The sequence below is a fragment of the Petaurus breviceps genome, unplaced genomic scaffold, assembly GCF_028583685.1.
Source record: "Petaurus breviceps papuanus isolate PSGF00001 unplaced genomic scaffold, PetGlider_PUasm1.0 37, whole genome shotgun sequence".
Classification (NCBI taxonomy): Eukaryota; Metazoa; Chordata; class Mammalia; order Diprotodontia; family Petauridae; genus Petaurus; species Petaurus breviceps.
This window is the reverse complement of record NW_027186296.1, coordinates 85318618-85390706: the sequence shown is the minus strand read 5'-3', so window position 1 is coordinate 85390706 and position 72089 is coordinate 85318618. Positions and strand designations below refer to the sequence as shown.

General features: G+C 36.0%; 1 protein-coding gene across 2 annotated transcripts; it reads right to left on the bottom strand.

Moving 5' to 3' along the window:
* Positions 1–17617: 17617 nt before the first annotated feature.
* Positions 17618–65604, bottom strand: SMC3 (structural maintenance of chromosomes 3). Of its 2 annotated transcripts, none has more exons than XM_069098940.1 (29): positions 65428–65604; positions 59900–59975; positions 57759–57797; positions 56336–56403; positions 55144–55215; positions 54442–54521; positions 54059–54137; positions 52084–52201; positions 49458–49633; positions 47025–47105; positions 43940–44104; positions 43163–43284; positions 41319–41532; positions 37804–37907; positions 37188–37287; positions 36682–36842; positions 31823–31964; positions 29057–29207; positions 28292–28444; positions 24261–24412; positions 23878–24036; positions 22878–22985; positions 22082–22190; positions 21246–21493; positions 20936–21148; positions 20347–20538; positions 19968–20145; positions 19125–19231; positions 17618–18094 (listed from the first exon to the last, which is right to left on the bottom strand). In XM_069098940.1, exons 1-29 carry the CDS (start codon positions 65440–65442, stop codon positions 18023–18025), a joined length of 3654 nt encoding a protein of 1217 aa, XP_068955041.1. In that variant the 5' UTR covers positions 65443–65604; the 3' UTR covers positions 17618–18022. The 2 variants fall into 2 exon arrangements, with proteins under 2 accessions (XP_068955041.1, XP_068955040.1); XM_069098939.1 differs by lacking the exon at positions 65428–65604 and adding an exon at positions 64399–64539.
* Between the last annotated feature and the right edge of the window lie 6485 nt (positions 65605–72089).

The window sequence follows — 72089 nt, the reverse complement described above, 5'->3', positions numbered from 1 at the left end:
TCTGTTTATTTGTTTATTATTGGGACAGATTATTAAAGGGATGGTCTGTGAGTACTTAGAAAAGAAAAAAAAGATCACTAGGAGCTTGTTCTTTAAGAACAATTCATGCCAAAATAATCTCACTTCCTTTTTTGACAGGGTTACTACACTGGTATGTCAGGAAGTGCCATAGAAATAGTATGCCTAACTTTCAGAAAGATATTAGGCAAAATCTCCTATAATTATGTTTTGGATTGTAAGGAGAATTGTGAATAAAATAATAGTACAGTTGGGGTAGGATCTGGTTGATTCTGGACTCCAGAAATCATGTTTAAAAGTTAAATGTCTGACCAAGCAATACCACTTCTAGGGTTGTATCCCAAAGAGATCATACAAGTGGGAAAAGGACTCATTTGTACAAAAATATTTACAGCAGCTCTTTTTGTGGTGGCAAAGAATTGGAAATCAAGAGAATGTCCATTAATTGGAGAATGGCTAAACAAGTTGTGGTATGTGAATGTAATGGAATACTATTGTGCTATAAGAAACAAGGAGCAGACAGGCTTCATAATAACCTGGAGAGATTTATATAGACTGATGCTGAATGAAGGGAGCAGAGCCAGGAGAACATTGTACACAGTTACAGACACATTGTATCTGTGATGACTGACTTTGATAGACTGGGCTACTCTCAGCAATGCAAGGTTATAAGACGATTCCAAAGGACTCATGATGGAAAAGGCCATCCACATCCAGAAAAAGATTTACAGAGTCTGAATGCAGATTCAAGCAAACTATTTGCTCTCTCTCTCTTTTTTGTTTTATTTTGTTCCTTCTTTCTCATTGTTCATTCCATTGGTTATAATCCGTCTTTACAACTTGACTAATGTTTAATGTGAAGGTATTTATAGAAACGATATTGGATTGCATGCCACCATGGGAGGGGGGGGAGGTCGGAGGGGAAGAAAATTTGGAAGTTATAAACTAAAAGTAAATAAATAAATTAAATTTTTTTAAAAAAGGTAAGTGTCAAACTACATGGAAATTATTAATGAAGTGTCTGAGGTTCTTCTTAGTGACCCTGTCTTCTTGAGCATTTTTAGCAATAACTTATGTAACATAGCATACTCACAAAATTTTTAGTGACATGAAGCTATGAGGGACAAGTAAAACATTAAATGATGGAAAAGAGATCGATAAACATCTTAACAAATGGAAAGAACAATGGACTGCATTCAATTCAACAAATGTTATTCAGCACATACTATATAGATAGAGATAGATAGAGATAAATGTGAAACCTATTGCAAACTAAACCTCTTAAATGAGATTTACAATCAAAATAGAAAAACAAAGTGGATGAAAAATGCTTATTTTTTAGTCTAACAGTATTATACATAGATATCATAGAGGGAGAATGAACTGAGCTCAGAATGAAACATGCAAATAAGAGAACAAGATAGATTCTGAAAAATTACATAACATTTGCAATGACCACTAGCTTTCTGTTGAACAAACAAGACTTTAAAAAAATCTTCCAGTCATGCTAAATGCCTAGGAATTATGAAATACATAATGCCACGAAGAATTGAGGCTTTAGCATATTACTGAAAACAAACTGTGCCCCAGAAACAGTGGAAAATATATCAGAGAGGTAGGACCCTGCCAGAAGGAAGGATAACAGATGTTTAAACCATGTGCTACCCTGGTACATACATCATTTTTACAGGCTATTGGAAGGCACAGCACATTGTGTGGACCCCTGCAAGAATTTAAGGGAGGGTATAAGAGTTGTATACAATGAGATAGCAGTGATGGTTTGTGGTCTGTGCCAATGGAAGAAGTAGTCACATTAGTAAGATCACAGATACAGTGAAGAATGTGGTTTTTTTTAAATCAACTGTGTAAATATCAGATAAGGAACACATACTTAGAAGGTAGTTCAGATAGCAAAAAAAAAAAAAAAAAAAAAAAACCACCGTGGGAGATTTAGTGGACTGAAAACTCAGTATGAGTCCACATTGGATGTGATAGCCAAAAAAAAGGTAATGAGAATCCAGTTGCATTAGGAAATGGATGGTATCCAGAATATAAAAGAGGTTTAAAGTCCTGCTGTAATGTGTCCATATCTGACAATCTGGGATTTGGTGTTCAGCCCTGGGTACCACATTTTAGGAAGGAGAAGGACAAGCTGGAACATGTCAAAAAGTCAACCAGTGCAATGTAAAAATAGCGATAGTTTGAAGAAATAGGGAATGGTCAAAAGCTTAGAAATGAGAAGACTGAGGAGGAAAATGTATAGCTGTTTCCAATCCTGGAAGGGCTGTCAGGTGGCAAAGAATTAGCTTTGCTCTGCTTGGCCCCAGAAGACATTACTACAGGCAACGGGTAGAATTTATAGGGAGGTAGATTTTCAGTATAATAGATAATTTACTATCAAAGCTGTACAGGTGCCAAAAGAGAGGGTTGGACTGAATGATCCCTAAGACTCCTTCCAGCTCTGACATTCTAAAATAAGACATTACTGAGAGGCCGTTTCAGTTTAAAAAGAAAAAAAAAACCCAAAACTTAATAGTAGTCCCAGGTTGACATGGGCAATGAGCGCCCTCTCGTGGCCACAGAACCATAGCTCAGTCTAAGGCAAAAGAGAAGTAGAATTTACAGAACATTAAACCTCACAACTATACTGTGAGAAAAGCATTGAAAACATCATCAGCCTCACTTTACAGAAGAGGAAACAATTGAAGAGATCAATGAGGCAAATTTTGAAGCTGGGTTTCTTCACCCCAAGACGACCAAAGCTAGCATTCTTTTTACTACACCTCACTGATTCGAATTTTCTTATTTAAAAAGATCCTTAGATGTCACTTACTCAATCTGTTTATTTTATTGAGGTCCAGAAAGGGCACTTGACTCCCCCAAGATCACACAGTGAGTTAGTGTCAGAACTGATATTAAAAGCTAGATCTATTGATTCCTGCCTTTCTACAACACTGAGTTCTTTCATTCTTGTAGTTTAGTGGAAAAGATTGCACACAGGTTTAAATGCCAGTTTTAACCATTGTTAGCAAATTGCTCAGTTTCTCTGAATTTTCATTTCCTCACCAGTAAAATAAGAAAATTTGTACAAACCTCAGAGAGCTGTTGTCAGCAAAGTACTTTCTAAAGCACTATAAAACATGAGCTATTGTTATTACTTATTAATTTGTTGTTCAGTCACTTTAGTTGTGTCCAACTTTTCATGACTCCGTGTGGGGTTTTCTTGGGAAAGATACTGGGGTTGTTTACCATTTCCTTCTCCAGTTCATTTTACAGATGAGGAAACTGAGGCAATCAGGGTTAAGTTACTATCCCAGAGTCACACTGCTATGTATCTGAAGCCATATTTGAACTCAGGAAGATGAGTCTTCCTGACTGTAGACCCAGCACTCTATCCACTGGTCCACCTCGCTGCCCCATTATTTATGAATAGGACAAAATACTTCCATGAGAGTACAAGTAAATCATAATTTTTAATTTGGGGGAAGCATTAGATTGGAGACCTGTTTGATATCTTTATGCCAATGGGAAGCACGGAGAAGGTAAAGCATTGGCCAAAAACACTGAATATTTGAGTGTACTCTTACTTAAACAATCTTTTTTTTTTCAGAGAAAAAAATTAAATCAAAGTCAACAAAAGTAAAATTTATATGAGGAATTTGTTACAACTAATAGTGAATATAATGTAGTATAACGAAATTGAATACTATTATGGATATGATCTGCTAATATCTCTATACATTAGTTTAGACTTATAGCATAGATGTATTTGCTTCATACTTTTTTCTTTTCTTGTCTTTTTTTTCTTTCTGGAGGGCAATTGGGGTTAAGTGACTTACCCAAGGTCACAAGGCTAGTTTTTGAGTTAAATGTTTGAGGTCAAATTTGAACTCAGGTCCTCCTGACTCCAGGGCCAGTGCTCTATTCACTGTGCCACCTAGCTGCCCCGATATTGCTTCATACTTGCTTAATTTGAATGTGATCTTCATCTAAAAGCTAAAAAGACCATACTAGATGTTATGTTTCTCAAGATGATCCATTTTGAGAAGTACAGTGCAATAAGTTGATTTACAAAAAGCTGTAATTTTTTAAAAATCTAAAAAGTTATAATTATTTGAACATTTTGAGTTAAATTTAGATAAATTAAAGTTTATCTTGAGTTTTTATTTTTAAGTGAAATAATGCTTCTTCATAATGAACAAATAAATATTTTGAAGAGAGAATCAACTGAGTTTATGCAGCAAAAATACAAAAACAAACAGTAAAAAGCCCAAACCCAGAAAATACAAACTACCATATTTATCATTGGGGTTTATTGTTGATAAAAAGAAATACTACTGGGCTACTGGGTTTGTTTTGTAGGGATCCTTTTGTTGTAGGTGACATCAAGACTAACAAACTAAAATATCTTGAAAGTACAATATTATAAAATTGGGAGTTATTTTAAACATTGTAAACTTATTTACTAAAACTTATTTATGAGTGAAATTATTTTATCTTTCTAGTAGTGTTGGCAAAATAAAATAATTTTTTTCTAGAGAAAATTATATGCTTTCAATAATCAAAACTAAACTTAAAAAAAATCCCTCTGTGAAAAATCAAAAGGACTGCTTGCATTGTGTATAAGATTGCTTATGAATGGTAAAATGTGAAAAGATATCATTTGATGAAATTGTGATGTCTGCAGTTATTATTTTTGGGGGGCAGGGCAATTGAGGTTAATTGATTTGCCCAAGGTCACACAGCTAGTAAGTGGTGAGTGTCTGAGGCTGGATTTGAACTCAGGTCCTCCTGACTCCAGGGCCAGTGCTCTATTCACTGTGCCACCAAGCTGCCCCATGTCTGCAGTTACTGATATACAATTGATACAATGCTTGGCGAATCATATGCAAATTAGTTTCAAATGGTTTCTGCTTGTAGATAATACAATAGAAAGAAGAATTCTCCACATCTAAGATATTTGAGAAAAATAAATTTAGGAAATAAATATTCTCATTTTGATTTGTAGGTGAATGAATCAATAAGTGTAAGTTTAAAATGTTGTTGAAACTGAAGTTAGGGAAAATTTGTTCCTTTGCAAACCTATCGATGGCAATGGCACATTGAGAGAAATTTTCAATATAATTGATGGTTTCAGAAAATGAGAATGACAATGATGGAGAATTACATTGACCACTTCACTTGCAAGCTCAGGATGAAGCTCTGTTATATAAACACTAGTTGAAAATGTGCAACCTCCTATAACTTGGATGCAACATTCTTCAGACAATTCCTTGTATCAAGATTTGTCAATAAGGATATGCATAGGGTTTTTTTTTTTCCAAATTGTTACCAGAGTAATCAACTTTCTAAGGAATAGCATATTAAAGAAAAATTCTTTGCAAAATTGTGTGATAATAGAGGGGTAGAACTTGTGTATATTTGTGAAACACAATGCCTTTCTTTAACTTAGAAGTACTTAGAAGCTATTTGAGCTAAAAGAAGAAACTGCCATTTTTCTAACAATAACAATCAAAACAGAGCAATTCATTTTATTAAAAATAATTCTTAGGGGAAGCTAGATGGTACAGTGAATAGAGCATCAACCCTGGAGTCAGGAGAACATGAGTTCAAATTCGACCTCAGACACTTAACACTTACTATCCATGTGACTTTGGGCAAGTCACTTAAACCCAACTGCCCTGCCCTCCTCCCTCAAAAAAAAAGTTCTTCAGGGCACTGTAATGTAATGCCAAGGAAAGGCAACTTCCCAAGGTTCAGAATACCAGCATAGGTGCTCTCCATTTTATTCAGTGACCAACCAAGAACAGAGAAGATTAAAACATGACATCATTCAAAATACAGCATTTACTAAGTGTGATTAAATAATCTCCAAGTACTACCCCACCCCAGGATCTTCCAATCATTCAATCAATTACAAAGTCCTGGTTCTAAATACTACTCCACCCCTAGGCTATACCTTAATTAAGTCCACCACAAAACCCCTCTTCTCAAATGGAGATTAGTTTCCAAACATAGGTAAAGTACCTTCATTTGTCAATCACAGAGCACAATAAGGTCAAAAGTTCCCCACCCCTGGATCACAATTGAATCTACCCCAGAGTTACATCAAGTTTAAACACAGCACTTAATACCCAAATGGAGGTCTTTTCTTCATCTTGACAGGAGGCAAGTTCTCAGCAATCTTAGTTCCTGGGGAGGCAAGGCTTAGCAAGGCCATAAGATACATTGCCAGTCCCTTCATGAATTTATCCTCTGTCTGTAGAACAGTCCTAGAACCCCTGAACACATTGGCAAAGCCCTCTCCCAGGATTTCTGTAAACATACAACAAGAAAATCCTTCTTCAGGGCTTCTGAACCAACAGAAAGGCTCCCAGACCCCTGCAACAACAGCACTGTCCTTCACCAGTGGACAGTATTCATTCTGTCTGCAGGACAGTCTCCAGACCCCTGCAACAACAGCACTGTCCCTCACCAGTGGACAGTATTCACTCTCTGTCTGCAGGACAGTCTCAGGGCTTCTTAGCGAACAGCCAGGTTCCAGGACTTCTTCAACAAAAGGACTGTCTTTCACCAGTGGACAAATCTGGCAAAACAACATCAAAACAGACAGACAAAGTACCAGCAAAACAGCCATGTCTCCTCAGTCCTTGGCAGCTCAGGGGGCAGGTCTCAAAAGTCCAGGGCAATTCAAAGCGGCCACCAGCAATTCTCTTAGTCTCTCTCTCTCCACGAGGCGCTGCTTCCAAAAAGATCTTCCGCCTCTCTCTAGTGTCTCTCCAAATCTACATCACCAGCTCCTCCCAGTTCAGGACTTTCTTTTCACATCAACAAGCCCATCCCACAGGTGGGATTAACAAACTCTGGGTTTTAACACAATCAATTTGAAAACCAAGCCAATACAGGGGAATCTTTAATTGCCATTACTATCACAGGCACTTATGCATTTGGTAGATATTTTTAAAAAGCTGAGTACCTAACTTAATTCAAAGTGCTCATACTCCTAGAAAACTCATACTTTTAGAGAGATCATTTCATTTATAAACAAGTTATAATTTGTCAATAAATTTACAAAATATTTTTTTCATTTCCCAATTTTAAAAATATTTGCCCTTCAAATAAAATAGAAGAAAGTAAAAATCAGACTATTAATCATTTGATGTGACTATAGGAACAATTTTCATTTTAAAGACCTTGCTGCTCTTACTGTTCAGTCATGTCCAACACTTCATGACCCCATTTGGGGTTTTCTTGGCAAAGATACTGGAATGGTTTGCCATTTCCTTCTCCAGCTAATGTTATAAATGAGGAAACTGAGGCAATCAGAGTTAAGGCAGTTGCCCAGGGTCATACAAGCTAGCAAGTGTCTGAGGTCAGTTTGAACTCAGGAAGATTAGTCTTCTTGACTTCAGGCCTAACACACTATCTACTGCGCTACCTAGCTTCCATTTTAAAGACAAGATATTTCTAAATATGAATGAATACAAAACTCATTTGCCATGGACAGATATGATACATTTCATTTCACTCCATCTGAACAAGAACAATAATAGCCTGTCTATGGCAGATTGAAATAAATAAAAAGTTCTCTGGTTTGTAAAACAGATATAAAAAATTCTCTAGTTTATAAAATAGATATAAATTGTAAGAACATTTTCTGTGCATGAAATTGGGTTTGTTTTGAAGTTGTTACAAACATAAAATTATAAAACTTCATTAGTGGCTGAAATATTACAAAGAAGAATATTATCAACTATATTATGTTTTTTAAAACTTTGTGCACGGCTAGGTGGCGCAGTGAGTAAAGTGCCAGCCTCAGAGTCAGGAGGACCTAAGTTCAGTTCTGGCTTCAGACACTTAACACCTACACAAAAAAATGAGCTGTGTAACCATGGGCGAGTTACTTAACCCCAATTGCCCTCCAAAAGGCAAAAAAAAAAAAAAAAAGCCCTTTGTGCAAAAAAACCCCAACCTTTTCTATCGCAGAATGATGTCACCATGTAAAATTTGGAGATTGCTATCTTAGGTCTCTCAACTAAAAAGGCAAAAAAGGTTAAAAGGGACCTAGGGATGAGGTGATGTGATATGGCTGGAAGAACATACCTTGGCTCTGGTCCCTGCCCTGCTACTAATTATCTTGGGCCAACTAAATTGGGCCAACTTCAGGACCTCAACTTACCCATAATTGAAGATTTTATATATGTATGTATATAAATTATTATTAAAGTGGTTTTCAAAGTCCCTAATAGATCAAAAATTCTACAATGCCATGAGAAGGCCAAGTATAGATTCCTTCAGAAAGCCACTAGAATCTCCTTCCACACTGGTATTAATCTATAAATCAATACTTTTGATTAAGATCACTCCACTGGTTACAAATCCATTTAACTCAACTGCCATTTGAACTAAATTTCTCCATCTTGTCCACAAAGATATCATGAAAGTCTTTGCCTAGTCTTCCTAAAACCCAGAGACCATGTCAACATCATCCTCCTGATTTTATTGTTATTTGTTCAGTCATTTCAGACTTTCCATTTGAGCTTTTCTCAGCAAAGATATTGCAGTGGTTTCCCTTTTCCCTTTCCAGTTCATTTTACAGATGAGGAAGTAACTTTCTCGGAGTCACACAGCTAGCAAGTATCTGAGGCCAGATTTGAACTCAAGAGTTGAGTCTTTCTGACTTCAGGCTCAGCACTCTATCTACTTCACCACCTAACTGCCAGTCTAGTAATCTGTCAAAGAAGGAAATGAAGTTTTGATTTACTCTTAGTGAATTCATACAGGCTCCTTGTCAGATGAGTAGGGATATGTTTAATAGCCAGCTCTCCAGGAAAAAAAAAAGTTTAATCTACATTATTTGCATTTTCCTCTATTGCTTTCTTAAGTACAGGCCATTAAAAAAATAAGTAGGGCACTGCAGAACACACAAAATGACACAGAGAAGCTAACCTCCAGCTGAGGACAACCCAGCAGGCCGGCAGGAATTGGCCAGCACAATGCTCTGGGAGCTGAGCCCAGCCCTGCCCCGAGGCTTTAGCCCCAGGGTGGGCCTGACCAGCCAACCACCAGAGGGACTCCAGATCAGCAACAGCTGTGGCCCTTTCCAGATTTATCAGCACACAGATGCGAAGGACAAAGTGAGAGGTCAGTGCAGTCTGGACTTTGGGACCCAGTAAGTGGGAGTGCGTGGCTTTTGCCCCTGGGGCAAGAAGCCACTGAGATGCCCAGCACAGCCAGCCAGTGCCATGTGGCAGCTTCAGCTCCTGGCCTGCAGAGTGTAGGGGGACCAAGCACCAGTCTGAGGGGTAATCGCTCTTGCTTTAACCTGCTTGGATCTGGATTGCAGTCTAGGGTGGAGGTCCTGGGGTGTGTGTCCAGCTTGCCAGAGCGTGTGGAGACCTCAGAGAGGGCACCCATCTAATACCTCCGGCAGCTGAGAAAAAACCCCAGCGTTTGGGACAAAAGCTCCCCTGTCTGGTGGCAGAGTCCTACTGTGGCAAAAAGCCCAGGGGTCAAGTGACTGAGGGGTAACATGACCAGGCAAAGGAAATAAAGCAGACTGAAGACGCCAACATTAGACTCCTATTTTGGGGACAAAAAGGAGCAAAGCGTGGAACAGGAGGAAGACAGTGAAGTCAGAACTCCTGCACCAAAAGCTTCAAAGGAAAATAAGAGCTGGTTACAGGCCGCAGAGGACCTTAAGAAGCATATAAGAAGGCAGCCAGGTGGCTCAGCGAGTAAGAGCACTGGCTCCAGTGTTGGGATGACCTGGAGATCGAATCCCGGGCTTAGACACTCAGCACCACAAACAGAAATAACTGGCCGTGTAACCTTGAGCAAGTTACTTAACCGCGATTGCATATATATAAAAAAAAGAAGATAAGAGAAGTGGAGGAAAAATTGGGAAGAGAAATGAGAATAATGCAAGAAAATTACGAAATGAGAGTCAACAGCCTGACTGAGGAAAATAACACCTTAAAAAAGACTAACTAAAATGGCAAAAGAGGCTCAAAAAGGCAATGAGGAGAAGAATGCCTTAAAAAGCCAAATTTGCCAAATGGAAAAAAGAATCTCAAAAGATCACTGAGGAGAATCATACCTTCAGAATTAGATTGGAGCAAATGGAAGCTAATGACTTTATGAGAAATCAAGATGCAGTTAAACAGATCCAGACAAATGAAAGAATAGAAGGCAATGTGAAATATCTCATGGGAAAAACCACTGACCTGGAAAATAGATCCAGGAGAGAGAATTTAAAAATTATTGGACTACCTGAAAGCCATGATCAAAGTAAGAACCTAGAAATCATCCTCCAGTTAGTTCTCAAAGAAAACTGCCCTGATGTTTTGGAACCAGAGGGCAAGATAGAGGATGAAAGAATCCACTGATCATCTCCTGAAAAAGATCCCAAAAAGAAAACTCCTAGGAATATTATAGCCAGGTTCTGGAATTCCCAGATTAAGGAGAGAATATTACAAGCAGCCAGGAAGAAACAATTTGAATATTGTGGAAACACAATCAGGATAACCCAGGATCTGGCAGCTTCTACAATGAGGGATCGAAGGGCTTGGAATATGATATTCCGGAGGGCAAAGGAGCTGGGATTAAAACCAAGAGTCACCTACACAGCAAAACTGAGTATCATGTTTCAGGAGAAAATATAGTCATTCAGTGGAATAAAGAACTTTCAAGCATTCTTGTTGAAAAAACCAGAGCTGAATAGAAAATTTGACATTCTGATACAAGATGCAAGAGAAGCATGAGAAGGTAAAAAGGGAAAAGAAATCATAAGGAACTTAACAGCTGAACTATTAACATTCCTACATAGAAAAACAATAATTGTAACTTATGAAACTTTTCTCAGTAGTTGAAAAGAATAGAAATATATATATACATATATATATAGTCTATATATGAGGGTATATGGGCATATGAATATATATATATGTGAATGTGTGTATATATGTTTACAGGTTACATAGAGGGCACAGGACCAATTTAACAGGAAGGGATGATACTTAAAAAGTGAAATTAAGAGGTGAGAGAGGAATATTAATGAGAGGAGATGGGGAGAAAAAGAATGGGATAAACTATCTCCCATAGAAGAGGCAAGAGAAAATGGTTACAATGGAGGGAAAGAATAGGAAGGCAAAAGGGAATGGGTCAACCTTATTCCCATTTAATTTGGCTTGAGGAGGGAATGACATACACACTAAATAGGGTATCTCACCCTCCAGGAGAGTAGGGGGGAAGGGGATGAGAGGATGATGGAAGGGAGGGCAGGCTGGGCAGGGAGGGAAGTTGGAAGCACCCACTTTTGAAAAGGGACAGGATCCAAGTAGAGAATAGAACAAGTGGGAGGTGGGATAGGAGGGAGGGAAATATAGTCAGTCTTTTACAATATATCTACTATGTTATTGTTTTGCATTAGCCACACATGTACAACCTATACTGAACTGCTTATCTTCCCAGTAAGGGTGAGTGACAAGCGAGGAAGGGAATGAATCTGGAATTCAAAGTTTTAAAATCAAATGTTTAAATGTGTGTATATATATACACATACATACATGTATATACATACACTGTTATTAATACTATTTTACATGTAATTGGGAAATAAGATATACAGGCACTGGGGCATAGAGATCCACTGGAAAAGTCGAAAGGGGTATGGGAGAAAATATGGGAGAGCAGATTGGAGGAGGGGATATCCCGTGGGACTGCTATTTTGGGGTGGTGGGTAGGGGAAAAACGGGGAGAAAATTTTGTAACTCAAAATCTGGTGGAAATGAATGATGTAAATTAGAAGTTAATAAAGCATTTGAAAAAAAAGATCATCACATTGAAGTCAACATAAAAAAAAATGGGAATAATAATATGTACCTAACCAGAAGTGTTGTGAAAAATTTGTAAAATGCTTTACAAACTTTAAAGCACTACATAAGCACTAGCTATCTTAATTAAATCGAATATAGGAAATGGTATCATACCAGATTTGAGAACAGCACTAAAGAGGAATGAACAAAAACACATTTTCCAAAATTTGACTGCTTATTCAATTTAATGTCATTTTTATGAAATTAATGAATCCTACCCCCTAAAGGGGTTTCTTAAGAGCATAAGATCACAAGTTTAGAGCTAACAGGAATCTTAAAGACCATCTTCTTCATTTTACAAGTGAGGAAACTGAGGCTTAAAGCAATTAAATGATATGAAAGCAAAAAACATGTAACTGATAAATAAAACAAGTTTTTTTGTTAGCCAATTAAAAAGGAAAGCAAAGTTGTTCATATGAAAAATGAAAAAATTCACCCCTTAAGATGAACTAAGCATATCAGAAATAATTTTGCCCAATTATGTTAAAAAATGTAAAATGCCCAGTCTTAAAAGAAGTGTTAAATTAAATAACCCAGTATTGATAAAAAAAAAAAAACTGAACACAACTGAACTCCCAAAGAAAAAGATCACCTGGATTTACAAGTGAATTCTATCAAACAGCAAAGAATTAATTTCAAATTGTGGGGAAAAAAAAAAGGTATCCTTCCAAACTCTGATATGAATAGAGTTTTGCTATGTAAATCTGGGAGAAACAAAACAGATAAAGAAAACTATAAAGCAGTATCCCTAACAGGCAAAAAAATTAAAATATTAGCACAAAGGCTACAACATATTAAAAAGATTATACACTATGACTGTTGGATTTATTCTAGGAATGTAGACTTGGTTAAACAAAAGGAAAACTATAAAGAAAATAAGCAATATAATAGTAAAATTTTTAAAATGACTCGTTAGATACTGAAAAAGCTTTTGACAAAAATCCAATATCCATCTCTGCTTAAAACACTAGGATGCATAGGAACAATGGCATCTTTATTTAATAAATATGCTAAGTAGTACTCACCTAAAACTAAGAGCAAACATTTTATGAAATGGCAAAAGGTTAGAGACCTTTTCCAGTTAGATGAAGTTGGTAAAGTAAGGCTGTACATTATCACCTATTTAAAGTGACTATGTACATTATTGTAATGCCATGCACAGAAGCTTTCCAGAACTGCTACTGTGAACAGCTTTTTCAAGGCTCTGATTACTCAGTATTGTGATCACTCTATTTATTCTATAACAAAAGCAAAACATCCATGGAAAATCAAGGTACAGCATAATTCAAAATACAGCATTCATCATATTACAATTTGTCACAGAAAATCACAATATAATATTCACAACATAGTCTCAAAGTAAAATAGTCACTCTTAAAGTTAATTCCATCAGTCACTTATCATTAGTATCAAAGTACATAGTCAAAGTCTTCCACTCTTGGGGCAAAGTCTTGGTTAACTCAGTTGTCACTTATAATATATAACTATATAAATAATAATAACTATAAATCAAATATCACTTATCAGTAGTCTCAAAGTCTTCCACTCTTGGGGCAAAGTCTTGATTAACTGAATCAGTCACTTATCAATAACAATTGTCAAAGTACTCAAAGTATAATCAGTCACTTATCCAGCAAAGTATTACTAAGTATCATACACAAAACCCTCTACTCCTTAAGTCACTAGTAAACTATAATTCCATATTTACTCAGTACCCAAGGAGAGGTCTTTTCATCTTAATTTGGGGCCTGTTCTCAGATTCCCTAGATCCCCTTCCATGGTCCCAGATTCTACCTGGATTCACCAGACTGTCACCTGGGTTCAATGGCAGACAGCTCCCAGTTCCTTGACCAGCTCTCTGGGGAGGTCCTGCTCCACACTGGTGTTCACAGGGTCTGGTCCATGTCAGCTCCTTCACCATTTCTGCTCCAAGGAATTCAAGCCTCAACCAAGCCACAAACAAAGTCTCAGCATCCTGGTCATGCTTCAGTCACCTGGGCTCCTGGCTCCAGATTCCGGGCTCCTGGCATCCTGTTCAGAAGAAGCTCCACCAAGACAAGTTTTCAGGACTCAGTTCTCTATTCTTCTGTAGCTGTTCTGCCACCAGATCTCAGTCTCAAGGAAATTCTGACTGTGTCTCTCTGGGGCTTTTCTTATATACATAGTATTACCGTGTTTCCCCGATAATAAGACCTATCCCAAAAATAAGCCCTCCCCTTACTGTGTAAGATTCCTCTAAAATAAGCCCTCCCCCGAAAATAAGCCCTATTGAGATTGCTACTGTAGTGAAGGTGATCCCTTGCGCTACACGCTACACCGTCCCCCCCCCGAAACGCACGCCACACTCCAAGCTGCATCCAATCAGAGCTGCAGCAGTGAGCTCGTCATCCTGTTCTTCCCCAGTGATTTGCTTATTGAATAAAGGCACATTTTTTTGTTCACATTTACCTGTTTATTAAAATTGCTGTCAATGTTCATTAAAATAAGCCCTCCCCTGAAAATAAGCCCTCTGGTGTTTTTCTGTCCAAAAAATAATAATAAGACAGTTATTATCGGGGAAACATGGTATGTACTTCCTTCAGCCAATTTCCTGTTACATCAGTAACAAGGCGACAGGAGTTCATACCTTCTGTTTCCCCAATAGAGGCTTGATCAGTTACTAAGTGCTAAGTACCTGCTATGTTTGCCAACACAAATGGATCTTCAAATTCAAAATTACATTACCATTACAATTATGCACTATTTAACATAGTACTAGAAATTCTTCTAAAACAAACAAAAAAAGAAAACCTGAAGGAATATAGACAAAGAAGACAAAACTATTTTGTTATTTTGTTGATATGATAATCTATCCAGAAGAAGCAAAAGAGTCAACCAATGTTTCAGTGTTTCAATTATCTTTTTGGATTCCTGTCATCTGGCACATTAGCTTTATTTCATCCTGAAATTTGGTAAGCATGCCTTTATCCAAGTCATTGATCAACATGTTAAAACAGCAGGTCAAAGATAGCTCTCACCATAAATCTCTAGTGGTGACAATGAACAATTAATGATTATTCTAGGTCCCAAATCCATTACAGAAAGACTTTTTTCAAATACTTTAATAAGCAAATTTTATCAGTAACATTCTTCTAATCTTTTAGCCTAGCAACTATCAAAAAAAGAAATGGGATCAGTCTGGCATGACCAGTTCTTGAAGCCCTTAATTATCCCTTTAGTAATTTTGCCAAAAATCAATGTCAAGGCATGTTAGTCGTTCTTTTTGATAAACATCGGGCCTTTTCCAATCCTGTGGCATTTCTCCTAATTTTTCAAAGATCACAAAGGCTCAGCAATCAAACTTACCAGTTCTTCCAGTCAATATGCTGAAGACCTATATTTTGGTGTTCCTTGCACTGAAAATATTACTACTATGGGCAAAACTTAATCTTAGAACGTTGTCTAAGGCTTAGAGATAGTGACTAGCCCTTGGTCAGAGAGCTATTAAGTCTCGGAGGAGGAAGCAGAACTTAGATATGCCTGACTTCAAAGTCTAGTGCTTTATCCACTATGCCAAGATGCCTTTTGGTTTACTTAGAGCACTAATATATGATTCATCTGGGCTGGGTGACACGGATTCAGCAAAAGTAGCTCAAAAGCAGCAAGATGCCCTTATTATCACCTTATTTTGCTTGAGTATTCACTTCCTATTAAACTTTTTTGTTCTATTCTTCCCAGGCCAAATTTTACAAAATGCAATTCATTCAAGGTAAAGAGAGATTTATGGCAGGTAAACAGAAAGAATATGAATTTAACTATGTACTTTTTCCTAGGATATATGTTGTGGGTTGACAGTATTATATAAACACCCTTGAAATGAAGAGATCCTAAGTGGACTTCTCAATACCGTATTTTACATTAAGAAGGGCTTTACAGAAGAGCTCTAGAATATATTTCATGGAAATTGAGCAAATCTAAGATTAGGCAATATTCAATTCAAAATTCAATTCAATAATTAATCAATAAGGATGGAAGTTTCAGCATCTCAAATAAACTTCCCTCTAACAGTCATCATTCAAATATCTGTCCATTAAATAAAAGTTTACAATATTAATCTTGGGACAGAGCCAAAATGTTATGTTATTTAACAACTTTTTAACTTCAACAAAATATTACATTTGTCTTGCACTTTAGAATGTTTGTGAAGAGCTCAAAGACAGGGAAAGGACCCATATGTACAAAAATATTTATGGAAGTTCATTTTTTTTTTTTAGCAAAAAATTAAAAAATCAAAGTGCACAAATCAATAATGGAATAGTTGTACAAATTATGGCACATGAATCTAATTGAGAATTACTGCACACTAAAGAAATCACAAACAGAAACCTGGGAAGACTTCTATGAATTGATTCTGAGTGAAATGAGCAGAACCAGTCAACTAACTTATACAATGATGCCAACACTTTAAAAAAAAACCAATTTTGGAAAACTTAAGAATTTTGATCAATGTAATGACTAACCACATGGTTACAGAGCACTAAATGATACCCACAATTTCTAATATAAATTAGGTGAGCTTGAGAAGTAAAACGACAATACAATTTCAGAAACGTCCAATGTGTGTGTATGTCTTGCTTAACCATGCTTATTAGTCACAAGAGAGTGCCTCTTTTTTTAAACCTGGGAGCAATGGGGAGAAGGGAGTAACAGATAAAAAGAAGAAAAAGAAAAGTGGCATACTAAAACATTTTTTAAAAAACACTCACAGATGATTGAAAGAGGGGGTCAGAGGGGTGGCCAGGTGGCTCAGCAAGTAAGAGCACAGGTCCCCAGTGTCGGGATGACTTGGGGGATTGAATCCAGACTCAGATACTTAGTACCACACCCAGAAATAACTGGCCGTAGAACCTTGAGCAAGTTACTTAACCCCAATTGCTTTAAAAAAAAAAAAAAGAGGGGGTCAAATAAGAAAGACAATTTAAAAACTAACACATTGAATAATATATGCTTATTTTAGAAGGAAGATATTTTTAAGAGACTGATGACATCAAATACAACCCTCTTTCCTGTTCTTTGCATTTGGAAGGATTTGTGCTAACTGGTGTCTGTCAAATAACAAATATAAAAATTGTTTGTAAGGCCTTTTTAAAAGAATCTCATTGTACCCTCATGGCAACCCTCTGAAGTAAGTAGGACAAGTTTTATTGTCCCTATATAATATAAAAGGAAATTAGGTTTATAGTATGAGATTCACTTACTTGCCCAAGAATACAAAGACAATTTTGGTAACAGACCCTGGAATATAATCCTAGTTTCTTGATTTGCCATTGTTATTTTTAGTAATATCCCTTAGTAGTCAAAAAGCTATGTTTCCAATATGAAGAAAGGAAAGGCTGAGTAACTTAAGGAAAACTTTTTAGTAAATTTACTGGTATACATAGGAGGGCAGGATCACAGGCCAATTTCTTATATTCAACGTTATTTATTAACCTCTAAGATTTGTATAAAGAAAAGTTACTCCTAAAAAACAATTAATTCAGTTAAATAAACTGAATCCTACCATACTGAAAAATTTTAAGGGCCAAAATATGCTGGGTTAAATGAAGAGAATATTGAACTTTACCATCTGAGGAATAATATTCCTACTTACCTGGGACTGGAATAGAGCAAAATTAAGATGTTATTTTAAAAAGAAAATTCACATTAACTACTCCAACTATAAATGAAAACACGCACACCTCTACTAAGTTACAGCCATAAAATCAATCATTTAATTGAAGCTATATATTTTTTAAAAGGATGAAGGCAGTACAACTGATAAAATTATAATTAGGGAAAGCTATGAAGCGTATCTTAAAAAGATTTAAAACAGCAAAGGGACACTTTACAAAAAGAGTGGAGAGGAAGAGTTCTTAAACTGTAAGTATAAAGGTACATAAACAGATATTTTATAAAAGAATACAGCAACAGAAACATAAAATGAATACACAAGGTCATCCAAGACTAAGAATCCTTGGGCCTTCTTAGTTAAAATATAAGCTCAAAAACTATTTTTAACATTGACCAAATATTTAGTTTGAAATTTACAGTTCCTCAGTCGAGGTTTCATACTATACACATCTTCCAAACAAGCTGCCAATAGTTTCCAATTAACCATGAGTGGTATCATCTTCCACAAAGTCTTTGGCCATCTCTGCTGTGATCACATCAATGTGACTAACCTGATGGAATAATATACATTAAAGCATAATCTCCCAAAGTATGTCATACAACATTAAGCAATTTCAATATTATCCTCAGCAACTGTAATACCTTGCATAAATGAATGCATATTAAACTTTTATAAACTCATATAAACTGCTGTGGAAAATTTTAGTGAAACTGACACTAATTATCAGTTACAATGGTATTTGCTTTATATAGTGATAGAAAAACTTTAATCAAAAAAAAGTTCTGAGTATGTGAATGCTTTTGACTGACCTTTGGAATATCTCTCATGTAATTCTAAATATCTCAAACTTACTGTTCATCATAGGATCAGAAAATTCTAAGCACGGTCCCCCTTGATTTGTCTTATATATATATATGTAAAATGTAATATTTAATAACAACTAAATAAGGCTTATATATCTGGTTATTTTATATACAGACATATATATAGATACACATATGTAAATCTACATTAACATGTTAATCTACATTTTACATATGCACAAATATAGTATAAGGTATGTATACAAAGTGAATCATGTGCATGTTTATGGCTGGTATTAAAAGTAGATTGTAAATTCCTTTAGGAAAAAGGTGCATGCTATTTTTTGCTTTTGTATTTCTAGTGCCTATTATATAGTAGATGCATAATAAATGTCCACTCAATTTAATTCAATGTTTCAGAAAGCACAGGAAATCAGAGAGGAGAAAATAGTAGACTACAAAGGAACAATAACTGCATTAAAAACAAAAAAATTAAAGCTGTGGAATGTTTTCCTAACCCCAATAAATACAAGAACAATGCTTGGCACATAACAGGTGATCAATAAATAAATGACTGTTGAATATGGATAAGTGCCAAAGAAACTGAAGCTCCTATAGGGATGTCTCAAAGAAAAAGCTTACTAACATCACATGATATCATTATCTGAGCATTAACTGTGTTCACTTTCTTTCATGAGCAAAAACACAGAAAGTAAGAAAAATCATTAGGGAGTAAAAAGGCCCCAATATTTCATGGAGGAGAGTCAAAAGAATTACCTTATTTCTGAACTTTACACCATAGAACTTATCAGCTGACTCAAGTAGTTCAGGCCTAAATGTAGTTGTGATAAACTGAGCATGTACAGCAAGTTCCATAATCATATCTGCAAAATTAAATGTTATTTACAAGAAGCTCATCTCATTATAAATGAGAACTTAAAAGAACAATAGTCATATCTCAAACACACTACTAAGAAAGTGTATGTGTAACTATTTGTTGGTCCTGCAAAGATGACTTCTTCATAAGAATAATTTTCTAAGAAAGAAACTTGTAATTATAGAATTTTTATTACATTTTTTTAAACATTTAGAAATAATTTCTATCAGCATGAGGTTAATTCAAACACTCTCTCTTTTACAAATATGCACCTCTTAGACAAAATAAACTTTTCTCAAATATTTGATATTATTTTATACTGTAAAGGAACTATAATTCTTTACAGAAGATGAAGATTACATTTGTGCAGGACTATTACAAAATTAAAATTAGTTTACATTAGCAATCATAACACTGTCATATAGTTTCCTTTTCATTACATGGCTATTCATGTACAGAGAAGAACAACAGAGCTTTAACATAAAAGGCTTCTATGTGAAATCAAAGTAGGCTTATTAACCTAGATCAGGAGACCAGACCATGCCTCTGGAGATGTGAGTTCTATTTCTAGCTTACTGCACTCAACTATATAAAACCAGAATGCCATACTGTTATGAAAACCACTACTTTCCATTAAAAAGAAACTACTGTAAGAAAATTGTAACTGTAATTCTGGAGAGGATTGATATTATATTTCATCAAGTTCTACTAGATATGAAAAAAGCACAAATTAAAAGCCTTACCTGAAACAGCCTTTCTGTGTTGAGCATCCAAAGCCTGGTCAATCTCATCAAACAAGTAAAAAGGAGCAGGGTCACATTTCTGAATTGCAAAAATTAGTGCAAGAGCCACCAAAGATTTCTGTCCACCTGACAGCTGTTGCATTTCCCGCATTTCACCTTGTTTTCCTGTAAATGATACCTATGAAAATATTAAATAGTAAGTCTTTATCTTATAGCTGTTAAACCCCCCACCAAAAAAACTGCCATGAGGTCCTTCAAAAAGTTTTCAAGTATTTACATCCATATGGACTATTTTAAATTCCTCAGATACTACTAAAGCTGAGCAATTAAATTTTTCTATAACACAGTTGAGAAAACTGAATTTAAAAAGGTATTTTACCCTTATTCCTACTCCAGTGAACTGGTCGACTGATGGGACACTGCTTTGTGAGCCAGAACCTCTTTCACTTTCAGTACTTCCTTCTCCTTCATCTTGAGATTGACTACCTTCCACATCACCTTTCTTCATCACCAACGTAGCTTTGCCACCAGGTACCAATTTCTGAAACACTTCACTAAAGTTCTTTGATACCTTGGATAAAAAAAATAAAAACCATCACTTAAATTCCCTTACATAAACCTTGTTAAGATAAAAATTATAGCAACTGTTGCTTAAAACCAAGAGATATAATTAAAAGCTATTCCAGTATTAGATGGACATTCCCTTGCATTGCATGGCATCATGACAAATTAGAACAGACATGAATATGAATGGCAAACTAAAAGTAACATTTATATAAATATGGAAACAGAATAGTGATTTGAGGATATGAGTAGTTTTGTTTTTTCAAAAGGTTTAATGAAATTTTACTACATGTGAGCAAACAATTCATTTCACATCTATTAGGTTCACTCTGTAACTTGGGAAAGAAAGCATGATAACACAAACAAAAAGCACACAAATGGGGCTCAACAGGATTAAACCATACCTGTTTGAAAGTTAATTGAATAGCCTCATACTTCCGGAGTTCAAGGACATTCATCAGCTCCATGATTGATTTGTAGCCCCTATCCAGCTCTTCCTGTCTCTTAATTAATTTCTCTTTCTGCTCAGAAAAATTTACAAATTGATCTAAGGCTTTTTTATTGACATGACTGTATTTTTTTAGTTCTGTGTTGCATTGTTCAAGTTTGCGAAACAGCTGCAAGAGAAAAAAAAGTAAAGTTATAGCTCGATTCTAAATAAAATTCTGATATATACAGTAAAATCTACTATTAGGTTTCCAACTGAAAACTAACCTGTTTGAGACTTAAAGTTTGGTATTTTTCAAATGCCTCTTGGGGAAGGGACCCAAGCTCTCGGATTTTCTTCATACACTCTTCTTTTTTCTTCAGAAGCATGCCTTGCCGATTTGTCATCTTTTCAAGCTCTTTTGTATCATGGTTTATAGCATCCATGTGCTCTTTTTCCATAGTTTTCCAGCGCTCCATGCTCTTCTGAAGATCTTTAATTGCAACCTCTGTTTTGTCAATGGAATTGTCCAGATCTAAACAAAAGTATGGGGAAAAAATTAGAATTTGGTACACACTTTAAAATCATCACACTCCTGGATTAAATTTAGCTTTGGTTCTAACAGCAATCTGGTAAACTGTCAAGAGGTTTTGCTTTGTCCAGTGTACACTGAAAACAAATTATAAAAATTTAAGAACCACTTGAAAGAACAAATTAATTAGGATAACATTTAACAATTAAAACACTGAAGAATGATCTTGGAATTTCTTGATTTTCCTTCCAAATTTTTAAAAACTGATCATCTGAATTTACACTCAGAAACCTGAAGGTATGACACAAACTTTTTCTTTAGTCATTGCACTCTTTCAGATAAACAATACATTTTCATTAAAGTATTTAGTGACAAACTTCAATTAGCTGGGATCTACTACTTAACGATAAACCTAGACTTCACCCACCACAAATGATTTATAGGGACACAGTATACACAAAAATAATTAGTACACACTTTTTTCTCTTAGGATTTCTATGATTAGTAGGATTTCTCCTTTGACCAAAGTGTTACGAGTGTCTTATAAATTTTAGAAAATATAGTAAATAGTTTTAGAAATAAGAAACCAACCATCTGATCGTGCCATAGTATCTTTTACACGTTTGTTGATGGCTTCAAGTTCTGATGTTGTAGCAGTGAGAACAGTACCACCTTCAGTTTCTCTCAATTCATTAAGTTCCTGCAATACAAAAATGTTGCCAACTATTTAAACTCATAAAGCAATAAAGTATAATTCTCATTAGAAGGTTTTAAAATAGATCAAGCTTAGAGACAGGAGAATGCAACATTTTTCTTTGCAGAAGTGGGGGACTATGGGCATGGAACACTGTATATGCTGTCAGCCTCATTTGATGTATTGGTTAGCTTTGCTGAACTGATTTTTCTTCCCTCTTTTCTTTTTTATTCTTTGTTATAAGGAATGTTCTCTGGGTTGAGGGAAGAAGTGAGGTACATATATGCCAATACACAAGTTATCAATACATGATATTACAGGGAGAGGGGGGATTTATATTCCAGAAGTATATAATCACGTAGAGGGCAGGAACTATTTTTCATTTTGTCTTTATCTCCTTAATGCTGTGTATGTATTAGGGGTTTGTACATATTAGAGGAAAGGGAAATATATTCAAAATATACTTGAGAGCTCCAGAATTCTCATTGCTAGGCTGAAGTGTGTCAGTAAGTGTCAAACACTGATAAATATTTTAAACGCCCAATTTGTAAGCCACCAACCTAACTGTTGAGAACTTTCTTGGGGAAAAAAAAATTCGGTCCACAATCAACCTTCCATGACTTAGAAAATTCAACTACCATAAGCAGCAAGAGATAGTTATTAAAGGAACCCATAAAGGAAGAGGAACTTTACCTGTTCTACTTGGTCTAAGCGTTTTCTCAGATTCTCATTGAGATAGGTCTCTACTCGAGTTATTATGCCTTCCAATTTAATCCTTTCATTTAAGAGCTGTCTGTTTTCCTAGAATTAGGGGGAAAAAAAGTAAGTCACAGATATAAAAAAACAAATTTCATTACACTAAAAGTTTTTCTAACAGTGATCCATAGACTATTAATCAATGGAGAATTAAAAGCAGTATTACTTTATAATTTTGTGAGATATGAGATATAACCCCTCTTCTATGTAAGCTGTTCTATGGTTATTGTTCCCTATAACAGATATAAACTCTCAAAGTTCTTGTTTTTGTCCACTTTGTTTTTTCCCCCTGAACTACGTGTCTCCCCCTGAACCTTTGCTATCTTACCAAATGCCATCAAAATATACTTAATCAAAAAAGTGCTGCCATGAATGTACATGTGGTCAAACGTATGTGTGCAGGTATGAATAGCTATAGCAAAAATGCACCTAAAATCAGTCAAAACACTCCTAAAATTTGTTGTGCCAATCCTAAGATACCTGGAAATCAAGCTATGGGAGCATTCAAAAGCAAGCTTTTAAAATGATATTATGTTTCCCAGATATAAACTAATCAGTATGACATATATATTCACTGAAAAAATAACTACTTTAATCTTTAAGCATTCTTTTTTTTAGTGTATGGGGCTGTTAGGTGGCATAGTAGAGTGCTGGGCCTGGAGTCATAAGGATCAAAGTTCAAATACTGCCTCAGATGTTCATTAGTTGTGTGACCTTGGGCAAGTCACTTAACCTCTGCTTCTGTTTCCTCATCAATAAAAATGGGGATAATAATGGCATCTACCTCCCATGGTTGCTAAGTATCAAATGAAATAATATTAGTAAAGTATTTAGCATAGTGCTAGGCACATAGTAAGCACTATATAAATGTGAGCGATTATTGTTATTTAAAAATCACAATAGTAATTTCTAAGATTATTTAGCAAGCCATACTTACTTGCTGTAGCAGCCGAATTTCATCATTCAAATCATCTACTCGTCTCTGATCTTCCAGGCTGAGTTGAGATAGTAAATCTGTTCCCAGTTCTGCTTTCAGTGATTCTCTTGTCGATTCCATGGCATGTAAACTTGCCTCTAAGCTTTGCAAGCTACGTTGCTATGTGACAGATTGAGTCATTAATGCAAATATTCCTCAAGTTTTAGTCTACATGTACTTTTAGCAAATAAAGTAAGAGAAAATAAATTATAGTAAATATTTAAAATACCAAATTCCAGGATACCACTCTTAAAATTAAAATAGTATATAATTCTCTAATTTCAGATTATTAATAAAAATCTCTAATAATGATCAAGAGAAAGGAATTAAGAATTCCTATGTACCTTTGGCATAAAGGTTTTTTCAGATTGCTGTCTCTTCTCTTTCAGCATCTTCATCTCTGATAAAATACTGTCTCGAGATGCTTTGAATTTCCTCTGCTGGGTTTCAATTTGTTGCATTTGATTCATCAGCTGATCAATTTCATTATTAATCCATACAATGGGCTAAGGAAAATTCTGTCCAGTTTTAAATACAAAATTATTTTTTCTATCTCCTATATTGTCCCCTCCATATACTTTTTACCATTAAATATCACATTATCAGAGCAATCTTCCAAAACTCTACGGAACTTAGCAATGCTCAATTAAATACAGGACACATATTAACGTTTGCTGCTTCTAATCACAGAGACATTGTTAGACACTATCAATGTGTTGATTTTTTTTACTACGTTTAATTCTTTTGTTATAGTTATACAGTAGAGTTTTACAGAGAATGGCAGGATTCAATGGGAAAAGGCAATGTTGTTTAAAAACTATCTAAAATTAAAAAAAAATTTTTAAATTATTTTTCTGCTATTATAACCTAAAAAGTATGAAGTATATATTTCAGCAATAATTGCAGGGGAAAAAAATCTGAAGAAAGTTACTTTGTACCTCTTCTAATAAATAAAATCAGATAGATGGTACTGTGTAGCAACTATTTTTATGCTGCCAACACTTTTTCTAATTCTCTTCTTGCTTTTTTAAAATTTTGTCAAATTTAATCTGAGTCCAACATAATTTGGCAATCTTAATCCATGTTTGGGTAGTGCTTAGTAGAACCAAAACACATTCAACTTTATTGGGTATATTTACCTTTTAATCAGAACCCAATTCAAATACTAAATGTACAAGCTCAATAAGATCAGAATCTAACTGAAATCACTATGCCTGGTTCACATTAAAAAGCTTTACTATTCACATAACAGATTCTCCTAACATATGACTGCTATTTACTCATACAAAATTCTAAATTAGAATGATTCATCCTCACAATAGTCACTAATTCCCCCTGAAATCTTCCTTTGTCAATAGCTGCAACAACACCTGAAACATTAGTCACAGAATCTGCATCACAGTCCAGCATGTACTGTGACAGTTTGGTAATAACATTCTACTTTCCACATTTTTATATCTGCTAAAGCTATTATTTACTCACTTAAAATAACACGGTTATCTTATGATGACTTGAAAAAAACTAATGAGGATGTAAACAGTGGTATCATCAGTATAAGCCAGCTTGAATCTTTTGGATTTTGAGCTAGGTGTAGGGTAAAAAGAAGAGATTCACTGCTTGGAAGTGATGATGCAAGGTTATCTGATAACAGAAAGTAGAACAATGCAATTCCTAGTCTATTTCTGTCCTCTGTGCTAAGGAGAATTAGCTTCAGACTGAAAATGATGAAACAAAAATGGTTCAAAGGAAAATAAAGTAGTGTAAAGTAAAGTCTGTGTGTCTGTCTGATGAGGTTAGCTTTGGCCTGGCAAACAATGCTCCTTGATTAATAAAAAAGAATAATTATGTGCTCTAAGAAAAAAAAAACTCCTCATATAAGCATGACATTCCTTCTCATTTCCAACCCTTGTGGGGACTATCCCCTATCCCTAGAACACATTTCCTTCTAATTCCTGTCTCAGAATCCCTAATTTCCTTCAAGGTTCAGCTGGCTTTTCACCTCCTCCATAAAGTCTTGATGCCCCTATCTATTTGGGCCTCCCCACCACAAAGTCCTCTTTCCAATCATTGTGTATTTTATATATTTTTATATATGTATGCATGTATGTATGGAGAGGTCTGTATCTATAAATATAAATACACAGATCTCTCTCTACACACACACACACACACACACACACGCACGCACACTGTCTGTCTGTCTGTCTCACTCACTCTCTCTCTCTCTGTACCTGGCTGGACTGTAAGCCTGCAGACAAGGATTGTTTCACTTTTATCTCTGCATGCCCAGCACCTAGCACAGTGCCTGCCACACATATCAGGTACTTAATAAATGCTTCTAGACTGGTTGCTATAAATGAGTTCAAGTCACCTTACCCAGACAGAGTACATTCCAGAGTACTGATGTTCCAGGGTACAGAAAGAATTTATAAATGTTTTCCCTGATCAGTCATCTTTTAAGCTGTGAAACTGCAGGTGGAGAAATACTGAGAACCAAATATTCCAATTTTCAAATAAGCAAAATATAACTTTATATGACTAAAAATCAGTGCCCATATTGATGTTCCACTCCAAATATAATCATAAGCTATTACAATTTTGCTTATGCTTTTAAAATATCGCTATATTTATGTGGAAAAAAAAAAGAATCCTGAAATGGGAACACTTCAAACAGAAAAATAAATTTTAAGAGGAACTAGAATATTTTAAAAATCGAGTTACATACCATTACATACTTTTTTATTTAGTACAACCATAAAGTAAAACAAACCCTAATAGAACGTAATATCGAAAGATTGCAATTGTAGTTCCAGTAATGCTCATTAACAAAGGGAGATATGGGAGCTATTTTAATACATATAATATTTATTTAAAGAGAAACTACCTCAAATCTCTACTTCATTTTACTAAGAAGTGAGAAATGCAATTGTAATTCTACCACTGAAATGGGAGAAAAGATCATAGGCTGCGAGCTGGACAACTGGGATTCCAGAGAGTCATGACAAACAGTACCAACATGTTCAGAACTGATTATCTGAATCCCAAGGAGAAATTAAATGCCATTTTCCTGAAATTGTTCGTGTGATACAGTCAGTCCTGTCACTCATCCTGAGCCTAGTTAAATTAAGATAGGTCACTAAAATAGGACAATACATGATACATCACGGGACTTCTTTTACAATTACCAAGCCTCTTGAGTTCCAAGAAGATTACAGCAATTTCAAAAAAGCTGTTAACAATCAAAAACAGTACCTTTAGGCATTATTCACAGGGATCATACTGCATATCTAGTTGGCCCGTATATAATTTATAGCTGACCAAGGTATATAAATAGTGTCAACTGTAAATATTAACAGTAAACTCTGCTGATAGTAACAATATTTCCTTTTGTTGGATTAGAAAAAAATCATCCCTAAAATTTTATATTCTCACTCATTCTCCCAGCCTACATCTCCTCTGAAAGGTAAAATGTACTGTTGTTAAAAACAGAGTAAGAAATGATGAAGGAGATGGAATCAAAAAACTTGCAAAGACATGTATAAAGTAATGCTGCATAAGGTGGGCTGAATCAGGAGAAAGGTCTCTAAAGTAAGAGCAATGTAAAAATAATCAACTTTGAGAGACCTGGTGGCACTGATAGACAAAAATAACAATTCCAAAGGATTCATGATAAAGTATGCTATCCACCTCCAGAGAGAGAACTGGTGGACTCAGTGCAGACTAAAACATATTTTTACTGTTTCTTGCCTTTTGGGGGGGTGGGGGTGGGGGGGTGGAAGGAACATTGCTAATAAAGAAATCTGACTGTACATATTTGTAATAGTTCTTTTTCCTCCTGCCTTCTTACTGAGTTGTGTGGTGAGAGAAACTGGAATTTTTTTTTTATTTTTATTTTTTTGCTTTTCGGAAGGCAATTGGGGTTAAGTGACTTGCCCGAGGTCACATGGCTGGTTTTTGTGCTAAGTGCTTGGCCCCATTTGAACTCAGGTCCTCCTGACTCCAGGACCAGTGCTCTATTCACTGCGCCACCTAGCCGCACTTTTTATTTGTAGAATATTTTTTAAAGAATTTTTAAAAGTCTCTGTACTTTAAATACTTTTTTTAAAAGGAGAAACTGAGGAAAAGTAATTTTTATCAATAAATGCTGGTATTAGATAGAAAAAACCTAACAGCTAACCATAAAAAAAAACAGAATGAAAGCAATTTTCTTTTTCTCCTTCAAACTACAGGTAAATGCTAAATAAGCTTATGAGATATGATAAAAGTGTACGTATTTTAAAAAAGAGTAAAATATTAATCTTCTACTAATTGAGAAAAAACTATACAATAAAACAGATGAAAAAACTTCAACTTATTCCATTCTCTAAAAGGATATTTTCAATATTTCTACGAAGATTCTCATTGAGCTTGGCTTCAAGTTCACCTAGTTCTTCTTCAGCCTTCCTAACATCTTTTTGCAATTCAAGTCGAGATTTTCTGGTATCATAATATCCTCCAGTTAGAGCACCTCGATGGCTGACTTGATCCCCTATGAAGAAGAATATAGAAAAATAGTGATTTTGTATAGCACATATATTTGTATAGTGTTTTATCAAAGCAACTCCTTTTTTTGGGGGGCGGGGGAGGTAATAATTGAGCTAGATTTTAAAGTGACACAGCTACATAACATTATGGCAGAAATCAGAGAATTTAATCTTTAAGATCATTTTATTATGCTTTCTAGATAAATCCTCTATTTTACAGACAAGAAAGCAAAGGCCTGGAATGGTAAAGTGGCTTGCCCATGGTAAGAGCTGGAAGAACATGACCATGTTTTCAATGATCTTTCCAATGTACTAAACTAGGAATAGGGGAATGGATGGATACATGAGGACATTTAGAAAATGTAAAAAACAAAAGATAGCAATAAAAATTTTTTAAATGTTTGTTTTCTTACCAAAAGAGAATAGAAAGCATAACATATTACTTTTTAATGACGATACAGTACTTTCTAAAGAACATAAACTTTTAAAGACTCTTGAAATTTACAGCCCTAATTTTAATAAACCATGACATCTTAAAATCAGTATATATGCCAAAAAAGTTAATGAGCTGTAATTCTGAAAAATTAAGACTACTGAATGCAACACTGGTTACAAACCTTCCAAAGTAATACAGTCCATAGTAAAGGCACGGGCCAACTGTGTAGAAACTTCCATGCTCCGACAAATCAGTGTCTTTCCAAACACATGTTTGAAGGCTTTGTCAAATCTTGGATTGTATCTTAGTTTACTGATCATTGGAATAGCATCCTGAAAAGGAAGTAGTCATGTTACCATACAACAATCAAAGTTAACCAGTAAGTGTTGGCAGAAATACAAACAGCAGTCTTTTAGGTATCTTTGCAACATCATGAAATAGTATCAAAAACTTAAGACTCAGAAAGAACCTTAAAGGTCATCCAGTTAAATCCCTTCATTTTAAACTGAGTGCCAGAGGTGCTACTTGCCCAATAATACAGATGATCTATGAAATCCGGCTCCATGGCAGGAACTCATTAAACATTTACTATACGGCAGATAATGTGCTAAATCAGGGGCACTAAGAAAAGCAAAAACATGACCCCTGCTCTCAAGATGCGAACATTCTACGGGGGAGACAACAAACAGCACGTATGTATAGTATAAGAGAAAGAAGATAATCTCAGTGAGGAGACACTAGAACAGGGGGAATCAGAAAAAGTAGCTTGTAGAAGATGAGATCTGAACTGAGTTTTGAAGGAAAACAAGAAAGCTAGGAGACAGAGACAAAGAGGGAGATCATTCCAGGAATGGTGGACAGACGGCACAAAGGCAGAGAATCAGGAGATGGAATGTTACATGAGAGGAATAACAAACAGGATAGTATACCTGGCTCTGAGAGATGGGAAAACTGGCTTATTAACACACCGATGATGGAGATGTGAAGTGGTTTAGCCATTCTGGAAAGCAATTTGGAATTATGCCTCCCCAAATTACTAATCTATGCATATCTAAATGCTGGGTATACTGACTGATTGATACCACTAGTAAGCTTATACCTCAATGAAATAAAAAAGGAAAATATCCTATCTGTACAAAATATCTATAGTCTTTGTGATAGAAAAGAGCTGTAAACCAAGGGAGTATCTGTCATTTGCAGAAGAAAATATGGCATACAAATGAAGTAGAAAGGGCTGTATGCCATGAAAAAAGGGATAGTTTCAAAGAATCTTGTGAAGCACTACAAGAACTAACACAGCAAAGTGAGCAGAGCCAATGGACCATTTCATAGAACAAAAACAATACTATAAAAATGAATGATGTAGGGGCAGCGAGGTGCAAGTGAACAGAGCACCAGTCCTGGAGTCAAGAGGGCCTATGTTCAAATCTGACCTCAGACATTTAACACTTACTAGCTGTGTGATGTTGGGCAAGTCAACTTCACCCCAACTGCCCTGCCTTCTCCCCTCCAAAAAGCAAAAAAAAAAAAAAAAAAAAAAGACTTAAGAATGCTAAGAACTCTGATCTATGTATTCAGTGACCAACCACAAGTCCAGAGAACCCACGAGGAAGAATGCTACCCATTTCCTGACATATACGTGATTGACTCAAGATGCATGAGACACATATTTTTGGACACAATGTGGGAATGTGTTTTGCTTGACTACAACTGTTATGAGGGTTTGGTTTTTCTTTTTTCCCTTCTTGAGGAAACGAAAAGGTGAGGAGAGAAAATACTTAGTTGAAACAAAATTTTTACTTGAAGAGTACCCTGTTGCAGTGAGGGACCAGTTGAGATTATGTGATGTGGGTATGCAGTGAACCTAATCCACGTAGCTTTGTAATTTCTTTTCTGTTCCATTCAGTAGCACAAAAGTAGGAGTGAAGATGGGAGGACTAATTGAAGTCCAACTCTTTCCATTGTACCATACACAAAAAAATTATGATTACACTGTAGAAATTTTAAAAGATTTCAGATTTGGGTAAGAGGAATAATGGTTACTCTCATATATCCCATTAATCTTTCCCTGAAATGAACCTTACCTCAAAGTTAGCTTGAAAATTATGAGAGCAGACTTCAAATTTTAGAATAACACTAGCCCTTTAAAAAATTACAACCTGTTTTTTTTTTCAGGTAGAATATTTCATTTCTGTCCACCAAAAAACTGCTAATGAAAATGTTGATTTTTATTTCCAAATATTCAAAAGCATTTAATTAGTGGGAATAGGAGGAAAAGAAGAAAGGATAACTATAATTTATAAAACTTACTATTCTGAATTAGACAATTCACAAATGCTGTATGTTATAAGACTATACAGTAACAGTTGCCAACACACTACTAAATAAGATATGCAATAAGGAACACATTGGGGTCCAAAGAAATAACTAAATCGCCTGTATCGATTTATAAATAACATAGGTAATACTTTTATATTATATATTATATTATAATATTATACATTAAATAATCATATAATATATTATATATAATAAAAATAACTTTTTAAAACATACACAGTTGGCAATGATATACTCCTTAGAGATTATTTCTTTCAGGCAATGGTAAATGAAAAATACTTTCGGGGCAGCTAGGTGGCGCAGTGAATAGAACACCAGCCCTGGAGTCAGGAGGACCTGAGTTCAAATTCCGCCTCAGACTGAGCTCAAATCTGGCCTCAGACACTTAACAATTACTAGCCGTGTGACCTTGGGCAAGGAACTTAACCCCTATCACTCTCCAAAAAGCAAAAAAAACAAAAAAACTTTCTATTTCATTTATAACCTAGAATGCTTAAAAAACTTATTGAAAAAGAAATAAAAGCAAATATATACTCATACACACATTTCCCACTGCCCCTACTCCACACCTCACCCCACATTCACATACCCCAAAATACTAACTTACATTGGTTTCTGGATAGGCTGTATCTCTGACATCCAACTTGTTGAGAGGCAGAAAGGTTACTTCCCCTGGAAGGTTCATTTTATTAAACTCCATTAAAATCTTGGTACTGACTTCATCTGAATCCACAATATGATAAAACAACCTAAATGTAAATAATACAGTATTTATGGTTTTTCTGCTTAAATTTTGAGTGACATGTAAATATATAATCAAATAATAATAACATACATTTATATATACCACTTCAAGGGTAATTACAAAGAACTCTGCCTTAAGCCAATCCTGACCAAGTTTTATTACTCAATTTTACAGATAATTAAACAGAGGCACCAAGATTTGTCTAGGATCACACAGCAGTTAAGTGATAGGGCTGGGACTCAAATTCTGGTCTTCTGATTCCAAATCCAATGTTTCTTTTCTATGATTCCATAAGCCACCTAAATCTTTAGAATTTTTTTCATTAAGTTTTTTTTTTAAGTTAACTTACTCATTTTTAGTTTTCAATATTAACTTTCATAAGTTTTAAATTTTCCCTCCCCCATCTAAATGGCATGAAATCTAATATATACTCTACATATACATTCCTATTAAACATATTTTCACTTTAGTCATGTTGTATATTAGAAATAGAATGGATGAGAGGAACCATGAGAATGAAAAAACAAAACAAAAGAAAACAGTCCCCTTCACTCTGCATGCAGACTGACCTGGTTATTTTGAAACAATTACTAAAACACTTTAAAAATTGATGTTTCAAGGTAAGGAGAAACTTTTCATTAATTGTGGACCAGGTCAAAATTCTTGACCAAATAGGGGAATAATAGGAGGTAAAACAATTTTGTTTACATAAGAGTGAAAGGTTTTTCCACAAATGAAATCAGTGCTGTTAGAATTAGAGATGAACAGCTGTCTGGGAAAAATATTTTTTGTCAAATTTCTGATAAATGCCTGATAAACCAAGATAATAAGGAATTGATAAAAACACAGAAGAACAAAAGCCATTCTCCCATAGATAAAAGGTCAAAGGATATGACCATGTAGTTTTCAAAAGAAATTAAAGTCATCAGATGAAAAATGTTCTAAATTACTACTGATAGTGTGAAAATTAAAACAATTCTAAGGATCCAACTCATATCAATTGGTAAAGATGGCAAAAACGGAAAATAACAATTATTTGATGGGCTGTGAGAAAATAAGCACACTTATATGCTGCTGGTGGACTACAACCAATCATTCCAGAAAACAATTTGTAATTTTATTTAAAAGTCGCTAAAAAACTGTGCAAAACCATCGACCCAAAGATATTAGTATTAAGATTATACTCCAAAGAGGGAAAGAGCCAGTCATACAAAAATATTAATAGCAGTACTTTTTGTTGTAGCAAAGAAATGAGACATGCACCAGCTGAGAAAAGGCTAATAAATTATGGTATATAAGTGCAACAGAATATTGTTATACTATAAGAAATAATGAACAGAAGGGAGGGATTTCAGTGAAAACTGAGAAAACTGATATAAATTAATGAAAAGTAAAATGATTAGAGCCAGAACAACTTAAGACTGAGGAAACTTCAGAACTCTGATCAATGTAGTGAACAATGATTAATCTAGGAAACTAATGAAGCATTCTTCCCATCTTATTAACAGTCAGGAGACTAGAGGTGAAGGAGATGTATCTCTATATAAGAACAGCAAGTTTCTTTTATTTGGCTGCATTTATTTATTACAAAGAAATTCTTTTATTTTAGGTGGGGAGATTTGGGAAGGTAGAGGGATAAAGAAAGAGATACAAAAAAAGTGTCAACGAAAAATTAAGACAGTAACAGAAAAAAGTAGGAGGTTCAAAAAGGTACACTAACAAACTAGACAGTATTGGAACTACTATGCTAAATTTAAAAATTTTCAAACTGTAAATAGATTCAGTTTCATATGCATTATTTTTCTTTTGTGTATGGAAACATTCATGGTCAAGTTCAGAATTTTAAAAATGAGACTTAGAAACAAAAGAATCCATATTCCCTCCAGTGAAACATATCACAGCCCATCTACACACAAGCAGACTGCCTTTGTGAACAGCTGTGACCAAAAAATTTCACCAAGTGGCAATGAACTTTTTGGATGACCGTCATCATACAGTTCTTTGCTGAGCCAACTCTCTTGCTCTTTTTAATCTTGATTTTTATTGTTAAGAGTTTGATAAGCATGAACCTGAACATTTCCTCAGACAAAGAACAGAAAACAAGTACTATATTTGAAACCAAGGATTATCTATTATGTACAGCCTTACAAAAAAAGACACATATTACATTTAATTTGGTATTTCCAATACTGTCCTGCCTCTCCATATTCTCTTCTGAACTTCTGCTGTTTTTTCAAATGTTTCATAAGGGATCTTTTTTTTAAAAAACTCACTATCACTATGGCTTCCACTTTTCCTCATTCCCTTTTTAAAAGTGAAAAAAAAAAAAACCCAAATGCATAATATGAGTGTGTCTAAAACCTAAAAGGCAGGCAGGTGGCACAGTGATAAATTATCCCAGGTCTGGAGTAAGAAATAGGCTGAAATCTGGCCTTCTAGAGGTGTGACCCTGAGCAAGACATTTAATCCTGTTTGCCTCAGTTGCCTCATCTCTAAAATGAGTGGGAAAAGGAAATTGCAAACCACTCCAGTTATCTTTGCCAAGAAACCTCAAATGCTGACACAAAGAGTTGGACATAACAAACAAATGAACATAACAAAAACTATATACCTCATTCTATACCTTTAGCGGAACAACTCTTTACCTAGTGGTTAAACCATGACTCATCTTCAATCTTTTTGGAATAATCAATGAATTGATTAAAGTTCTTCAACTTTCTAAAGTTGTTTTCCTGTATTGTAGCCATTGCATAAGTTCACCTAGTTCTGTTCATTTTACTTTCTCAATTCATACAAGTCACCCCCCACATTTCAGTGAATCCATCCCCATTCATCATTTCTTATGGTACAATATTCTACTGCACTCATATGCCATATTGATTTAGATATTCTTTGAATGATGGGCACCAACTTTTATTTCCAGTTCTTTGCTCTGATAAGTGCTGATAGGAATATTACATGCGAACAGACAGTTGTCAAGGACATATACAATTTAGTGACTTTGGGGATATAGTGCCAAACTGCTTTCAAAAAGAATCAATTCAGGGGCGGCCAGGTAGCACAGCGAGTAAAAGCACCAGCCCCAGAGTCGGGATGACCTGGGATCAAATCCGGGCTCTGAAACTTAGCACCACACCCAGAAAAAACTGGCCGTGTAACCTTGAGCAAGTTACTTAAACCCAATTGCTTAAAAGAGTCAATTCAAATCACAACTATGACAACAGTCCATTAGTGTGAATAATCTCCCATAACTCCACCAATAACTGCCATTATCACTTCAAAATTCATTTTTGCCAACCTGATGGATATGAGGTAGAACACCAAGGTTGCTTTAATTTGCGGTTCTCTAATTATTCGTGATTTGGAGCATTTTTTCATGTTTCAACAGCTTACTTTTCTTATTTCAAAAACTGCCTGTTCATATCTTGTGACCTTTCATGGGGAATGGTGTGCATGCATCAATTTCTTACATATCTTTGACATCAAAACTTTTATTGGAGAAATTTGCCACAAAGATTCATTCTCCCAGTTTCCCTCCTAATTCTAATTAGAATTATTTTGTTAGAGAAATAAACATTTCAATTTTATAAAATCAAAGCTTTTGTTTCCTCTAACTCTTGTCAAATATCTTCTTCCTTAATATGACCTTTTATATTTAGATCAAGTATCCATTTGGAGATTATTGCAATATATCATACGAGTTGTTGATGTAAGACTAATTTCTGACTCTCTTCCAGTTTCCCCAGAGGTTTCTGTTGAATATTAAGTCCTGACCCTACTTGAGTACTTAGGTTTATCCAAAACTATGCTGCTAGGTTTGACTGACTCAGGGTCTTGTTACCTATTGTTTCACTGATTAGCTTTTCTAGTTTTAAAGCAATACTAAATAGTTTTAATGATTACTATTCTAGGGGTGGCTAGGTGGCGCAGTGAAAAGAGCACCGGCCCTGGAGTCAGGAGGACCTGAGTTCAAATCCCGCCTCAGACTGAGCTCAAATCCGGCCTCAGACACTTAACACTACTAGCCGTGTGACCTTGGGCAAGTCACTTAACCCCTATTGCCCTCCAAAAAGCAAAAAAAAATTAAAAATAAATGATTACTACTCTGTAGGTTAGTATGAAATATGGTAATGCTAAGTCCCATTCCCCTACCCTTCTCACCTTTTTTTCATTATTTAAGATTCTCAAATTTTTCCTCCTCCAGAAAAATGTTATTTTTTCCAAGTTCTATAAAATCTTTCTTTGGTAGCTGGATAGTATGGCGCTTAATCTAATAATTTCATTAGTACTGTTCCTTTTATTATATTGGCATAGCTGGGCCCAATTTCTAGTTTAGTCAATTTCTAGCTTAGTAAAGCACAGAACTCAACACTATATGCTGGCATAGCTTTTGAAAACAGGGTCCCTTCCATGTCACAAGACATCCTACTCTAACTAGAGCAATTAAATACCTTCATTAGAAAATTCAAATGACAAAGAAACAAAACTGCATCAACACATGCTTAAGAGGAAATACCCATGAGAGCAAGGCAAAACAAGATGAGAATTCTGGCTTTTAGAATTAGAAATTGCTTTTGGCATTTTTCATTGGAAAGCTGATTATAAAGCTGGTGAGAGATAAGATTAACTTCAAATGCTCATATTATTCTCATGAAACAGAAAAATTGTCACTTTTTTTTGCTCTTATTCTAATTCTGAACCTTGAATGCTAAGGACTCTACCTGTTTCCAGCAGTGACTTCAACACATGTGTAGAAAGCAGGTTCACACTCAAAGTTATTCATCACAATACCATGATAGCCATTTTGAACGTGCTGATTTATGCCTTTTCGACGAAAGTGATCCAAAACTTTGTTTATGCTGTCTATGCCATTTAAAATGGCCTGTTTAAAAAAGAAAAAGATGTAGAAGTTTAAAACATTACTTCCAGTAGCATTTCTGCCAGTAAGAACGAAACTAAATTATATAGGCTTTTATGGTACTATCTAAAATATTAAAGCATAAAACAACCTTAATATTAGTAACAGTTCCTACAGATGATAGTTATTTTACTGACAATAAGATACCTGTCACTCAGTGTTTAAGTGATTTGCCATCTGTACTATTTACTACCTGATACCAATGATCCCTCAGAATGACTGACAAATTCTCCTTGTAGCATGATAGATTTTCAATGAAATATCTGCAATAACAGATTAGTTTAGTTTAATGAAAAGTACACTGCACACCTTTCCTGTTGCTGCTCTAAGAAGTTGCTGCTTCTTTTCAAGATCTTCTCGTTTGGCAGCAAGTGCTTGTTGTTCTGCATTTTCCTCTCTCCATAAATAACTGTAAATAAAAATAAGATTTTTTAAATTAAATAAAGACAATGAGTAGAAACTTTTTTTTTTTTTTAGCAATCGGGGTTAAGTAACTTGCTCAAGGTTACACGGCCAGTTATTTCTGGGTGGGGTGCTAAGTATCTGGGCCCAGATTCAATCCCCAGGTCATCCCAACACTGGGGCCGGTGCTCTTACTTGCTGAGCCACCTGCCCACCCCTAAGCAATTGGGGTTAAGTAACTTGCTCAAGGTTACACGGCCAGGTGTTTCTGGGTGGATGCTAAGTGTCTGAGCCTGGATTTGATCCCCCAGGTCTTCCCGACACTAGGGCCGATGCTCTTACTCACTGTGCTACCTGACCGCCCCAAGTAGACACTTTTTAAAACAAAATACATTGCATTTGAAAAATAATGGGTCATAGATGTTACAATACATCTATGTATACATCTACAATACATACATAGGTGTTAAGACATAAGAAAACAATAAATATATTCACACATGAAAATTAAAACATTACTAACTTTCTTTCACTCTGTAATTCATCTTTCTTGTTCTTTACTTCATAATATTTTCTATCCAGTTCTTCCACTCGAGCCTTCACTTCATTAAGATCCTGATCCAATTTCTAAAGGAAATAAAAATCAGTATTATTCCAAATAAAGCCTCTACTTTAATATGTTTTTTTTATTGAGGAACTATCTTCAGAGCCAGAATATCACTGTAAACTTTATAATTAAGCTATTACGAATAATATTACATCTAAAGAGAAAACATAAAATAAACAGCCCTGGAAAGCAATGTTATCTAAATGAAATTAAACTTACTAGAAGATTCAACTCTCATTTCTTTAAAAATTTATTTATTAAGAATTTTTAACAATTTTATTTTTATTTTCAGTTCCAAATTCTATCCCTCTCTATATTTCTCCCCCACCAATGGAGAAGGCAATAAAAACAATACCCATTATACATATGAAGTCATGTAAAGTATCTCTCTTCATTTAGTCATGTTAAAAAAAAAAACAAGAAAAATAAAGGAAAAAAATATCCTCTTGTCTGCACTCAAGTTCATGAGTTCTTTACCTGAAGGGGTATAGCATTTTATGTCATGAGTCCTTTGTACTTGTGGTAGATCATTGTGTTAATCAGAGTTTTTAAGTCTTTATAATATTGCTTTTACTATGTAGATTCTTCTGGCTCTGCTCACCTCACTTGGAATTGCCTTATAAGCCTTCCCAGGTATTTCTGAAATCATCCCCTTAATTTCTTGCAGCACAGCAGCAATCCATCATATTTGTATTTTCAAATTTTATTAGTTGTTCAGCTATTCCCCAAAGGCATTCCCTCAGTTTCCAATTCTTGACCACCCCAAAAAGAGCTGCTATAAATGTTTTTTGTACATATGGGTTCTTCGATTTTTCTTAGTACAGACCTGGTAATGGTATGTTAGACACACACACACACACACACACACACACACACAGATTTTTTAAACCTTTTGGACATAGTTCCAAATTATCCTCCAGAATGGTTGAACCACTCTGCAGCTCCATCGATAGTGCACCAATATAACCTATTTTCCCCACATCCTCTTCCAACACTTATCATTTCACATTTCTGTCATTTTAGTCTGATAAGGTATGAGGTGATACCACAGAGTTGTTTCTTTTGAGAATTTTATAAGAGAAATATAGGTATAGGTTTCTTTTGACATCAAGAATACTATTTGTCGGGGCGGCTAGGTGGCGTAATGGGTAGAGCATTGGCCCTGGATTCAGGAGGACCTGAGTTCAAATCTGGTCTCAGACATTTGACACACTTACTAGCTATGTGACTTTGGGCAAGTCACTTAACCCCAATTGTCCTCCAAAAAGAAAATAAAAGAATACTATTTGTAATAGTTCTCCCCCACCATTAGTAGGGGGGAAAAAAAAGAGGTTATGTACCTTAGTATTTGTAGTACAACCAAGAGAAAGAAAAAAAACGTTAGTCTTAGAAGAAAAAGACATTTATTTCCTTAGGGACAGTCTCTAAGCTAATTGCAAACCAGTGCTAATTGACAAATATACCCCAAAACCCTCCTGCTAAGAGTTTAATAGAGTTAAGAATACTTACTTTTCACTGTCCAGAAACCATAATTGGCTTCTTGAAACAATCAGTCATGTAGACACCTGCTTTTTCAAAAAGACTTCAAAGGCAATCTAGTTCAATTCACACTTAAATAAGAATTCCTTTTAGAATGTAAGCTCCTTGAGGAGAGGAGCTATTTTTTCTTATCCCCATCATTTAGTACAGTAATTGGTATAAAGTAGGTACTTAATAAATACTTGTAGAATTTCTTGCTTGATTTAATACCAAACCAACGCTCCTCAAGCCTTTCCTTAAAGACCTAAGGTTGGGAGAATACACTTCACCTTCCAAGTTAGACCATTCTACTTTGGAAGAGCTCCAATTTTTCAGCTGTTTTTCCTTATATCAAGCCTAAACTTACCACTTTGTAAGTTTCTACTCATTACTTCTAGATATGCCTTCTAAAGACAAGCAGAATAAATCTATTCACTACTCCATATGAGAACTTTTCAAATACTTAAAGATAGTCTTATCCAATCTTATCCAATTTTTTTCCTCTGGGGTAAATAACCCCATTTTCTTCAATCCTTTCTGATAATGGCACAGAAAATTTTAGGCCTTTCCCCATGCTTGTCGTATTCCTCTGTATGTTCTCTAGTCTACAAATGTCCACCCTCCAGATATGGTTTGATCAGCATAGAACAGAATAGGCCTATCACCTAGTCCTATGCACACCATATCTTGCAACGAAACCTAAAATTTCATTAGTTTGGGTGCCATTTAACATCAGTGGATCATATTTTATAGCACATTTAAAATCATCTTGTATTCAACTTAACAAATATTAAGAACCTACTATATGAATAGAACTTGAGTTTAAAAAAATCACTTTCTAACGAGGCATGGTGGCACATACTTGATACTGAGTTGGCTGGGGCTGAAGGGAATCCTGAGCTCAGGAGTTCTGATATGCACTGAGCTAAGCCTTTCATTTTTAAGAATACTTCCCAAAATCTGATAACAAGCACAGTGAAGAGTTGTTCATGTCCCTTTGTTTTCTCCTTGTAAGAAGGGGATTGATCAGCTTAAACTCTGAGCATAAACAACCATCACTCGGCAATGAAGAAATACAAATATTATACATTCTATTTAGGTCAATGAATAATTATCCCTGATCATCATCCTCAATCCTTGCTCATCAGAATTTGGACTGTGGCCCTGGGACTGTTTTGTCACAGTAATGACCCACTTGAAATTATGTAACAAATTTATAGTGAATCTCATTAGCACCAACTTGATATTCTATAGCTTTGTTCAGCCACACATGAGCAGGAGTGAAGGTAACAGTTGGTAGGAAGAATCTACTGGCTGAGGGGCTTGACAGAGCAAGACAAGCAAAAAGGCAAGGGACTCTAGAGAAGGGGATAGTGTAGAGCTGAACTAGTTCACCAAGAGATCAAATGGAAAAGGGAGACGAATGTAGCCAATGCAGTAATGATAGCCTAGGAAAGAACTGAGGGATGGCTAGATAAAAATCATGGTAAGGGTGAAGAACAGATTGGGTTTGCAAAGCAGAGAGGTGGAATGACAATAGACTGATCATATGAGGTAATTTCAGGGCCCATAAAAATGTATATAGTAAAAACAATATTTTAAAAATCATTTTATGATTTTCCATGTTTTTATGAACCTAAATTTTATTTTGTATGACTCCATTCTTAGTTATAAAAGAAACATTACCCATGGAAATAGAAATAAAAATGAACTAAGGATTACCCAAACTACACATTAAAACCACTTTTTTCTCATTTTCTACTATATGGTAGTTATTTATTCTATTTCAGAGGACGATTAGGTTAATATGTTTAAAAATAAAACTTCAGAAAAGAAAACATCTTGTATTTAACATTTGTTAAATATAACTACCCCAGAACTAAAATAGAATAAAAACAATCAAAACTTCTTACATTGTACTGCTCCAAATTTTTTTCTTTATTAGCCTCAGTATCTTCCAAGTCCTTGTGTATAGCAGCAATCTGTCGTTTTTTGTCATTAATAGCTTGATCTAAAGACTTTAGCTCCTTTTTAATCCATTTATCTCTTTCTTCTTTGGATGTGAACTGGCTTCCTCGACCTTGCTTTGCATAAAGGTCTGTTCTTTCCTGGGTAGCTTGTGCCAACCTATTCATGATTGGTTAATGTTAAAAAAGGTCAAAAAAAAAAAAAAAGGAAAAAAATCATTTAATTCTAAAAAACTGGAGGTTAAACCTTATACAGAAGGATGAGATGTAAATGTAAATGAAAGGAGAACCAAAACAACAGAAACTGAATGCTACAAAATTGTAACAGTCAACTTTGGTCCCAAAGAAGAGATACAATAAGGTATTTCCCTTTGCTTCTTGGTGAAGATGGGAGGTTACAGGTGTGGTACACCGCACCTAATCAGCCTATATCAATATAGTGGTGATTTTGTTGAACTTTTTTTCTTCACTGTAAGGGATGGTTCTTTGTGAGAGATCAAGCAAAAGGATACAATGTGAAATGTAAGTGATGTAAAAACAAAAGATAACCAATGTTTATTTTTAGAAAAGATTTTAAAATAAGATTTAAACTTCTCAAGTCTTAAAACCAAAATACATAAATAAAAACTGTATTTACCACACATAGCAACAATAATCTGGAAAACTCTATAGACAAAGATGTAAAGGTAATATGTTGGTCTATTGAAAATACAGCTCAATAAATGAAAAAGGATTTTTTATGGCATTTTCATTCATTCAGTGAACATTTATTAGGCAGTTATGTATACCATACTATGCTAACAAAGTCATAAATATATATATAAATATATATAAAAGCTGTGGTCTCTGCCTTCAATGATATAAACTAGAATTCAGATTGCAATCATAGCAAAAGCAAGGAGGATACTCCAGGTTTGGGTTAATTCAAAAGTCTGGAGGATCGTGAGATGACAAAGGGCATAGGGGGAAAGGAGAGGAATAAGTTACTCCTAGGGATCTCCTTCATAACCCTTTGTGTTATGAACTCTTTTGGCAATCTGGTGAAACTTGTGGACTCATTCTCATAATGTTTTAAATGCATACAATAAAATACAGAGGACAACAAAGGAAACCAATTCTGCTGAGTTATGAATATATATATATGTGTGTGCATACATATATATGTATGCATACAAATGTATATAAAGTACATTCCTTAATTCTATGCTTTTCAAATTTACCATCCTATGATCACCATCTGGTGATCAGTCTCCAAATTAGGTTGGTCCTCAAATGAAAGCTTAATAAACTTTCATAGAATCATAGTAATTTATAGAATTATCTAAGAGCCTCATTTTGGATATGGCTCAGAGCGCTAAAATGAATTGTCCAATGTTATACAGGGAGCAAAGTAGGCATGCAAAGCAAAATCATACAACAATATGATAAATGTGCACAAAAATGTATAATAGATTTCAGTTAGAAGGTCCTTAGAGGTTAAGTCCAACCTTCTTACTTTACAAAAGGAAACCTCTAGTTCTAAATTGTTTTTTTGTACAATGCTGCTTTTCTAGCAACACACTGATATATGACTTAACTGTGAAGCAAATATGTAGCTCACAATTATATAGCACTTGAACGTTTTTTAAAGCCTTATTACTTCATAATTATACCAGTGATTATTTGGAAAGGTAAATAAAAATAATATACTATTGATTTCTTAAGTGATCATTTTAAAATTTTGGTCTTTAATTTTTCTAAGTGTGGTCTCTGAACATAACACTTATATCAGAAAATAAAAAATCCCAGACCTAGCAATTCCTCGCTCTTCCTTTTCTTTTACACTGTTGAATTTAGGTTCAGTTTCTGCAAGTTCTTTTTGCTTCTCCTCTATTTTCTCAAGAAGCTTCTGTCTTTCTTTTAACAGGCGTTTCTGAAAATGAACAAGATACATGAGAACTACTTCAGTTAATTTTATCATACTAATAAAAAGGTGGGATAAACTCAAAAGAAATATGATAAATAAAACTACTTTTCAAGAAGCAACAACGTAAGAGGGGCGGCTAGGTGGCACAGTGAATAAGAGCACCAGCCCTAGAGTCAGGAGGACCTGAGTTCAAATTCAGCCTTAGACACGTAACACTTACTGGCTGTGTGACCTTGGGCAAGTCACTTAACCCACCTGTCCTCCAAAAAGCAAAAAAAAAAAAAGCAGCAGCAATGTAAGAGGGGCAGCTAGGTGATGAAATTAATAGAATACCAGCCCTGGAATCAAGAGGTCCTGAGTTCAAATTCAGCCTCAGACACTTAACACTTACTAGCTGTGTGACCATAGGCAAGTCACTTAACCTCAATTACCCTGCCTCCAGCCCTCCAAAAAAAGAAAAGAAAAAAAAAGAAGCAATGTAAGCCACAAAAAAAGTCATCTTATTCACTTACTAATAGATTCAACAAACATTAAGCACCTATCTGAATTAAGGTTATTTTGATGTGGCAACTTACTGAAAAAAAGCCAAACATGAATTTTTTGTGGCAAGAATTTGCCCAACCATTTTAATATATTAATTTTTTTTTTAATTTCAGCTTACCCTTTGTTCACTGTTGCCGGCTAATTCATCTTGCAAATCCTTAGCTTTCAGCTCTAATTTAGTCCTCTGTTTAATTTGTTCCTGTCTTTCAGCACTAAGCTGCTCTTTTTCTTCTTTCATTGCTGAAATTTTTGTTTTCAATTCTCGAACCTGTCGTTCAATATCCTATATTTAAAAAATGGGTTTAATAGAAATTAGTTGATGTCATAAGACCATAGATTTAAAGGAGAAAACACAGAAGTCATCTAGTCCAAGTCCCTAATTTATATATAAAGAAACTAAGGCTTCAAGAGATTGAGTATCTTGACCTTCATACTGAGCGATTAACCACAAAATTTAGGCATTAATTTTGAATTTGTTCCTGATTCCAAAGCTAATTTCCTTTCTAAACATAAAGGAGCCAAGATTTGTACACAGATCAACTGACTCTAAAATCAAGTCCTCTTTTCTATCACATTATGCTAGTTTATAACAATTAGAAGGCAAATCTAATATGAACTATGGTATATCACTCATCTTTTCCCTGACCTGTGTCTCCTTCCTTCTTACTACCTTTTCTGTATTCTCCCAATCTTATTCCTTAAAACTTAATGAAGTCGGACAGGGTAATTAACTCATAAATAAAGTATTACTCTTTCCCATCCTACACTCAAAATGTGGTAACTCCAACCTGCTCTCACTGTCTCTAGCCACAATCTTTCATCTACACTAGCTCCTACCCACCCTTATCCCTTGGTGAAATAGTTCAACTCTACACTGCCCCCTTTTCTAGAGTGCCTTGTCCTCCTACCCTTTTTCTGGTCTTGCTCTGCTATGCCCCTCAGCCTTGGATTCCTCCTACCATCTGTTGCCTTCACTCCTACTCATGTATAGCTAAACAAAGCCATAGAAAATCAAACTGTGCTAACTGAATCCATTATAAATTTGTGCAACATAATCTCAACTGAATCCTTTCTATGGCAACAGTCCTACACTTCCCTAGCAGTGGCTTTTCCAAAACTTCTCTTTGTTCATTAAACCACTCAGTTTCTCTCCTTCTAGACCTTACCCTGTATTTTATTGGAAAAAATTGAGGTCATTCACTGAGAACTCCCTTTTTCCTCTTCCTCCTCAATGCATAGCCCTCAAACGCCCTCCTTCATCCCTGTCTCACATGAAGAGGAGGTCCTTTTCCTGGCCAAAGCACACACCCTCTGTATGTTCAATCCCAATCCATCCTATCTTCTCTAGCAGGTTATCCCCTCTGTCATCTCCATTCTATCACTTATCTTCAGTCTTTGCCTGTCTACTGGTTGCTTTTCTAATGCCTATGAAAATGCCCATGCCTTCCCCATCCTTAAAGCTTTACTTGATCCATCCATCCCCATTAGCTTTTGTCTCTTATCTCTCCTCCCCTTCTGTGGCTAAAATCCTTGAAAAGCCTCTCTGCAATCAATGCCTCCCCCTTCCTTTGCTCTCATTCTCTTAGTCAGGTTTTCAACTTCATCATTCAACTGAAATTGCTTTCTCCAAAGTCACTAATGATTTCTCAATTGCCAAATGTACTGGCCTTTCCTCAGTCCTTGACTCTGTAAAACTGTTGACACTGTTAAACATCTTCTTCCTAATACTGTTTTCTGTCTAGTATTTTATCACATTAATATATCCTGATTCTCCTACCACCTGACTGTGCCTTTTCAGTTTCCTTTGCTGGGTCTTCATTTAAGTCCTGCCACACTAAACATGGATATCCCACAAGGGTCTACCCTAGGCCCTCTTCTATACTACGGAAATGTAAAAATCTCTAGTCATAGTTTCCTGACTGCTGCTCTATTATTATTCCACTTGGTAATTTCATCAGCTTCCACTCATTCAATTATCATTTCTATGCTGATGTTTCTCAGATCTATTTGTCTAGCCCTAACTTCTTTGCAGAACTCCAGGCTCACATCTCCAAATGCCTATTATTGTACATCTCGAACTGGATATCCTATAGCCATCTTAAATTCAACATGTCCAAAACTGAACCTATAATCTTTCCCCTTAAACTCTCCCCTCTTCCCAACTTCCCTATTATTGTCCAGGGTACCATCATCCTCCCAATCAATCATCCAGGATCTAAACCTAGGTGTTACCTTTGGCTAAACTCTTTCTCATTCCCCCACGGATAATCTGTGGTCAAGACTTGCTAATTTCACCTTCATAACATGCCTCATATATACCCCCTTCTTTCCTGACACTATCACTACCCCAGCAAAGGTCCTCTTCACCTCACACTATTGAAATAGTCTGCTGCTTGGGCTCCCTGTTTCATGTCTCTCCCCACTCAGCTGTCAAGTTGATCTTTCTACAGTATAGGTCTAGCCATTATCTTTTCCCCTTACTTCCACTCAGTAAACTCCAATAGCTCCCTATTACCTCAGGACCAAATGAAAAATCCTTTATTTGACTTCTAAAGTTCTTCCTAACTTTCCAGCCTTCTTATATTATATTCTATTCCTATCTATACATTCTTGTGAAGTGACTCTGGCCTCCTTGCCATTCCTAGTACATGCCACTCCATTTTCTTATTCCTTGCACTTTTACTGGCTGATTCCCCATGCCTGGAATCCTCTCCCTCCCTAGATTTCATCATTAGCATCCTATCCTCACTTTTTTTCTTCCTTCTAACTCTTGGTTCTCTTCAGGCAGGCCCCTGGAATTCTCTTCACCTCCATATTTTGGCTTCTCTGACTTCCTTCAGGTCCCAGCTAAAATCCCACTTTCTGCAAGCAGACTTTACCAATCCCCCACAATGCCTTTCCTCTGAGAATACCTCCAATTTGTCCTGTATATCTCATTTGTATATGGATGTTTTCAAGATGTCTCACCCATTAGAATGTGGATTACTTGAGGGCAGGAACTGTTTTTGCCTTCGTCTGTAACCCCAGGGCTTAATATTATGATTGGCACATAGTAAGTGCTTAATAAATGTTTAACTACCTGTGGCTCATATTCATGGATATATATAGCCTACTAGCTACTAAGGATGTAGTGATTCTCTTACCCCATTCAAGTAGAGAAGGCTCTTTATCAACCAAAATGACCAACTTACTTATAATCTTACCTCCATCTTATCTCTAGCATCCTGTTGAGCATCTCTTAATTGTCTGGATTTCTCTCCACTTGTCTCCCTTTTAGCAGACAGCTGTAAATAAAAGACACTACCAAATTAACTATAAAGGACATACGAAGAAAGACTATCAGCATCCAGAGAAAGAACTGAAAAACAGAAGTATATACAGAAAAATTACACCCACCAGAGAGAAAGAGAAAGAGAGAAAGAGAGACAGAGAGAGAGAGAGAGAGAGAGAGAGAGCAAGCATATGGGCGTGCCCTAATGGTGATCATCTCTAGAGCAGGGTGGGGGGTAGGTAGGAAAAAAAAAAAAGAGAAAAAAATTTACATGATAATTTTGTTGTATATTTGAAAAGAATAGCAAGTTGTGCATAGTAGATTTATAGTTATTGTATTGTAACATGGGAATGTTTGTTTTATTCCATAAAAATATACTAATGTAATACAAAAAGGTAAAAAAAATTTTTTAAGAGAACATTCTGGGCATCAAGGTACAGCCTGTAAAAAGTCATATAGGCAAGAGATGGAATGATGAATATGTGGAAGAGGCAGTAAGTTAATTTGACTTCTGGGGTAGAAATTGGATAAGACAGCCTCTGAGTCACCTTCTAAATCTGAATGCTTGTGATTTCAGAATATTAAAAAAAAATCCTAGGAAATTATATAAAAGTCAGTTAAAAATTATTTTCATGTTTTTTCATCTAGCTAGAACAATATTTATTTAGGACCATCTTTTATTTTTTCTTTCAATGTCAATGTTCATCTTGATCATTGAGAATAAAACTGGGGGCACTTAGGTGGCCCAGTGAATGGAGCACTGGCCCTGGAATCAGGAGGACCTGAGTTCAAATCTGCCCTTAAGACACCTGATAAAATTACTAGCTGTGTGACTTTGGGCAAGTCCCTTAACCCCAAATGCCCTCCAAAAAAAGCAAAAAAGATAAAATTAAAAAAGACACAACTACTGCTTAGGCATTAAGAACTTGTCTATTATTTCCCAATATCATTCAAATATTTCTATTCCACCTACTTGTGTACCTTGTTTTAAGCAAAGCCATTCTAGGAAAATGTTGATTTACAATAGTATATTGGGGGGGGGGGGATTATTTCATTTATAAAAGAAATTTTTTTTTTAATTTTTTTTTCCAGAAGAAAATTGGAGTTAAGTGACAAGCCCAGGATCACACCACTAATAAGTGTGTGAAGCCACAGTTGAACTCAGGTTCTCATGACTCCAGAGTTGGTGCTCTACCTACTGTGCCACCTAGCTGTCCCTAAAAGAGGGTTTTTAAATGGGGAATTTTGGTAAGATTCTTTTAAACAGCAAAATCTCTAATATATATTTTTAAAATTACTTTATTATGAAATTCTGCACATAATTTTTCAAGAACATCTCTATAATATCAAATGAAGTAGTTTTACATCAGAAACAATAAAAATTCCAATATTTTGCTGGTTATCACTGGTTATATTATTCATGGAAGAAAACAGTAGCTAGGGGCGGCCAGGTAGCACAGCGAGTAAGAGCACCAGCTCCAGTGTCAGGATGACCTGGAGATCAAATCCGGGCTCAGACACTTAGCACCCATCCAGAAACACCTGGCCGTGTAACCCTGAGCAAGTTACTTAACCCCAATTGCTTAGGGGTGGCCAGGTGGCTCAGCAAGTAAGAGCACCGGCCCCAGTGTCGGGATGACCTGGGGATCAAATCCAGGCTCAGATACTTAGCACCACTCCCAGAAATAACTGGCCATGTAACCTTGAGCAAGTTACTTAACCCCAATTGTTTAAAAAAAGAAAAATAGTGGCTAAATAGAACTAATTTTTTGAGTTTCTAAATTAAATTATCTAGATTTGTGGAAGAATCAAAAAAAATACTACATTTTAGATAACTCATCAGAACTGAGCAAAACGTCTCTAGAATGGGAGTAAAAATCCTCCGTTAAAATTAAAAAGGGTTATTTTGTCTTTAGAAGACAAAGATGCTAGTATCTTCTGAAAGTTCTTCGACATACTCAAGGAAGCAAAGTGAATATATAACCACTTAAGTACTCAGGATTCAATTTAGATTGAATTTCAAAACATATGACATTTGCTTTTTAATTAAATGAAAGAAATATATTTTCTGGTGGACGCATTTAAAATAAGAAAAGCTAAACTTTTCTTTAAAGAAAATGTAGATAGAGGCGGCTAGGTGGCGCAGTGAATAGAGCACCAGCCCTTGAGTCAGGAGGACCTGAGTTCAAATGTGAACTCAGACACTTAACACTTACTAGCTGTGTGATCTTGGGCAAGTTACTTAACACAAATTGTCCTGCCTTCCCCCCTCCAAAAAAAAGAAAAAGTAGTTAAAAGGTACACATTTATCTAAAAATGAAAAGTTTTATATCTTAAGAGGCAAAGATAGACAACTTTTTTTTACCTCATCTAGTTTGGCACGGGTTTCATTAAGCTCTTGATTATAAATGGTGTATTCCAGGGCTCGCCTCATTTTATCCCATTTTTGATACTGTGCAAGTTCTTCTTTTTCTTCCTCTAGAGTATGTAATCTCTCTTCAATATATTTTAACAACTCATTGATTTTTTCCCGTTTGCCCTCTTCAAGAAAAAAGAATAAAAACAATTTTATATAATAAAGTGTATTTTTCAAAAATGCCACGAATTGAGTTTAAATTTAGATGTAAGGGACATTCATTTTACATTAAATATCACAAAAATTTTAAAGTGATGATATTCTGCTTTAACAAACCATGGCAGGTAAAATCATTATTTTAAAAGGGACCAAAGAACATTCCAATACCTAGAAATATTGATGCTGAGTCCTTCAATAACCATGTGGTGAATAACTCAGCTGTAAGCTTCATGTGAAGCTCTCTCCTGCTAACAGTGTCTCTTTTCATACAAAAACACCAACAAACCATACTGGGTTACTGAGTTAGTGCTAAATTATGGAAGTTATAGAAGTGTGTCACAACTGAGTTTACAATTTGCATACAGCACAGATGTCATAATCTGGTACTTTTGAATTCTGTTAGAGTTGACAATATCATAGCATGAGATGCTTATGGTATATGAACAAAAACACAACTAAGAAATACAAATAGCATGTCTATAGAAAGCTTAGGGGGGCGGCCAGGTAGCACAATGAGTAAGAGCACCGGCTCCAGTGTCCAGATGACCTGGAGATCGAATCCCGGGCTCAGACACTCAGCACCACACCCAGAAATAACTGGCCACAAGTTACTTAACCCCAATTGCTTTAAAAAAGAAAAAAGAAAATGTACTTAGTATTAGAATGATTACTGCATATTCTATTACAACTAACCTCTAAAAATGACAAATTTACTTAAAACTTTATTTTTCAAGTCCTGCTCTGGCTCAGCTCAGTTCAAATGTGGTCAAAATATTCACTTAGCTAAAGTGCATTATTATACTCTAAACATTCAGCAATAAACTGTTTTAAAGACCTTTGTTTTTACAAAGATTTTAATCTCTGATCATAGTAAATGCAAAAACACTAACTCATTTTTCAGATTTTTAAACAATACAGTATCCTTAAAAACCCCCAACAGTATCCTTAAGTAAAAATGTAGTTGTTTAATGTGTCGAATAATTTGTTAAACCTATATTCATTATAAAACAATGTATATCAGAATGGACTCTATAATAACCAGTCTTTCAATGACTCTTTGGTTTTCACAGTAGAGATTCTTTCAAGAATCAAGTTTTTGTTGAAACTGTCAACAGAAGTCCCCCATCCCCTTTTTTTTTGTTGATAATGAATGTAAAATGGGTCGACTTATGTTAAAAACTTCATCTGAACAAGGCTTAAACAAAATATTTTGACATACTATGGAGTTAGGATTAATTTACACTATATTGTATACAAAGAGTGACATTTTAAAAAGTTAACACCTGTCAAATGTAGTAGAAAATGAAAAAAGGTTGGTGGATAGGCAGTTTTCCTTCTTTTCCTCTTAGCTAAAGTAGGGTACTCATTTAGTATAAATGTAAGCTGTTTTACTCTCACAGTTGATAAACTTAGCAAATGATTTTTTTCATTAAAACCTTTTTTTACTGGGCTGTAAACAATATTACTCTACTTATATTTTTAAATCTTTCTTGTGTTAAGAATTTTGCTTTTTTGATTAGAAATTAAATTAGAAAAAGCATTATTTTCCTGTTATCTTTAGTGAAGCTAAGTGCTTTCTTTAATCTCCTAATAACTAGAAATAAAAATCATGTAATGAAGCTTTAAATATTTCTTTCAAAATATAGAAATATTCTTAAAATATAAACCTTCTAAAACATCATAGCCAAATTGCCAACACTGCAGTATTTCTAAAGTTGACTGACATTCTTTATTTCACTTACATGCCTCTATTAACTGTCTTAGTAATGTTATGTTGGGCCTATGAGGTTCTATAAGCTTAGTTCTTTTGCTAAAAATGATCTGCACACCACACCTTACACAATAGTAAAAACATAATATTGAGCTATAAAACCTGCCAACTACTAGAAGAATAACTTAATGGTTAACAGTTATAAAACTGTAAACTTTTTACATTGCTCTTTTGTTAAGGCAATTGATATTTTTTGCACATGTGATTTAATCCTCAAATACCAAAAAAAATTGTACTTAGAAAACTTCCAAGTTGAATCTTGTAACTTTACAAACTTCCTAAAAGAATCCTTAAGTACCATACTTCTCCAAGCCCCAACATATGCAAGGAATTGAAACTAACAATATTTTACTGACATTCCTCTGTCTCTTTAAAGTAGGTACTAAAACCATTGTGCTCACTAATAATGAAATCCTCAATAATAAGAGTAAACTGAGACACACAATCAATGAAATGAAGTAACTCCTAACACCACTGTATTTCAATCAAGGAACAAATGTTATAGGAAACAGACTTCAAATTATTTCAATTTTATTATTTCTCCACAAAATTACACATGTACTATCAAACATCATACACCTTCAGGATTAGGAATTACCCTTCATAACTAAAAAGAATAAGTTACAACCTGAAGAGTTCTTTTACCTGTTTCTTTCATTAAAGAAATGCTTTCTTCTTTACGTTCATCATATACTCGAGTACCAGCTACTTCTCTCAATAGCTTCAGTCTCTGAGAGTCAGGTGCTGTGGCCATCTGGTTAATCTAAAAAAGTTAAATAATTAAATGACAGGGCGGCCAGGTGGCACAGCAAGTAAGAGCACCGGCTCCACTGTTGAGAAGACCTGGAGATAGAATCCCATGCTCAGACACTTAGCACCCACCCAGAAACACCTGGCCGTGTAACCTTGAGCAAGTTACTTAACCCCAATTGCTTAGGGGCGGCCAGGTGGCTCAGCGAGTAAGAGCACCGGTTCCAGTGTTGGGACGACCTGGAGATCGAATCCCAGGCTCAGACACTCAGCACCACACCCAGAAATAACTGGCCGTGTAACCTTGAGCAAGTTACTTAACCCCAATTGCTTAAAAAAAAAAAAATAATTAAATGACTACACATTGTTCTTTCACTAAGTTTATTCAAGAACAAAGGTTAAACAGAAAGTTCAATTTTGATTAAACTGTTAGAAATATTCAAATACTTGATATGTTCTTTCATGGTTGTTTTAATAAATCATGCAATTCTATATTTGGCTATCAGCAATCTAAGATCTGAAATACATATCCATCATGAGAAATTAACTTAAAACACCAAATTTAGAATTAAGGTATTCACAGCCTAGCTTTCAGAAAAGGACTCCCATAAATGATAGTATTTGGGGGTCCAGCACTATCTTACCAATCAATATCTTGTTTCTAGTATCCTTAGCAGGATACAAAAAATCAAAGGCTTCTTGTACTGGTTAATCACCTGAGCCACTACAACAGTTGTGGCTTCTATAGGACTTTCATAAAGGAGAATGAAGAATTATCATGGACACAAAGTGTTGGGAGTTGGTGAAACACTTGTCAAAACAGCAAAACTTTAAGGACTGCTGCCTCTACAAAAGAAGGTAAGATAACTAAAACAACTCTTGCTAAATTTCTGGTACTACAGTTCATTTTCCTTTTCATCATTTTCATTTTGTAGTATTTTTATAGTAATATTTTTAATTTATCAGAATATTAGTTTTCCCTTAATTATATACAGAAAGATATTGCTACTATAAGCTTAACATATTACCTTTCAAAGGTGATATGATCCTATTGCCTTACAAAACCACATTTGTTTCAGGAATAAAAGATATCTCAAATTTTACAAAAGTCGGTCACTGATAAAATAAAATTTGCTGAAACACACTTTTCTAGTCAAGAAATATGTTTAGTATGTACAATACCCTTACATTATTGAAGCAAAAATTTCAGTAACAAAAATATAAAAGTATGTAGTAGTCAAAGTAGTCAAAACTGAATTATTAAGTTTTTTCTAAACCTAAGAAGTAAATAAGATTTGTTTAAATTAAAGCTTAAAGCAACAGGCTCACATGCTGTTTCATACCAGAAAGGAAAAATAAATTAGGTGCTCAATGATTAGGAAATACTTAAATAGTTGTATATAAATACGAAGTATTATTTTGTTGTAAAAAGTGACAAATGCAAGGAATTCAGAAAAAAAGAGAACTTTGGTACAAAATGAAAAGGCAAAGTAAATAAACCCAGACAATGTATACAATTACTACAATAATAAAAATGAAATAAAATAATGAAAACAAAAAGAATACTAAACTGAAGCTAGACCCTGAGGAACTATGACAGGTCCTGGCATAAGACAATAAAAGAAGCACCTCCCTCTTTTCAGCAGAAAGGGTGAGGGATGGGGATTATGAACCAACAACTTTTTATAGGTTGGCTTTGCTTAACTATTTTTCTTTGTTAGAAAATACTATGTGGTGGGGAAGTGAAAGGGATAACCAGAAGGGATGGTGATTTAAAAACAAGAGTCATCAAATAAAAATTAATTTGGTTTTAGGAAAACAGTCTCAATAACTAAATTTATTCAAGTGTCAATATGCAACTATTCTTTACCTTTCCTTGTTTGACAATGTAATAAGGATTACTTCGAGAAAATCCAGCACTCTCAAGTAGATTCATCACATCATTTTTCCTGTCAATAAACAGTAAGTAGATATATTTTCATATGAATAATCATAAAATTTTCAACTCTAAATATAATGTATTGACTAGCCCAGTCGCTAAGCAACTTAAAGGAAAACAGTTGACTGTTCATCAAAGACTAAAATTTTATGATTACATTTTAAGGACATTTAAAACCTTTTTATATCTTTAGGAAATAGTCAAATAAATGCTAATTAAGGAAAAATTATGTAGGCTTACTAACAGGTGTGGGAAAAAACATTTTTCTTTGTCACTGTTTTTAATGGCTAAAGAAGAAAAAGGAAACTACTTACGTTACCATTTTCTTATCTAAAAAATACTGATCTTTTTTGGCACCAATGACTCTACGAAGTGAAACTTCCTCTTTATCAATCTAATAAAACAAAAAAAAAAAAACCATGTAACCATTTAAGTTTAGTTCACTGCATTCATTTTAAAGTACCCTAGTGGACTTGCTATATTTACTTTAATTTTGATAAATATAAGTGAATATATACAGCCTTTATCAAACATCTCATTTCTCACCTGACTGTGCTACTTTGGGACTTCTCTAACTGACATCTTGAATCATATGCTTTAGTTGGGACCTTCTTTCACCACCCCTGACCTCATCCTTTTTAGTTTCTTTTTGTGGACTGTCTTCCCCTCCATTAGGTTGTAAGTTCCTTGAGGGCAGAGATTGTCTTTCTTTTTCTATATTTGTATCCCCAGCACTTAGCACAGTGCTTGGTACACAGGCACTTAATAAGTATGTATTAACTACTGACTTATCCTACTATGTCCTATTTAATATATTTCTTCAAATAATATAAATCACTTGAACTTTAACACTAAATTTTTTCCTAGAAGGTACTTTGCAAAGACAAAATTGGAAGATGAAAAGAAGCAGTTCCACTGAATGTGTCACTAAAAAAAAAGTTGCTTAAACTTTTAGACATTTTTAAAGTTTATGAAATCTTTGGTATAATTACTGAAAAAATTTAATAAGCACTTACTGGTAATCTGTTGTCTGAATTATCAAAAATGATCTCAACAAAAGCAGATATGACTCGAGGTCCAGTGCCTTCCTAAAATGAAGGAAAACAATAAATATAATGTTTTCTTACAGCATTTTTGTTATTTTCCAACATATACCTTTCATAAAGGTACTAATAGTAACCAACAGACTGTGAAAATGAAGCTTCATCAAATTGCTCTATATTCCTACAAGCATAGTAACAGGACTTTAGCTTAGAATAATACATATACCTCCCAAATAAACAGGGGGCACCAGGTTGCCTAAGGAGATAAACCAGAATCCAGGATGGATATGGAACATGTCAAAGTTTTTGGGCTAACTGGAACAGGACAAGGTCTAGGAGTAGCCCCTACCCTTCCAGCCTGGACAAGATAGGAAAACTTGGTCTTAAGAAGGAAAAAAAAAAAAAGAGCAAAAGATTAAATGAGCTTAAACTGAAAAAGTAAATGTAATGATTAGACAAAAACAACTTCCTAACAGTAAGGGGCATTATTATTTAGGGAAAAAGGCATAGAAATAATGGAACATTTTGATATCATAATTTTGAAACCAGGACTTAGCAAAGGGCTTAGCATATATAGTAGGCACTTTAGAAACTTACTTAATTTTGCTTTATTGTATAATTATCTAAATATGGCATGTAATTCCAACAGTTTTTAGTACTGCAAAGATTATACAGGTCCTCTTGTCCTTCATATTGTAAAATAACTACTTATGGAAATGAGTAAAAATGTGGCTAAAAAGTCCAACTACAACTGGAAGGCCTTTCTGTACTGGAAACACAGAACCAGCAATGGGTTGCCTAGTTTCCAGAAGATGCTCCTGAGCCCTTTACACAACTTCAGGTTCTGGTTCTGATTCTCAGCTACCCTGCTCCCCAATTCCAAACTCTTCCTTCTCTTCCTCAGCAAACCTGTACTCCTGCTATTTAGTCCTTTATTGGGACTCCTCCTTAATGTGAAGATAAGGATATTTCTCTTATAACAAGCATTTAGGAGCTAGACCCAAATTTCTTCCAAACACTATATTCAAATGAATGCTGTTACTTCCATAAAGTAAACTAAACTACACAGTAATACAGCAATATTAAATGAAAGAACCATGATGATACGCTTACTAAAGATTTTTATGCACCAAGATATAAAAAGAAATTAAATAGTCTTACTTACATGTAACAAAGCCAATCTCTGTTCTGGACGAAGATGACTAAATTCATCACTGAGTACAAACTGAATAGCTATAATAGGCACATAAACACAACCATCAGCACAGTACTTTTTTTTAAAGAAGGAGCGGTCTGTCTTGCTTGATTTTTTGAAAAGTAACTACTCAATGGATCATGGGCTTAAAACTAGAAGGGATCTTAAAAGTCATCTACTTCAACCCTCTCACTTTTACAGAAACAGAGGCCAAGGGAGGGATAAGATGACTTGCCCCAGGGTAAACTATAAACACATTCTCATCAGATACTTTATAACAATAGGAAGAAATACTATTAATTACAGGAATTCATTCCAAGTTTCCTTGCCATCAAACTTCTGCTACAGGGCAAGATGGGGCTCCTCGACTTTCCTTCAGCCCCTGGGAATAGTATCACAGTTCCCTTTGGGTAAAGGAGATATTTACTCTAGGCAGTAAATTCACCCATTTCCCCTTGGAGATTAGTAAAGCCCTAGGTATCCTGTGAAAGGAATGGATCTAAGAAAGCAACACTGCCACCTCCTTTCCAAAAACTGTCATTACTATTCTTTAAGAGTGAGATACCCAGAATATTTCTCTCTTCTGAATCTACCCCCCCCCCATCCAAAGGTGAGGCTGAATTTATTAAAATAACCTATGTTCCCGGAGGATTTATTCAACTGTGACAATATATTATAATTCAATTTCCTTAAAAGGAAAACTTTAAAGTCACATTTACATTTATTATTTTCAAAAGAATATGTTGTTTTACCCAAAGTATTTAAATCTATTTTCTAGAAATAACTGATAACTGGTTTCATAAAGCATTTTAAAATCTGTGAAATGCTTTACATACATTTGTTCATTTGAGCTCTACAAACTGGCAAGAAGAGTACAATAGGTGTTATCTCCATTTTTATAGCTAAGAAAACAGGCTCAGAGGGGCTTCTGTGGTCAAGCATTCAACAAGTGTTGGAGGTAGGATACGAACTCAGATATTCTAAATGGAAGATCAGGACTCTCCCTGGTACAACATAGGACATTTAATCCAAGATGAGTACCACTGATGAATACAACATAAGAAGTTGTTATCCTTTTTTTGTACTGTGCATCCCTTTGGCAGTCTGGTAAAACCTATAGTCCCCATCTCAGAATAATTTTTTAAATCAATAAAATACATAAGATTACAAAGGAAACCAATTATAATAAAATATAGTTATCAAAATGTTTAAAAAGTAAGTTCACAGACCCCAGAAGAATCTAACAAGAAAATCCCAAATGAAGGCAGGTACTATTTACTCAATCACAGAAAGCATTTTTAGCTACCTCATAAACATAGTCTAACAAGACCAGTTAATTAACTGCATTACACTTACTGAAAGACACATCTATTAAAAAAAAATCCATACCTACCATAAAAAAAATTACTTTTCCCGGATCCATTTCTGCCCACTATAATTTAAAAATGTACAAATTTTAAACATATAGGTAAGTCCAAAGGAAATATAACTCTATGCTAAAATTTTTTAAAGACTTTCACATAAATTTTCTCATCTATTAAAAATAAATTTTAATAGTCAAAAGTGTACAATAACATTTAAATAAATAAAATGAAATCAACAAATAAGACAAAAATATTTGCCTATCTCACCTGCCATAAGCAAATAACATTTCATGACCTTCAATCTGAGTTTAAAAGATAAATTTACTTCAATGTTAGTCTTTGCTCTTGGCTCAATAATCTAAGCAAAAACTTAAAATTATCAGCTGGCATTCATAACGAATTGTTTCATAAAATTTCAGATTTCTAATGCATATAAGCCACTTCATATTCCTCAAAATACTTATGAAGTCATAAAAGATCCAAATTTTAATTGAGTGCTAATTAAAACCCTGAGCATAACTACAAAAGGTGTAAATACCTACAAGACATTACTCACAATCCTACCTTTTCATAACCAATCAACAATGATTTAACTAAGTCAAAATATATATCTCAAAACTGATTTGCATTAAAATACAATGATATAAAGCTATAAACTTGGTTAATGTCTCAAAATTCTGACCAAATTATCACAACATAAAACAAAAGTAGGTATCTGTGGCTTTAAACCACTGTGAATCTTAAATACATTTTAAAAAATTACATGATAAATACAAATAGCCAAAACTATAATTCATTCAATATTTACAAATGGATAGCACTTTAAAAACTTCACCTACAAGCATTATTGCATAAAAAGTTCATTATGTGAAACTGATTAGTTTGATTCAAGTAAAAACAAGGTATCTTATTAGCTAGCAAAAGATTGATACTTTGTTGGACATCCAAATGTAATTTAGCAACATAAATGAATACTCACAATATTTTTACTTAAAGGAACACTTGTCAAATTATACTATTAAAACAACCAAGATTGAATCATTACAATCATGTATAACATGGAAGTTAGATACATAAAGAATGCATGACTATGTTATAAGGTATATGCTACTTCTTATTGGTTAGATTCCTCTATTTCTAAAAACACCTACATGCAAAATAAAAACAAAGCAACAAATGCATACAAACTACTTGACTCATTAAAAAAGAATTTAAAAAATTATTTTCTTGTTTCTGAAGACCGCAAGCAGTTCTACACTGCCTGTGTGCATGCTCGAGTGCACTTGCACATGTATATGCATATGTGTATGGTTTATTGGGAAAGGGGAGTTCATAGGAAAAAGAAAAATATATTTTATGGGTGTCCTTTTGTTAAAATTCAGCATTTGCTATTTAATCATTATCTTCTATATAAATGTCCTTTTGTACAAGAATAATACATGCTATTTTGGTGTCCAATGAAATACAGAGTTAAATCTATCTTTTAAAAATTCAGACCAGAAAGAGAATGAGTCATTTTTTCTTGGCTGTATCGTGCAACTAGAAATGCCCATTAACATTAAAAATTGTATACTAAAAGAAAAAAAAGTGAGGATAACCTAATTTATGTATGTTGAATGACTGATTTAATAAAGCCACAGTGATTAAGTTATACCAAATTTATATATAATAAATTGACCGAGGTCATGCTTAATCTTAACCCAAATTTCAGTAAAAGGTTATATTAAATGGATCAAAGGCTTACTCAAAACTAGCTAAATGGCATATGATTAATTTGAGATTATAAAGTTCTTTATCCAAAGTGTTCAAGTATACAAAATGGGCAGTCAAAAGGTTAAGAATTCAGAAGCATTTTCAATGGATTCAATAAATACAGATATACTTTTTTTTCCCCAAATGAATTTAATTGGTGTCCCAGCCTCAACTGATAGACTTTCAGTGTCCTAAGAAATTCTGGTTAAGGTTTAGGTTTTTTTAAAAACTAATTTTAATACTGTCATCTTTGAGATTTTTATACAATTTTTGTATTTCCTTCCTTTCTAATTTCTCATCTAAATACAAGGTGAAAAAGAACTTTTAATTTCTAAATTGTAGATGATAAAACATGATATATTGATAAAAAATGATAAATTGTAGATGACACACAAGCTTCATTCAAATAGGCACTTACCTATGACATTGTGTTTTGAACTGAAAGGATCTACAATCGTCTGATCTCTATAACTTCGAAAACCCTGGATAATAACCTGATGAAAAAATTGTTATTTTAAAATATAATATAGACATCCATTTGAATCTTAAGAAACGTTGCCATTCTCAAGATTTTAATGTTTTCTTTTCCTTGTTTCCCAGTTTTCAACCAAATAAAAGCTGGAATGTGGGTGCCCTTCAATGTATACTTACTCAGTATATACATTCTTCTTACATGTGGATTTTGAGGAGAGTTCACAGGGCTTATGAAGAAAACATTCTATTGTTGCTTGTCTTAACTATGCTATTTTATTAAACAGCTTTGCTTTAGTCAGGGGTGGTGGGGTTAAGCAGAAAAGAACTTTTAATGTTAAAATATCTATATCAGAAAGTAGTGGTTTAGAAGTATTTACTAAATTTTTTAGGATCACAAATAAAATACTGTTTAAACAGTCTGAGTAGGGTAAATCACACTGCACAGACTTAATTGAACCACGCTGTACAGTAATCAAAGAGCGCAGTAATCATCTGTCTAAAAATAATCCCCAAATTCAACAAAACAGATTGAACTGAACTTCCAACAGGGAGTGTCCTACATTTTTTAAAGTGCTTACTAATAATGAATGAGAGAGGCAGCAAGTTATAATGAATAGAGTTAATCAGGAAGGTTTCAGTTCAAGCCCTATCTAGGACAACACATTCTCAGGCAAGTGACAACTGGTGCCTCCAGGCAACTCTTTTAAGACTAGAAGTTACAGTGGAAGTCCCCAACAAAGATGCAATCATAGCTCTACGTAAAAAAAATAATAATAATAATTTAGAAAGGCCTAGAAAAGCACAAAATCTAAGTTTCTATGTTTTATTGGTAGCTTTAAAAAATAAAAATAATCACTCTTTTCTCTATAAACCCAAATTTCAATTAAGATGATCTATTTTTTAAGGCAAGGAAAAGCAATATATTATATTTTTCTGAGTTTACTATAGCAGTGATATTAAACTCAGGTAAAAACAAGGGCTACCAATCTGTATAAGGATCCCCAGAATCTGCATGTTGACTGAGTTTTAAAATGTAATGTTATCTATATTGTGCAGTGTTTTTATTTATTTTATTAAACAGTTCCCAATTATATTTTAATCTAGTTGAGGCCATACTAGTTGGGAGTGGGGTAGAAGGTGATGCGGACCCTATTTTTGACACCTTTGAAGTAGAGGATATAGTTACTGCAGGTGAATTGCTGGCTGTATGATCTTCATAAAGCCAAAGTAAAAATTATAGAGAAGCTGCCATTTACCTTAGTCAAGCAGTTTTTATCTTTTTTGTGTCGAGATTTCCTCCTCAAAATGTTTTTGAATGCATAAAATTAAGTACGTAGGATTACAAAGGAAATTAATTATCTGAAATACTATTATCAAAATATACTTTTTAAAAGTTTAAGACCTCAGGTAAAAGAACACCTATCCTTGACTCTCATGTAAAGAATACTAACTTATTTCCCCATTCACAGAAACTCAATAAGTTCCCCAGTCATAGTTTGATTTAGAAACTGCTATACTTTCCTCAACTCTCCTAAAAATTGTCTTAGTGGACACTGATAGTAACTGGATGTACCTAATTGAGGGACCAGTCAAGTTAATGTTTATAAAATTTTAAAAGTCCCTTAACACAGGATACAAATTTTCTTTTTATTTATCATTACCCTTCATCCCCCACAAAGTATCAAGAACTACCAACATATTTTAAATACTGCATATTTCACAAAACAATCTGGTACTTATTTTCACTGAATTATATTTTCGTCCTAATTTTTGTATCGATGTATGTCACATAGTTCATTGGCCTGGCCATACTTTAATTCCTCAGCCAACTATGACTCAATAAGCATGGGGACTTGATCCATAGAATAAGGTCTGGCCTCTAAGTAATTTGTCATCACAAGCTGATAAATAACATGGTACCCTGAAGGTGATGAGCCTCTCCAAACTTTGCTAGACTATGGTGCACTGGGGCAGCTAGGTAGAGCAGTGAATAAGTGGCCCTGGAGCAGGAGGACATGAGTTCAAATCCAGCCTCAGACACTTAATAACACTTACTAGCCATGTGACCTTGGGCAAGTCACTTAACCCCAATTGCCCTGCCTTCTCCCTCCAAAAAGCAAAAAAATAAAAAAAAAAAAAGACTATAGTACACGGATAGAGCTGTATTCAAAAATCCTTATCACTTTGGCAATAGCTGTCAAAGCTTTTGTTTCACTGGCAAAACATGGGTCTTTGAAAACTCAGGATCAGCTCCATGCCATCATGAAGTTTCAGTGCAGGATTTTAGTGGGGGTATGGGGTCACATTTAGTAGAATACAGACTCTCTGGAGGTAATGGAAAAATTGTATAGCTTAAGGCCCATTACAGAAACTCACCATAATAAATTTCTAATACTACTGTAATCTTCTAGTTACTAATTTCTAATAAATTTTAAAATATTAATGTTTCAAAGTAATTCATGTACATTAGAATAGCATCCAGGAAACCTTTTTAATTTTTCCAAGATAATTTTAAGCCTACCATGTACTCTCTAGGCTAGGGCAATACAATAAAATTGTCATTCAAGGAAAAATATACAGAGTAGATTGTAATAGTCTCACTACAACCAAGTCAGTCCCTTTTGCATTAGAATCAAAGACACTTCTTCATTTCCACATCTGGATTCCCAGATGCTGCTACACTAGGTGAGAAATGATAGTGCTTACCTCCCATCTTAGTTTACCAGACTATAAAATTAAAACAACTCAACTTTAAAAATCTAACGAGACTTTGAGATTAAAAAATCCCACCCCCAAAGATCTTTTAAGGAGGCATAAAACAGTCAATAAACATTAAATACCTACTATGTACCAGGCACTGTGCTGTCAGAGGACAAATGACAATCCCTGTCCTGGAGCTCACAATCAAAGGCAGAGATAACAGGCAAACAAATATGTACAAACAAGTTGTGTGCAGGATAAGTAGGAAATAATTAAAAGGAAAGCACTAGCATTAAGAGATGTTGGGAAAGGTTTCCTATAGAAGATAGTTGGGACCTGAAGAAAGCTAGTAGGCAGAGGTGAGAAGGGAGAGCATTCCAGGAATGGGGGACAGCCAGAAAAAAAAACTGCCTAGAGCAGAGAGATGGAGTGTCTTGTTTGTGGGACCACTGGCACTGGATCAAAGAGTTTATAGCTGGGAGTAAGGTAGAAGAAGACTGGAAAGGGGGTGTGGGTGTATGGAATGTGCTTGCTAGGTTATTAAGGACTCTTAACACCAAAGGATTTTGTATTTGATCTTGAAGGTGATAGGGAGTCACCAAAGTTTACTGATAGGCAGAATTGTAGGAACTTTTAGGAAAAATCACTGGCTGCCAAATGAAAAGCCGACTGAAGTGGGGAGAGACTTGAGGCTGGCAGACCCACCAACAGGCTATTGCAATAGCCCAAGCTCAATGTCAATGTTATGAGGCCCTGTAACAGGGTGGTGGTAGTATCAGAGGAAAGAGGGTGATATATTTGAGATATGTTGCAAAGGTGAAATTGATAGGCCTTGGCAATAACCCCACCAGCAAGCAATTGCCCAAGTATGAGGTAATGAGCTCTTGCACCAGGATAGCAGCAGCATGAGGAGAGAATGGAATATATGAAAGATGTTATGAAGGTGAAAGTGACAGGCCTTGGCAACAGACTGCATATAGACAGTAAAAGATAGTGAAAAGTGGAGGATGACACCTAGGATTGTGAGTTTGGGGGACTAAGAGGATGGTGGTGCCCTAGATAGTAATATGGAAGTATATGTGGGTTAGGGAGAAACAGAATGAGTTCAGTCTTAGACACAGTTTTAAGAACTGGACAACCAGTTTCAGATTTCAGCAGAGGTAAGGGTAGGATAGGTAGGTTTGAGATTCATCAACATAGAGATAATTAAATCCATGAGTACTCACGAAATCACCTAGTGAAGTATAGAGATAATAGAAAACCCAAGAAAAAGCTCTGTGGAACATCTACAATTGTGCTGTACGAAGTGATGAAAGACAGAGTAAGCTGTAAAGACTTGTATGAACTGATGAAAAGTAAAGTAAGCAGAACCAGAAAAAACATATATGGTAACACCGTAGAGACAAGTAACTTTGAAAGACTTAAAAATTCTGATCAATGCCAAGGACCAAATATGATTCATAATGGAAAATGCTATCCATCTCCTGACCGAATGATGGACTCAGAATAAAGACTGAAATATTTTCTAGACATTGACATTTTGGGAGGTTTTTTTTGCTCAACTCTGCAAAGGTCTTGTTTTTCTTTCTTTTTCAATGGGGGAGGCAGGAGAAGGATTTTAGTTCATTAAAAGAAGTTAAATAATATTAAAAAAATAAGTATATAATAGAAATCTTAAAATATATAAAAAACAAAGTTTTTAAAAAGGAAAACATAACAATACAGCAATTAACATTTCATTACCTCTCCTCCCAACTCCATTAACCTGATTTGTCTGAAATCCACCGGAGAACAGGAATGAAGAAGAGGAAGGTCAGAGTATTTTCACTGTCCAGAATATCTTAACTAGAGCTCTGGCTAAGTCAGCCAAGAAGGATTTACTAAGCACCTATGTGACAAGCTGTGTGTCAGTGTGCGTAAGACAACATGAAAACAAGTATCTACTAACAAGGTACATACAAAATAAATCAAATATAATCAACAGAGGTAAGGCACCAGAGTTTAGGGACATTGGAAAAGACTTCATGTGGCATTTTTGCAGTGACTTGAAGGACTCCTGAAAAGCCAGGAGGAATCCCGGAGGAAGAAGTTAACTACAGGCCTAATGAACAGTCAAAGAAAATGCCCGGAAAAAAAAGGGGGAGGGAGGGGGAACTTGTGTAAATTCTATCAAATATTCAAGTTTCTCAACGGGCCCACCAGGACAGCCATAATACCCCCAGGGCAGGCCTGGAGCGCAATTCGGAAAACATTAATTAGACTCCTACTACATTTAGAGCCTAAAAAGGGGAGGGGGGAGGCGGCGCGCATCAGGTCTGGGGAGAGGATGGGGAGGAAGCTGCACATCACAGCGGCTGTTATTATTATGGTTAGGAAAGGGCAAAGTCAAGTGCGGCCTGCAGGGTAGACACCCCCACGCACACTCGTCCGCGGCCCCCCGCCCGGGGCAGGTCAGCCAGGAAGAAATGGCCCGCTCCACTCCCCCCCGCCCCCACGCGGCCCGTCCCTCCCCAGGTCTCCCCGCTATCATCTTCCCCACCCCCGCCGGGACCCCTTTGGCGGCCTAGGACCCAGCGGAAGCTATTTCCCAAAGCCTGAGGCTCTCCAGTTCGCAAGGTGCGGGAGACAGAGGGGACGAAGCCTCCCTTCTCCTCCCACCGCCGCCGCACGGGGGATGAGAGCGGGCCCCGAAGCACTGGGGGAGGGGGGGGGAAGGGGAGGCGGGAAACGGAGGCGGTCTTAAATCCTGAGACGGCGCGGCACCGGACTCACCTGTTTTATATACATGATTCCTCGCTCCCGGCCCGGGAGAAAGACCCTCCCGGGACCCGCAGCTGATTCTCCGCCAGTCAGGTGAGTTGAGTCTAGGACCCCTCCCCCACGACCCCGATCCTTTCCCCAGCCAAACAAAATGGCGGCTTCTGAGGAGGCGGTGTCCCCGTCTGGATCAAACCATCTTCACTTCCCGAGCAGGGAGAAGTGAGTGCTCCGGGACACTTCGCCGCCTTTCCCCACCCATGACTAGCTCCGTCCAGACTCTTCGTAGCAAAGTCATGTGTATGTTTTGGACATAGTCTCCATTTCTTCGAGAATTTGCTTTCGACTTTGTTCCCGGGCTTGCTTGGTCTGTTCCGTTTCCCCCTCTAGGGCGGAAGCCAGTGGTAACGACTACGAGAGGGGAAAGGTTCGGCGCCAAAGGCAAGCGTCCTCAAACCGCGAGGGGAGGGGACCGCGAAGATGAGCCAGGTCAAACCACGTGGTTTGAGGGTGATTGGAAAAAAAAGCCCCACGAAGGTTGAACTTGGGCGCTGACCTCTAGGTTGTTGAGTAGCTGTTTATTTTTGGAAATGCAAAACCTTTGGGGGCTATCTGCCTCTTCCCTGGTCCGACTCGCTAGAAAGGCTGTCAGCCCACATTTATTGCGCACTTTCTTCTTCATAATGGATATTACGTTTTCACCACTTTGTGGGAGATTTTACTGACGAGCAGACGCGCAGGATAGACGCGGGGACCCAAAACACCTGATGCTGATTATCCGGTGCCGCTACCACTAGAGAATGGGAAATTGGATATCCCTGCTGATAACGTGAGCTGGCCCGCCTCTTCTGATCTGCCGAATATTGCCTTTGTGGGGATGTATCTCAATAATAAACATCTATTAAAGGCACCTGCTGTGTGCCAGGCGCTCTGCTAGGCGCCGGGGACACAAAAAGGGGGCAAAGGCAGCCCCCCTGCCTTCAGGGAGCTTAATCCATAGAATCTAAGAATGTTACAGCTGGCAAGAGCCTCAGACGTCCAAATTTCCCGTTATTTGTTATTTTTATCATTATTTTGGAATTGCCGCCCAGGGAACCCCCTGATCATCCTTTATTCCTTTGTGTTTGGCAACTTACAAAAACCCCTTTGCTATGACATCTCTTGTTCAGTCAGTCCTCCTCCTGTGACTCCAAGACCGTACTGTCCATGAGGTTTTACTTGGCAAAGGTGCTGGAATGGTTTGCCATTGCCTTCTGCAGAGGATGAAGACAGAGGATAAGTGACTGGCCCAGGGGTGCACAGCTAGTGAGTGTCTGAGGCCACACTTGAACGTGGGTCTTCCTGGCTCCACTGAGCAGCCTAAATGCCTTCTTATCTCATTAGATGCTTACAAAAATTCTGTGGCATAGGCAGACACGTTTTAGCCTGGTTTGATGGGTAAGAAAAATGACACGAAGTGAAGTGATTCATTTAAAGTCAGGCAGCTAGTAAATGCTAGTCTTTTGACCACACCCTCCCTCCCCCCCCCCCACAACACACACACTGCTGCTTCTCTTAGCATGCTTAATAGACTAAGTTCACGGATGGCACAAACTGCATCTGTCTTTGTAAATCTCACAGCAGATAGATAGTTAAGGTTAAAGAAAAAGCCAATGCCTGCTTTTAAAGGGCTCACATTCTGATGGGAAAATCACAACGTCACAATGTTAAGGGGAGCAGGGAAGAGAAAGATCTGGGCAAGGCCTCATGTGGGGAGGAGGAGCTGTCCAGTGAGTGAGTTAAGCTCTGAGGGAAATGAGCAGCATAACTGGAACTCCTTACCCCCAGTCAAGAGATCAGACCATAGAATGGAGTCATCAGGGCACCTGGAGGGCAGCAGGTGGATCATGAATTGAGATGGCAGTGAAGTAGCCCACAGCAAAGGGCTTTGAAGGCATTCTTGGTAATTGTCAGAATGATTGAAAGATGATTAAAAGAATCGATACTAATTATTTTGTGTTCTATCTTCTCATTTAATTTCTGAGCTTTTTTAGGACAAGAAAAAACATGTATGTGTGTGTATATACATACATATACACATGTGAAGAGGTCACCCATAAAGACGGTTAGGGTTGCTCTGGAGAACCCTGGAGGGGTCCTGCTGAATGAATTCACCTCAAAGAAAAGTAAAGTTTGTTTAAAATTCACTTGTATTAGACACAGAGTAAGTCTGTGTTAAGTCATTCTATGGCGCTTTCACAAACATGGAGACAAGATGGGGTCTTATATACAGAAGGTTGTGGGAGGAATCTAGGGGTGGTCCAGAGGAGGAGTTTGGGGAGGGTTTTTTGGAGGAGTTAATGAGGTCAATGAGTGATTAAGGGTGGGAAGTTGCTGGACCTGGAGATTTATAGACAATGGTGGGCTAGGCCAGTTCTAGGGTGAATTGATATTCTAATAGGCTCAAGGGTGGGAAGTTAGACTTTTGGGCCCAGCCACAATTGTAAGACTCTTGACCTCATGCAAATGCCTCATCAAATAGGACATTTTAATCAGAGTTCAAGGAGGGTTCCCAGAGCCTATACCTCAAAGATTCAAGGAGAGCTCAAGAGGGCTCCCAGAGCCCATACCTCATCATTCCCCCCTCAAACAAAAAGGACCCAAATTCCTTTGGGGTAAAGGGCAAAGGTCTCAGCTTCTGAAAGTGCTTCCTGCTGGCAAGGGGCCTAGAGCTGCCCCTGCCTCTCTGGGTCTCATTCAAGGGGGTCAGACTCTGGAACATGGATGATGCCCAGTCCAATGGGCTGGAGAACTTGGATTCAGTCGGAGATTTGCATGGCCTTAGTGGTCATCCAGAGGTTGATGGCTTGAACCCTGGAGGAGACAAACCTGGCAAGGATGTTAAGCAAACAAAGACCAAACAGGCACCAAAAAAAAGAATAGAGGAAAGACAATCTCCCTGGTTGGAATTAAAGATGACGATGGCAAGGCCAAAATGCTGTCAGATATCCTTTTCCTTTTTAAATTGCTCCATGGACATTTAGCACATGGAAAGCAACAGCAGCCACAGAATCTAATAGTTTTCAAAAACAGGCAATAACTCCCAAAGCCTGTTCTCTCTTTCCATCATCATAGAGAGTAAAAGGTTTTTCCTAGATTGGGTAAACCTGGAGTGTTGGTCAATTTAGTTTTCAAAGTCTCAAAAGACCTGGTGGAACGGGCCCCACTCTAGATAGAATGAGTCAGGGCCTTGAGTAGCAATTAATGATTGCAGTGCCTCCCAGGCCTTGGGTTTAATTGGATATAGATGACAATGTGGGAAGGGGGGGGGGGGCACACACTTCAGGATCTAGGAGTCAAAAACGAATGCTGGCATGGCAGAAGTAGCTCACCCAGGAATTTCCTGATCCCAACTATTGACACAACTATCTCCCACACTTCTGAGGGAACTTGGGGAGATCTGGGAGGCTTAACTAGAGAAAATTGGCTTCCCAATTTCACCAACAGGTCCCTTCCCAACAAGGGAACAGGATAAGAGGAGAGCATAAGGAAGGAGAATTCAAAAAACAGATTCTCAAGTAGGCAGGGGACTGGGTATGTCTGGAGACATCCAGTAATTTCCCCTTCCATGCCCCTGACCTGACTGGTCAAGAGGAGGGTAAAATCAATTGGTTAGAGCAGAGAATTTAGCCATAATAAAATGGATAACCTTACCTTCAGCCTCAATGCTTGCCCAGTGTTCAGTGAGAGATATGGAGAAGGTGGGAGCGCTGCCAAGCCCCAGTCTTGCCAGTCATTCAGAGTCTTGAGAAGACTGGAGGACAGGGTACTGGGAGGTAGCTCTACCACTTTTACCTCCGTGACCATCCTTCCTCCAATGTCCCTCCTTGGTGAGATGGGCACGGTTCTAGAGGCATTGGTTCCTGGGGCTCCCTCTGGGGGGGTGCCCTGGAGGGGCAGTCCTTGGACCAGTGACCCTCCTTGTGGCATTGAATTTGGAAAAAGGTAGGGGAACCAGCCTGAGGGGTTTTCAATGCATGCTATTTATTAAACATTCTTCACCTGGTAGGGGGCTAAAGAAATCTCTTTTGTTAATGGTTAAGTGACCTACATTCCAATATCAAACCTAAACTTCCTGATGAGTCAGGTCTAGCCTAGAAGAGTGGTATACCAGAAAAGAACAGAATTTGAACAAATCTTGCCTTTGTTCTTCCTGAATCTTTCATATTCTCAATTCCTTATGGCAAAGTATTATTCTATTAATACATATACCATAATTAGTTTTCCCATTTCTTAATAATTGGACACATATCAGAGGTAGGGTACTGGCTCTAGAATTAGGATCTGGGTTCAAATTCTATCTCTTTTACCTCAAGCAAGTTACCTATACACCTTGGTATCCATCTTCCCAAAGTGGAAAATGAGGGAGTGGTTTCACAGCTGTGGATTCTTAATCAAACAAGGACTAGAGGAAATTACAAAAGATAAAATAGATCAGTTTCAATTACATTAAAATGAAAAGTTTTTGCATGAACAAAATTAACATAACTAGGATAAGATAGGAAGCAACCAACTGGGGAAAATCTTTGTATCAAATGTCTCCGGTAATGGTCTTCTATCCAAGGTAAACAACTAAATGGAAATATATTAACCCAAAAGCCATTCCCCAATAGTTAAATGGCTCCACTCTAGAGCTGCCTAATAGTGCTTGCATACAACCATGCTCATTGGGTCCATTACATATTTACATTTTGGAATCCCAACTGAGACTTCAGCATCTCCATCTCTCAAAAGACCATAACAATAGTTATAAGTTGAGTTACTGGATTCTGTCAGTGCATGCTTGTGTTTTGTGTTTGCCTCTTTTGTCATTGCCTCTTCCCTGGATATTATGGTCTCCTAACTGGTCTCCCAACCTCAAGTTTTCTCTTTCTCCAGTCTTTCCAACCATGACAGGAAAGACTTGACCCTTTTAGTTGTAGAACTTCCACTGTCCTAAGTACCTCACATGTGGCCCACTATATCAGGCTAACTCTGGCCATGCTTTATTTTATCTTCTAGCCAACTCCTTCCTAGCCACCTTTCCCTCAAACTCTGCTGTCCAGCTTTAGAACCATAAATCAATGTTGCCCTTGCTTTATAAAGGTTAGGTTAATCTACTGATAACTCTATTCACCATCCCTGTAATGTTCCTACGAAAAATATCTCAGACCACCAATCCCCAATTAGAATGTAAGCTCCTTGAGTAGGGACTGTCTTCACTTTTGTGTTTGTTCCCCTAGTGCTTGGCACATGATAAGTACTCAATAAATCTTTTTCATTCACTTCATTTATGCCTTTATTCATGCTCTACATAGTTTACAAATTAATATTCCTAAAGCACAAGTCTGACCCTGCCACTTTCCTCAAGAATCTTCAGTGACAGGGTGGTTAGGTGGCACAGTGAATAGTGCACCAGCCATGGAGTCAGGAGGACCTGGGTTCAGATCAGACACTTAACACAAAAACTAGCCCTGTGACCATAGGCAAGTCACTTAACCCCAATTGCCCTACCTTCCTCCCTCCAAAAAAAAAAAAAGAATGTTTTGTGACTCCCAATTGCCCAAAGGATAAAATATAAATTCCTATCTGGCATTGAAAGCCTTTCATGATCTGGCTCCAAGTTCTCTTTCTGAGCTGATTTCTCTTTACCACCCTTCATGTACTCTATTCTCCAATCAAACGAGCCCATTTGCCATTCCTATGCTGTGTTCCATATTCCACCTCTATGCCTTTGGAGAGGCTGTGAGTTTCCTGGCTAGAATTCACTTCCTTCTCACCTCTGCTTCTTGGAATCTTTATCTCCCTTCAAGCCTGTGCCTATCCTCCGTCCTACAAAAGGCCTTTACTGATCCTCCAGTAGTTAGTATTTATACCACCTCCCCATCACCCCAAATTGGTTCATATTAAAGCCTATATATAGTCTCTCTATATATATAGTCTATATTTACTTATCTATGTATATGTTGTCTCGCTGTACCATGTAAGTTTCTTAAGGTCAGGGAATATTCTGTTTTTGTCTTTGTCTCTCCAGCCTCCCATACTGTGCCTGGCACATAGTAGATCCTTTTTGAATAGATTGAATCAAATTACATTATTTTATTTGATTCTCTCAACAACCCCATAAAATAGACAAAAATGATATTTTTATTGTCATTTGAAAGGTTGAATAAACTGAGGCATAGGTAAGTTAGGAAGTTTGCCCTAGGTTACCCAGTAAGCCAGAATCCTTGCCCTAGGTTGCTTCCATTTTGCTGTCTTAGTCACTGACTTGCCTACAGATAATTTTTCTTTGAAGTATTTAAGATTTTATCTCCCAAAGCTTTTAGCATTCGTTTTTCATTTTTCATTATATTGTTTCTCTTATCACTGAAGCAATCACAAATTGAAAATCTGTGCTTAAAGTGCATAATACAGTTTTTTTTACATAAACATATAAGCTTAGACTTTCAAAAAAATGTTTATTGCTTTTTTGTTTTTATGTTTTCACACCCCAATCCGTTCTCTCTAACAAAGGATAAAAAAGATATCAATAACTAGTCCAGAAAAATCAACCAACACATTGAAAAAAATCTGATAACATATGCAATTGTACCATACCCATAGTTACCCACCCCATAAAGAAAGGAATTGAGGTTAAGCACTAATTTTTAAAGCTT

Coding starts and splice junctions, on each gene's coding strand:
- SMC3 (XM_069098939.1), bottom strand. Junction 52,202..54,058: donor ACATTGTCAAACAAGGAAAG/GTAAAGAATAGT, acceptor TAACTTTTTTAG/ATTAACCAGATGGCCACAGC. Junction 20,146..20,346: donor TCACTGGAGTAGGAATAAGG/GTAAAATACCTT, acceptor ATATTTTCATAG/GTATCATTTACAGGAAAACA.